Source organism: Eulemur rufifrons, chromosome 2, assembly GCF_041146395.1.
Source record: "Eulemur rufifrons isolate Redbay chromosome 2, OSU_ERuf_1, whole genome shotgun sequence".
In the NCBI taxonomy this organism is placed as follows: Eukaryota; Metazoa; Chordata; class Mammalia; order Primates; family Lemuridae; genus Eulemur; species Eulemur rufifrons.
The window spans coordinates 11,241,397-11,306,231 of NC_090984.1; the positions used below are offsets into that span (position 1 = coordinate 11,241,397).

Genomic DNA, 64,835 nt, shown 5'->3' on the forward strand with positions numbered 1-64,835 from the left:
CACAGACCCATGGCCACACAGCAATAATCTTTAGCGCCTGGGTGCAAAGGTAAAGTAAGCCAGCCTCTCCCTCCCCCAGGCTTTTAGATAAGGATCGGCTGCAGCAGAACGCACCCATCACCGGGAGCTGAGTCTGTGTCCCTGTCTGTCTGTTTCTATTTCCACATGTCCCTGTCTGTCTCCGCGCGCCTCTGCCTGTGCGTCCCCCATCTGTGCCCAAGCCGCCGTCTCTCTGCGCCCGGCCCCCGCACATCAGAGCTATTTCGAGTTCGGGCATAAAAGCCCAACAGCTCGGAGGAGACGCTTCCTCCGGCCCCCGGCTCTGACCACGCGCCACACGCGGCCAGCTTTGGGGAGCTCCCAGTCTTCTCTGCGGGATCCCCACGCCGGGGAAGCCCCCGCGGGAAGACGGGTGGGGGCTGGGGCGACCCGGGCCCGGAGGCTCCCGGCCCCCCAGTGGCCAACCCGGGCATTGACGCTGTCCAGAACCCAAGCGTGCGTCAGCTGTCGCTTTGGCAACGGCCGGGAGACGTCACCAATAGGCAGTGCGTCAGCCGTCTGCTGGCGTCACGCCCCAGGGGAGGCAATAGGAAAGGGGCGGGAGCGGATTCCAAGCCCTACCGGCAGAGGGAGCCCCAGGGCGCTAATGGCAGATGCCTTTGGCTTGGTCCCGCAGGAGGCCCAGGCCTGGCCGACATGGCCCACGTAGTCCCCGTGGCGCGCTAGGTTGGCGGGATGAAGAGGAGTCGCAGTGCCCTGTCCATGGCCGGGACCAGGGACGAGGTGCGAGGGGCGGGGCCTGGGCTGGGGGCGGGGCTTAGGCCTCCAGGGAGACGGACGCCCTCTGGTGACCACAGCTGTTTACTGAGCGTAGTTCCACTACCTCAAGGCCCTGAGAAGTCTCTTTCCCTCGTGCCTCAGTTTACTCCCTTGATTTCATTTTTCTCCTGTTGCCCAGATTAACAGGCTCTCAGCCCCAGGGGCAGAGGGCAGGGGATTTCAAAATGGGGAGAGAATTTTGGCGAGGAAGTGGAATGGGGCGCTGGGAGTGAGGTCTTGAGGGTCTCAGGTGTGAGGCGTGGGAGAGGGCCATTGACATTAAGGCCAAGTGGGGGCCTCTTACACGCTGAGGGTGGGAAGAGACCCTCAGAAGGTGATGTGTTAGAGGGGTGAGACACGTGAGACAGAATGTAGACACATGAGGGCCCAGAACCCAGGGCTGGGACATCGAGAGGGGAACCCACAAAAATTATGGCTGAGAAGGTGCACCCTCAGACCTAAGGGGTGGGAGGGGTCAGCGAGTGGCTCAGACATGAGGGGGACACAGGGAGCCTATGCCCCCATCAGCTACTCCCTCAAATGATTTGGGAGGAGTGTTGGGGGGCAGGAGCCAGAGCTTCCCTGCCAGGCCACGCCCCCATCCCACCTTGTCCATCCTCAGAGGCCGCGGGAGACCCCCCAGCCCAGCCGTGCCAACATGCTGGGGGCCGACCTCCGTCGCCCTTGCCGCCGCCTCTCGTCGGGTCCCGGCCTGGGCTGGGCCCCTCCTGAGCCCTCCGACGCTGGGGTCCCTCAGCCGCCAAGGCCCACCACGCTGCCGCTGCTGATCCCGCCGCGGATTTCCATCACCAGGGCGGAGGCCGACAGGTAGGCAGGAGGGGGACCAGAGCGGGAGGTGGGGCGGAGGCACAGGGCCAGCTGGGCTAGGTCCAGCCACCAGCCCTTGGGAATCTGCAAGCTCTCTGCGGTTTGCAAAACTAATTGAAACTTCTGTAGCCTGGTGGTCAGCTGCGATAACCCTCCCCTGAGAAGCCCTTTGCAGCCTCTGCGAACCCCTTCTTCCATTCCCAGCTGCCTGAGTGAGCCCCCATCTTTCCAGCGCCAGGATAGCCCCATATTCGCAGAGCTGGGACAGGCTGGCCAGTCTGCTGTGCACCTGCCTCAGTGTCCCCTGTTGGGAGGATTCCGTTTCTTGTGCGCCTTAAAGGGCATGGTGGAGTCCTGGAGGTCTGGAGCGGCATTTTTCTTTCTCCAGGGGAGATGTGAGAAATATCTGGAAGCCCCAGCCTCACACTGCACTTTCTTGTAGTTTCTCATCTGGGGTCTTCCGAGGGCACCCAGCCCCTTCTCTTGGCCCAAGGATGAGCCAGAAAGCCAGACCGCTGAGCTGGTCCTGGCTACTGGCCGGCCACTGCCCTCATGTCCTCGCCTGGTCACCGCTCTCTGCAACCCCAACCAACCCCCCCTCCCATCTATTCAATTGGAGGGCTCCAGGTTCTCTGCTCCGGTAATGGTATAATGGCTCATTTCCAGATGGGGGGGAGGAAGTGACTGTCACTGCCCCCTGGGGCCGCCTAAATTGCACCTCTCCGCCACCATCCCACTAGCCTCTGGTTCAAGTCCAGCTTGATCAGGCCACAGCTCCAGTTACCAGCTAGGGGCCAATGCCTTGTGCCCTCCTCCTGCAACCCCAGCAGCGGCCTGACACCGCCCCTACCCCCACCCCGTGTTACCCATCCCCCATCCAGATCTCTGACCAACGTTACAGCCGCCTCCCACCATCCAAGAATTTGAACTAGCTCAGGACCCCAAATGATCTGGAAAGAACCCACAGCCCCTGAAAATCCCCTAGAAGCCATTTTGAGTGTGCACTTGGGGGATGTTCCTGAGAGAAGTGGGGGACACAGTTCTGGCCTCTGGGATGCCCCGCGGCTGCTGATGGGGGGCTGCCAGTTCTTGCTCTGCGTTCGCCCACGCCAGGAGCCCCCTCCCGCAGGGAGAAGCGTGGCTGTGGGGGTTGGAGACGGGCAGTTTTTTTTACTAGGAGAACAGCGCAGGGGGAGGGCGGTGGCAGACGGCACGGCCTGCCCTGGGGAGCCCGTGAGAGGGGGCGCACGGGGGCGGCGGCCTTGTCCCCGGGGAACAGGCACCAGAGCAGTTTTGCGTCCGGGCTCTTATCGGCGTGGGGGGTGAGGCACGGAGGCGCTTGCGCTCCCCCCTCCCAGCAGCCACCCGAGCTCGGCCGGGGCCCGGGAGGGGGGATGGGGGCGCGCTCGGATCCCTCTCGCTCTCTGCTCGCTCGCTCGGCGCGGCGCTGGGGGAGGCGGGAGCGTGAGTCACGGCGACTCCCGATTTAGGTGCCGGAAGGGGGGCTTTGCCGGCGGGGGCCGCGGGGAGGAGGCTTGGCTGTTTACTCTCCTGAAAAGGGCACGGGGCTGCGCCCCATGGCTACCGGGGACCTGCCTCAGTTTACCTCCCGCAGAAATGCTTTAGGAGAGGCAGCAATACACAAAGCAGTGGGCGGGCAACCGGGTATTGGCCACAGGGTGTCCTCCTGGAGCCACAAGGGAACCAAAGGGACACACCCCAGAAACACTCCAAAGAGGCCCCAGGCCGACCACATACACACACACACACACACACAACACACATAGATGTCCTTAGATACCATGGTCAGACAACAGAGGCAGAATCGCGTGCACAACTCCTGGAGCACGCACCGGCCTCAAGCACACCCAAGCGCTTGGGAACATATCCACAGCCCCCAGGCTCCCGGAACATACCCCGTAGGGGCGGACACCTTCCAAACAGGCAGCACACGTGCGCGCACATCCTTCACCCACAGACACACAGAGATATACACACAGCCAAATCCCGAGAAACAGGCAGACAGCAGCAGCCAACCACGTGCACAAAACACACTTCCAGCCGACACTGAAAACAGACAACCCTCGGAAGAGGCCACGTGCGCGCACATCCCGCCTCGGGCACGCACCATCACCATCCTGCGACCCACAAACAGGAGATCCTACACACTCCGCCGCTGCCGGCAGCAAGCACCGGGCTGGTGGCACCCGGACCACTCCCCAAAAGCTCTCCCTGGCCAGGGGTAGCAGCGAGGACACGCCAGTGACCGGCTCCTCCCCCGCCATGATGGACCGACTGACTGACACTCCGGCAACCAGTCGGGTGTCTTCTCCCGGATCGGATTAACCGTTTAACTCCTTTGTGCCAGTGCGCGCAGCAGCTAGGCAGGGTGCTCCGAAGAAAGCTGAGTTCCGGCGCCCCCTCCCCGCCCGGAGCGGGGCTCTGCGTGGGCGGAGAGGGGCCCCCTCCTTAGGTGGCTGCCCCCCACTGGCCCGGACGGAGGAGGAGGGGGGCGGCGCTGACAGCCGCGGCGGGCGGGGGGCGGGGAGGGGCGGGACGGGGCGGAGGAGCCGGGGCTGGCGCCGAGCGGGGCGCCCAGCGCGGAGAGCGCAGCCCGGCACGGAGCAGAGCGCCAGGCGCCGACAGGAAGCCGCGGCGCCCGGCCCGGGGGCGATTGGCCCACAGCGCCCCCGGGGCGCCATGGCCCTACCGCGGCCGGGCGCACCCGCGGGGCCCTGGGCTCGTGGACTCGTGCGCAGCTGAGCGGGGTGCAGCTTGGAGAAGCCGGGGCCCCCCAGGGCGCAGGTGGGGGCCGGCGCCATGGAGCCCCCGGCCGCCCCCTCGGAAAGGAGCCTGTCTCTGTCTCTGCCCGGGCCCCGGGAGGGTCAGGCCACCCTGAAGCCACCCCCCCAGCACCTGTGGCGGCAGCCTCGGACCCCCATCCGTATCCAGCAGCGCGGCTACTCCGACAGCGCGGAGCGCGCCGAGCCAGAGCGGTCGCCGCACCGGCCCATAGAGCGCGCCGACGCCGTGGATACCAGCGACCGGCCCGGCCTGCGCACGACCCGCATGTCCTGGCCCTCGTCCTTCCACGGCACTGGCACCGGCAGCGGCAGCGCGGCGGGCGGAGGCAGCTGCAGGCGGTAAGACTCCCGGCCGCTGATGCGCGCGGAGCAGATAGGCGCGCAGAGAGCACGCAACTCGACCCGCCGACCGCAGGGGGCGCTATGGTGCGGGTGGGGGTCAATGTGACTCGCGGGGGCGGAAGGGGGTAGTTGTGCTGCGGGGGCGTCGGGGACCTGGCCCCTGGTTGTGCACTGCACAGGAGGCTTCCTACTGAAACCAGTTCTGAGGTCCACTTAGGGGGCGCCATGCCGCGTGTGGTATTAGTGGGGTCTGGGGAAAGGGGCCACAGCTTTAGGGGGCTATATTCTTAGTCGGTGACAGTGCAGCAAGCACAGCAGATAGACTGGGTACCATTTGGAGGGACTTTCTTGGGGGCATTGTCCTGAGGGTAGACTCGCTGTGTTTGGGGTATCCTTTGGGGCACTCTGTTGTAGACATCTTCTAGGACTACAATGTTTACTCCAGGCTGCGGGGCTCTCAGGGTCCTTCTAGGGGGTGGCAGACTGTATGGGGGGAGGCATTCGTGGACTGTTCAGCAGCTGGGGTCCGAAATCCAGAGGGTCCTCTTGGGGGAGCACTGTGTTGGGAGCCTGTGCATTGAGTTGGAGCCCCCTTCTCAGGGCAGGAGTGTTAGGGTCCAGTGGCTGCCCAGAGGCAGGGGATAGTGCAGAGGGGGCGCCTGGTCCCACAATAGGGTGAAGGAAGGAGTCCCTGGCTCTGCCAAGGTGACAGTGTAGTAACGGTGCTTGTGTTGGGCTTGCCCTGGCGCTATGCTCCAACTGACCTGCGTTTGCTCCAGCTGTTGGGGTATGAACAGCTGTGGCTACCTCAGCTGTATGCCTGGGCTTCTGGCATCTTATGATTGTGACACAGTGACTGTGTGTGTTCCAGGGACAGTGTGACAATGTGATTGTCACAGTGTGGCTGTGTGCTTCCAGGATAGTGTGGTTGTGACTATGACTGTGTGTGCTCTAGGGCCACAGTGATTTTGCAGGGTGTCTGTGTCTGTTCCTGGGACAGTGGCTGTGACAGTGACTATGTGTGCCCCAGGGATGCTGTGACTGTCACAGGGTGACTGTGTGTCCTCATGGGACTTAGTTATCATGGCAGAGTGACTGTGTCTGTTCCTAGGACAGTGATTGTGAGATGGTGTCTGTGCTGCAGGGACACAGGGATTGTGAAAGTGTGCGTGATTGTGGCACTGTGGTGTGTACATTCCCAGGGACAAAGTGACTGTGTCAGTGGAACTGTCTGTGCTCCCTGGGAAACTGTGATTGGGACACCGTGACCGTGCTTTCCTCTGCCTTAGATGCTCACATCTGCAAGTCAGTGCTCTGACTGGGGGGCTGTGTCCCCGTCTGCCTGGTGTCTCCAACCACCTGGTGTTCTTAGTTATTGTATCTGCTTTGATGGTGCTCGGGGTCTGACAGTGTGTGCTCCAGTGACGTGTGTGACTGGCACCCATGGGTGCCTCGCTGCTTGTGACATTACCAAAGATGGTCAGATTTGGGCTTCTCAGCCCTGAAGTTTCCAAGTGAGTCCCCTCAAGGCTGTGACTCTACTCTTCCTAGTTCTCTCTGGGGGTCTGCGGCAGCCATCACAGTCCCCCAGGCCACCCCCACCTCTGTCTCTGGCACCCCCAGCCCCAGCACCCTTGCCCCCACCAGCAATCGAGTATCACAGGCCCAGCACATGCAGCCTCATAGTTCCCAAAGGGAACTTCATAGATGCTGGAGGAAAACAAAGCTGGAATCAACAGGAAATGCCAAGACTAGGGCAGCAGGCCAAACTGAGTCAGGTCACTGTCCTGAGAGACCAAGGAGGGGGTGGGGGGCAGTAAGATCCGGGCTACATTCCCTTTCAAGGCCCCAGAGACCAGGGGTCCCTGGGGTGCTGCCTCTCAGGGAACAGTGGCTGAGCGGTAATAATCATCATTATTTTAGCAGAATCCATTTGGCAATGTCTCACCCTCAGTCTCCATGCCAGGGAGTTTTCCATACATCCTTCATGAGATATTCCTATTGGACAGATGGAGAAACTGAGGCCCAGAGACCAAACCCTGTCTCCTTCTCGCCTAAGCTCACACAACCAGCAAATAGCAGAGCTGAGATTCAAATGCAGGTCTGCCTGACACCTGTGTGCCTTTTTCTTTTTTCCTTTTCTGAGACAGGGTCTTGCTCTGTCCCCTGGCTAGAGTGCAGTGGTGTTTTCATAACTCACTGCAACCTCAAACTCCTGGGTTCAAGTGATCCTCCTGTCTCAGCTGCCCGAGTAGCTGGGACTATAGGCACATGACACCACTCCCGGCTTATTTTCTATTTGTAGTAGAGACGGGGTCTCGTTCTTGCTCTGGCTGCTCTCAAACTCCTGAGCTCAAGCAATCTTCCCCCCTCCACTTCCCAGAATGCTAGGATTACAGGCATGAGCCACTGGGCCTGGCCCTGTGTGTCTTTGCATAAGTGTCTTACTATCTCTGAGTCTTGATTCTCCCATCTGTAAACTGGAGCTGTTGTTGACACTGCCCTGTGGGGGTCAGTTTGAGAGATCTGTGAACTTGGGGACGTGTGTAAGGGACTTAACACAGTGAGTGCTTCGTAGATTTCGCTCAGGGACCGGGATTCAGGCGGCAGGTGGGGCCTGGGTAGACCCTACTTCTCCCAGGTGGGAAGAAAATACGGGAACCTCAACCACATCCCCACATGGACTCAGGTTTGTGTTTCACTGTGGGCCTGTGTAACCTTCGGTGTCTGTGCGAATGTCCACAGCTGGGACCGATGGGTGCGCTGTGGGCTGGCATTGGTACCAGGGTCCTCCCCTGGCCCCCTAGGCAGAAAGAGCAAAACCTCCAATGGGAAGGTCTTTCCTTAGAACGGGCATTTCTCCAGAAAAAGGGGTTCTACCTGTGCACACAGAGGGGTTTCCAGCGCTGTCCACCTTGGAGTTCATTCATCCAGCCACCAGAAAGGGGGTCCAGCGAGCCCTCTCGATTTGAGTCAGAGGAATTCCCAGAGGGAGGCACTCCGCCCCCGCCCCCACCCCACCCCCGCTTGGCATCCAAACCTCCCCTCCGGACCTGGGGATGTATGAGGCGGCTGAGTCACGGCACCGCCACGATCTGTCAAGAAGCAGATGGAGAGGGAGGAAGAGGACTCTGGTTGTGGGTGGGGGGTAGGGTGCCTGCATTGGGGGCGGGGCCAACGTAGCGACCTGCCCCCCACCTTGGGCCCCCAAACTCTCCCCATCGAGAGTGGCGCAGCGTGGCCCCAGGTGGAGGGGGCCAGGCTGGGGTCTCTGGTCCGTGGTCTCTGTCTCCACTTGGGTCCCCCACCTTCCCTTGTCCCTGGATGTGTACTGAGAGCGGGTCTCTCCTCGCGCCCCTCCTTCCGCGCGCCCCCTGCTGGACGACGAGAAAGGGACAGCCCGGGTGTGCGCTCCGAGAGCGGACCTGCCTCTGGGACGCTAGTCCTCGAGCATAGCAAAGTCGCCGCCGCCGCCACTGTCGCGGCGCCCCGTATTATTATTTCATACTTATTGAGCGCCCTGGAGAGCGGGCGCCAGGCCGGCCAACCGCAGTATGCGAGTGGGGTCCTCGCCCTCGCGGGGTTGGGACCAGGCGGCTGCTCCGGTGTCCCACATTCCCAGCTAAGCGGGGCGGAGACTGCCGCCTGGCGGAGAGAGATGAACTTGGCCGAGAAGTTGCCCCCGCGGAGTTCCCTTCCCGCCTCCGCGTGCTTGCTCCCCATGCAGATGCCAGGGCCTCCCGACACCCCTGCGTTTCAACTCCCAGCATCCTTGGCTCTGCACTCCTGCCCAGGAAACAGAGACAAGGGGACTTGCCCAAGGTCACGCAGCGAGGAAGGGAAGATTTTGAGGTTAAAAACCAGGTCTCCTTCCCTGGGGACCAGTAGTTAAGATTCACATTGCAGCCCTCTCCGCTGACTCGCTGTGTGACTTGGGGCCAGCCATTATATTTCCCTGTGCCTCAGTTTCCTCATAAATCAAACTGGGGTTGAAAAATAAGAACTGCCCACCCCCAGGCCTGTGGTAAGGCTGAGTTGGCTGACGTAGGTGCTGGGCCGCCAGGAGCTGGTGTTTGGAGAAAACACTTCCTCAAATGACATCAGCAGAGCCCAAGGGGGCGTCCCCCAAAACCGCAAACCCGGCGGGATGGGAGAGTGAGAGTTCCATCTTTCACTGGGAACAGATTGCCTGCAAGCTTCTGTGCGTTGTTCACTGTCTGGGGGGTGAGGACAGAGTTTTGGGGGGCCTCTGAGCCCACTGTTTTCACTTCTGTGTATGTGAGAGTTCAAATCCAGCCTTTGCCCTTCACTGGCTGTCAGCTTCAGCCTTCGTTTCCTCGTCTGTAGCAGAGCTATTCATTCCATAAACATTGACCATCTTTGGGGCTGTGGCTTAAAGCCAGAGTTCCAGTCCGTGCTCTCTCCTGGAGTTCTCAAGCTAGGGGCTGAGTCAGAAATAAATCCAGTAAAGCTATACAATAATGCCAGATGGTGACACATGGGATGAAGAAAAGAGGGACCCTGAGGTCAGGGAAAGCCTCTTGGAGGAGGTGTCATTTGAACAGAGACCTAAATAAAGTGAGAAAGGATGCTAGGAGGGTGTCTGATGGAAGAGGACATCAATCAGTGGGAACAGCCGGTGCAAAGGTCCTGTGGTAGGAGCGTGTCTGACATGTTGGAGGCAAGTGTGTCTGGGGACACCACCCAGGACAAAAGATTGTCCCAAACTTAAATGTCAATGGTGCCAAGGCTCAGAAGCCCTACATTCTCAGTGAGGTGATTTCACCTCAAAGGGGGTGAAATTTGGTTCTTGCTGGGGGAGGATGGAAAAAACATCTTACTTTTAAGTAAAAAGCATAGATATAGTCACAGTCCATAAATAGGCGTTAACATTTTATGGGGGAGGAGATTAGGGGAAAAAATGTCTACAAAGGCTATTCCATAGAGGGTCAAGAATGAAATAAAGGGTGACAAGCATTTGTTTACAGCCTGGTTCACCCACACACTGGTTGTGTGACCTTGAGCAGGTTGTTTCTCTGCAAGACTCAGTTTTCCCATCTGTGAAATGGAGACAATAGGATCACCTCGTGGGTGTTTTGTGAGGATTAAATGAGATCATAGCTAGTGGCACTGCATGCACAGAAAGCATTCTAAAACTGTTATCATCATCATCATCATCTTCATCTTCATCTCTATCCTCTGGCCAGTGTACTGACTTGTGTATTATAAACCCTTAATAAATGTTCTGTCAAATGATGATAATAACCATAACTAATATTTAGTGAGTGCTTACTATGTGCAGACAATTTTCTGAGCCTTTTATGTGTCCATCCATGGGGCGTGTAATAGTGTACCCATTTTACAGCTGGGGAAACTGAGGCTCAGGGAAATGAAGCAACTAGCCCAAGATCATATGGCTAAGAAGTGCCAGAAGCCAGACTCAAGTCCAGACTACCTGTCTCTGGGCCCCATGGCATCGGAGTGGACAGCTAGAGAAGGAAAGGTATTTCACAGAAACGGGAACGTAAAACAGATATTCACCCCATTTTTAAAATTTAAAACAAGCATCTCTCCTTTCCCTAACCCCAAAGAGCTGCAGACAGGTTGGGGTAGACTCTGGAATTATAACCAGCTGGTTGACTTTGTTCAAGGTTCTTCACTTCTCTAAGTCTCAGTTTTCTTATCTGTGAAAGGGGATAATGTGTGCCCCATGAGGTCCCCATAGTTGGGCATACGGAGCCACTGCTGGGGCCCCAGAAAGTTCCCATCTGTGTGTACTTCTGTGCCTGCTGCTGTGGGAAGGTCGGGCTGTTGGGGCCACCTCACGAGCTGTAGCAGCACCCCAATTCTAAAAGGTGCCTCTGGGATTCTAAGGAGTGGCAGGATTTGGGAGGTGATCTCAGGGGTGCCTAGGGGCGGTGGGCACACTTAGGGCTTCTAGGGGTGTCAAGAGATAAAGCCATCTCAGGAGCTGTGGGCAGCATTCTGGGTTATCCCCAAGGATTTGGGGTGCATGATGAATCTGGCCTAGGGTGTGGGACTGTCTCAGGAGCTGTGAAGGAATCAAGTTCTGCCCCTGGGGTCTATGGGGCATCCCAGGATTTTTGGTGGCACCTGCGTGGTTACAAGGGCATCTCCTATGTCTGAAGTCATCCCTGAGATTGTGTTGGGATTCTCTGCACTTGTAGGGGCATCTCAGGGGTGCTAAGGATTTGAGGGACATCTGAGGGACAGTGGAAACATTCCAGAGGTCTGTGAAGGACTCTAGGATTTGGGGGGACCCACATGTGGTCTGTAGAAACGGCTCTGGGCATGTGAGGAATTCTAGGGGTGCTCTGGGAGGTGATGGAGCTCTCGAGGAGTTTGGGGACATCTGAGAAACTGTGGAGGGGCTCCTGGGGTCTGAAGAGGTTTCTCTTGGGCTCTCAGAGCACTGCTGGGGTTTGTGGGATGTCTCAGAAACAATGAGGACACTGCTAGGATTGTGGGGACATCGGGGAAGCTATAGGAGTGCCGAACCGCTTATTGGGGGATCCCAGAATACCTAGGGGTTGTGTGGGGAAGCCCAAGGATTTTAGGGTACCCCTGGGTTGTGTGGCGATGTCTCAGGGACAGGGAGAGTGCTACCAGGGGTCTAAGGGACTGTGGGGACAGCTGCTGAGGTCTGTGGGGCCTCTTAACACCACGGAGTTTGTGGGAGCCCCAGTGATTTGGGGGGCAACCCTCGTGTTTGTGGAGACGCTTCCGGCTATGTGGGGACATCAGAGGAACTTCAGGGTGGCCATGGGGTCTGCGGGGGTGTCCCTGCATCAGCTCTGTGGGCGCCCCAGGCCTGCCCCGCCCCGGGGGCGGCCCTAGAGCGAAGCCGGAAGGGCCGAGGCGGCCGGGCGGGGTGGGGCCGCGGGCCCGGGGCTGGGCGACCGGCCTGCGTGGGCCTCGCGGGGCGGGCGGTGCAGCTGCCCAGCGCCCGCCGAGGCGGGGCCGCCCCGCGGCCATGGCGCGGTCGCGCGGCCTAGGCCGAATCCCCGAGCTGCATCTGGCGGCCGAGGACGAGACCTTCCTGCCCGAGTCCCTGGCCCCGAGGGCGCCCCGCCGCCCGCGGTCACCGCCTTCCTCTCCGGTCTTCTTCGCCAGCCCGTCCCCAACTTTCCGCAGGCGCCTTCGGATTCTCCGCAGCTTCCAGGATTTTGGCCGCCAGGCGTGGGCTGGGTAAGTGCGCGCTGGTGGCCGTGGGTTCGAGTCTCCCCTGGCCGCCTGGCGCGCGCTGGGGTGTCGGGTTGGTGGCTCGCTCTCCACAGACTCACTTTTCCCCTTCGGTCACATGGCAGTGATAAAAATCATCCCTGCCCGCCAGGGTTGCCAGGGAGAGATCTGATAGGGCATGCAGTAGATGCTCAATAAATATTATGTCCCTCCCACTTCCTGTGCAAAGCTGAAGGTGCGGTCACGATTTGGGGGAGTGAGATCCACCTGCCATCCAGGGTGTCCTGGGGACATGTGTTCAGTTCTGTTGGCCTCAGTCTAAGGGCCTGTGAAATGGGGCCAGCAGTGCCCTCTCGGTGTTGCCTTGCGGTGAGGCTCGGTGTCACCGCGTGCACCGGGCATCAAGGGCAAATGCAAGTTCCCTTCCTGGCCAGACCGGGGGGTGGGCTGCGGAGGCGGGAAGCCTGCGGGTGACAGGCCTGGAGGGCACATCCGGTCTGGCTTCCCAATGCCCCATTTATCCTGGAGGCTGAGGGTGGCAGCCCACAGGTGGGCAAGAGCTGGCGCTGGGGGCTTCTCCCCTCTGCTCTCCGCACGCACTTGTGTGGGAGCCCGGCTGGGGCGAAGGTACTGCGGGCTGGACCGGACCCAACGCCGGCGGGAAGAGATGGGGACGGGGAGAAGAGGAGGAGGGGTAGGGGCCTTTGGGAGCCCTGAGTGGGGTCCTGGGGGTGGGGGGAAGGTTAGTGCCTCTCTCTGGGTCTCTCTGTCTATGTCTCTCTCTCCACTTCTGTCTCCCCCATCTCTGTTTGATCTCTTCCCCTCCCACCTCTCAGTTATACCTGCCCGCATTCATCTGGCTTTTGTCACCCAGCCACGGGCACTCCGCGGGGACTATCTGCGATCTGAGACCTAGAGCAGGCCGAGCTTGACGTCAGGGCAGGGAGGAGGGAGGCGGGGCCAGAGGAGGTGGTGGAGGGGGGCCCGGGGGAATGGCCCAGAGCTAGGAAACCGGAGCCCGGGGCACCCCGAGGCCCAGGAGGGAGGGGGGCAGGAGGGAAATGTTCCGCAAGACCCCCGCAGGGGGGGCATGCATGGAGCCCTTGCGGCCCTGAGCCCCCACGCTATCCTCCCTGCTGCCCGACCGCCCCGGGTTGTCCCTGGGGGGGTCACCGAGGGCGTGGAGGCGGGTGTGGAGGCGGCGCCGCCGCGGCCACAAACACCTCGGGCCTGGCGAGCAGGGCATGCCACACTGCCGTGCCTCCGTCCCCATGCACGCCCCGACGGCTCTTGGCTTCCATGCGCTCTAGTGCAGCGCCCCGGGCCCGGCCCCGGCCTCCTGCCTTGGCATTGTCCCCTGCGGTCCCTGAATCCCTGACCCACTTCTCCTTCAACGAGGAGGACACCCGTCGGCGCCCTCTGGGCAGATCTGTCAGGTGGGTGGCCCATGGCCAGTGCCCTCCTTTAAAACAGGAGGGCACTGGCAGCGGTGTGGGGGCTTTGAATCCATCTTGGGGGAGAACCCTAAGTGGCTTCCAGGATCTGGTTTGAGCCTCACCCCCTTCCCTGGTCTGAGAGGTCTGGGTACTGCTGAGGGCTTCCTGAAGGTAGCAGCCCCCAAAGTGGGTGCTGGGTCCTGCTCCATTCTTGTCTCTCCAAGGTGAGATCCCTTCACCCCATTTGTGCCCCTAGACCTGGGCTTCTGGCATTCACCTTGGCGGCAGTTATGGGTGTCCAGCGTCACCTGGGCTCCACTCCCAGGCCACTGGCCTGGAGCCAGTCCCTAGGGCCTGCTGAGTATGTCCAACCCTACCTCCCCCCACCCCTGGCTGGGGCTGCCAGGCTGAAAACCAAGCTGAGTGGGGGCGGGGTGGGGAGGTTCTGGGATGCCTGGAGGGTGTTTGGAATCAGCTGGACAGAACTGGGGCCATAAAGTGGCCTTAAGGTTCTCTGAATACTCAGATACCCAACACAGACACGCACACTCCAGACACAGCCATGCGCAGGGCAATCGAGGTCACCTGGTGTTTACTATATGAGGTATGGGTCTCCCGGCTGGTGGGGGCACCAAGAGAACCCTGCAGGGACCTCATGGCCACGCACAGGTGACACACAGATCACAGCAACCCTGGCCCCACCCCTCAAACAGCCTTGTCTACACTATGATCTCTGCAGGAAGATGTCACTGAAACATACACCTGCAGGTTCCTGCAGGCCGGACTCCCACACCTACTCCCAGACACACTCAGGAACACACCTTGTACCCATTCAGGGGTCAGAGACAGTTACAGCGTCTGTGTGGCACTTTCATAAGGTCACACAGACTGAGAAACCCGCTGATGTAGACACTCAGATGCACACAGGCATGAACAGCCAGCTCCCGCTCACACACACAGATGTACAATGCCACACAGACACCTACGTACACATGGGTGCCCTCCTCCTTCCCCCGGACTCTTACATATGCCAACCCTCCTTGCGCACCCAGCCCCACAGACAGCCGTGTCACCTGGCACCACGCGCCTGCCTGGGAGACACACACCAGCGCCCGCCCTCAACCTCCGTGTGACCTTCACAAAGCAAATGCCAGGCCTTTCCATAAAGGCTGCCTGTCACCTCCTACGAGTGAGCGTGTCAGGTGGAGTGGCGCAGGGATCCCGGGAAAGACACCAGGCCTCCCTGCCCTGTTTGTCTGCCTTGGGGGCAGATAGTCCAGTGCAGTTTTGTAGTTCAGCTGCCCAAGTTCAAGTCCACGTTCTAGCACTAATAACCAAGTTATTCATCCTTTCTGTGCCTTGATTTCTTTGTCTGGAAAATGATGCATTAATGCGTGTCCAAGCATAGCACCTAGCATGTGGCATTCAGTAACAGTTGTCGACATTCATTGTTATTATAATCTTTACCAACTGTGTTCCCTCCCCTGCCCACACCGCACACATCATGCTTGTTTGTTTCCCGTTGGTCCCTGCAGCAGAAGTCTCCAAGGCCTGGATTGCCTCTGGGCTGAACGCTCCCAGATCCTTGGGGACCCCAGGTGGGCAGGCCTAGGACCCCAGAGGGGTGGAAGCGCAAGTAGCAACTTCATTTGAAAGTGCCACCAAATAAATGTTCAGCCTGCCTGAGGGGGAGTCTTGGGCATGTCATTTCACCTTGAATAGAGTATCTGGGTGCCTGGCTGTGATGTGGTTTGTGGCTTTGGGTCCCACTGGGATGTCACCAGAGCAGCCTTTAGCCTGACTTTGGGGCCACCCTGAACAGTCAGAGTGGCAGGCCAGGGAGGGGTGTATCCGTGGTCCAGGGGTCTGATTCTTGGGAATGGCTGAGACACCCCCTCCCAACTCCCAGGCAGCAGTTGTATAGCCACAAACCCCTCCCCTCTTCCTTCCCTCAGCCCAGGGGACATCTTCCAGAAGCACAAACAGCAGGGCCCCAGGGAGTGTCCCTCTTCCCATCCAGGCCTCTGGGCCACTGCTGACATGAGCCGAGTCCCCTGGGGCTGGTGTATCTGCCAGCCGTGCTAGCTGGCTGCCCTCTCAGGGCCTGGGGCTCACCTTCCCTAAACTGCAGTGCAGCTTCGGCTCCTGGCCTGTGAGTCTTCTGTATGTAGGTATGTTCCTGTCCCCTCCCCTGGGGCCGAAAAATCCAGGCTGGGCCTGGCCATGGTTCTCAGGCAGTGAGGCCACCAACCCGTCGCAGCCCCTCTGTGACTCAGCCTCCGTCTGGAACAGGGATGTTAACATAACCCGCCCCATAGAGGTGGTTGGAGATAGAAATGGGTTAATGTATATAAGGCACCTCAGTAGTGCCGGGCACACAGCAAGAGCCCACTAAATGTCTTGTTGTTTTTACTGTATACCTGAAAGGATCTAACCTGGCACCTGGTACACAGCAGGTGCTCGGTAAATGGGCATTATCATCAAAGGCCCAAGTGGTGATCTGTGAATATTCCACCTTGAGTGTTTTTTATAAATTTACTTTTAAAACCAACATATAGTAAAATTTGCCCTTTTTTTTTTTTTTTTTTTTTTGAGATGGAGTCTCACTCCGTTGCCCAGGCTAGAGTGCCGTGGCATCAGCCTAGCTCACAGCAACCTCAAACTCCTGACCTCAAGCGATCCTCCTGCCTCAGCCTCCCAAGTAGCTAGAGCTACAGGCACGTGCCACCACGCCCGGCTAATTTTTTCTATTTTAGTAGAGATGGGGTCTTGCTCTTGCTCAGGCTGGTCTTGAACTACTGAGCTCAAGCAATCCTCCCACCTTGGCCTTCCAGAGTGCTAGGATTATAGGCGTGAGCCACCACACCCGGCCTGCCCTTTTTAATATACATTCTTTTTTTGTTGTTTGAGATGGGATCTCACTATGTTGCCCAGGCTGGTTTTGAACTCCTGGCCTCAAGCTATCTTCCCACCTCAGCCTCCTGAGTAGCTGGGATTATGGGCTTGAGCCACTGTACCCAGCTTAGTTAGTATACATTCTATGAAGTATTTTTATTGTGGAAAAATACACATAACAAAATGTACCATTTTAATTGTTTTTTGAGTATACAGTTCAGTGGCATTAAGTAAAAATATTTAAAAATTACCTGGGCGGCCGGGCGCGGTGGCTCACGCCTGTAATCCTAGCACTCTGGGAGGCCGAGGCGGGTGGATCGCTCGAGGTCAGGAGTTCGAGACCAGCCTGAGCAAGAGCGAGACCCCGTCTCTACTAAAAAAATAGAAAGAAATTATATGGACAACTAAAATATATATATACAAAAAATTAGCCGGGCATGGTGGCGCATGCCTGTAGTCCCAGCTACTCGGGAGGCTGAGGCAGTAGGACCGCTTAAGCCCAGGAGTTTGAGGTTGCTGTGAGCTAGACTGACGCCACGGCACTCACTCTAGCCCGGGCAACAGAGTGAGACTCTGTCTCAAAAAAAAAAAAAAAAAAAATTACCTGGGCATGGTGCACCTGCCTGTATTCCCAGCTACTTGGTAGGCTGAGGCAGGAGGCACTTGAGTCCCAGAGTTAGAGGTTGCAGTGAGCTATGATGATGCCAGTGCACTCCAGCCTGGACAACAGAGTGAGACCCTGTCTCAGTAAATAAATAAGAAAAAACGGTCCTTTTCCTACTGAATGGTCTTGGGGGTTAGACTGGCCAGTGGACTTCAGGCTGTGCTCTGAGTGGGTGCAACAAGGGAGGGAGAGAAGAAAGGAAACCCCCAATTTCCAGTCCTACCCATTGAGAGTCCAAGATTTTATTGGAATGGTCCCGCTGCTAAGAAATAAATGTGAAATCTCCTAGACCAAGACAGCAATCTCAGCTTCCGTATATTGAATCTTTTTTTCTGGGTCAGTCTTGGGAACTAGGAAGACTTCATTGACTTAATTTCCCAGGTGAAGAAACTAGGCTCAGATTGGAGAGTGATTAGCTCTTGGTCACACAACAAGATCAGAATTCGACCTTTTGACCTTTTTACTCCTCCGACCAAAATGTTGACCAAGTTGCCTTCTGCCTACTTGACCCTCATTAGATCATCTTCCCTCAGTGAGAGCAAATGTTCCCAGGGCCAGGCAGCCAACATAGAAACAGAGTGGGGCTGGGCACGGTGGCTCATGCATGTAATCCCAGTAACTCAGGAGGCTGAGGTGGGAGGATCACTTGAGGCCAGGAGTTGGAGACCAGCTTGGACAACCTAGTGAGACTCTGTCTCTGAAAAAATAAAAAAGAATTAGCCAGGTGCAGTGGCACACGCCTGTATGCCTGTAGTCCCAGCTCCTCGGGAGGCTGAGGCAGGAGGATCACCACTTGAGCTCAGGAGTTCAAGGCTGCAATGGGTGATCATTGTGCCTCTGCACTCCAGCCTGGGCGACAAAGCGAAACCTTATTTCTAAAGAACAAACAAACAACCCCCCTCCCCCAAATAAGTCACTGTGAAACTTCTGCTCTGCAAAAGGCACTACCAAGAAAATAAAAAGACAAGCTCTAGACCGGAAGAAAAAATTATATGATAAAGCACTTGTATCCACAATATATAATGAACCCTCAAATCTTAATAATAAGGAGACAAACAAGTGGAAAGGGATGGTTTCTATCCTCTCTGTAGCTGCGTCCTTGTCACAGTCCTTGTCTATATCTCCATTCCAGCCACACCAGCAAAAATCAAATCCTGCCCCAGGGCCTTTGCACTTGCTGTTCCCTCTGCATGGAGTGCTTTCTGCCACCTCCTGATTCATGGCTGGCTCCTTCTCATCTTTCAGGCCCTGCTGAGATGTCACCTCCCCAGAGAGGCCAGCCCCGACCACAGCATAGCACAATCCAGTTCATTCATTCATATGTTTAATGATTCTTTGGGTGTCCACTGTGTGCCAGGCCACATTCTTGGTCCCAGGGATACAGCAGCAAGCAAAGTGGACAAAAATCCCTGCCTCACAGAACTTAGTTTCAGAAGGGAAGTTAAATGGTAAAAATAAGGAAAATATAGATTGTGCCAAGTAAGTAGGATGATTTGGGGGTTTTGGGGTTTTTTGGATTTTGGTCTTTTTTGAGACAGAGTCTTGCTCTGTCACCCTGGGTAGAGTGCAGTGGCATCATCACCATCATCATAGCTCACTCCAACCTCAAACTTTTGGGCTCAAGCGATCCTCTTGCCTCAGCCTCCTGAGTAGCTGGGACTACAGGCATGCCACTGTGCCCAGCTAATTTTTCTATTTTTTGAAGAGACAGGGTCTTGCTCTTGCTCAGACTGGTCTTGAACTCCTAATGTCAAGCGATCCTCCTGTCTAAGCCTCCCAGAGTGCTAGGATTACAGGCATGAGTCACTGCGCCTGGCCTTTTTTTTTTTTTTTAAAGGAAGGGAAATAGGAAATATCAGGGCAGAGGCTGAAATTTTAGATGGATTGGTTAGAGGAGGCTTCTCTGAGGAGGAGATATTTTAGCTGAGGACTGAAAGAGATGAAGGAGGAGCCATTGGACATCTGGGCAGGAGAAACAGCCTGCGCAAAGGCCCTGAGGCAGGACCATGTACCGAATGTTTAGGGAACAGCGAGGAGGCTGGAGCAGAGTCAGTGGGAGGGGAGAGGGGGAGGTCACGGGACAGGACTTAGGTACTGCAGTGGGGACTTTGGTTCTTGTTTTGTGCGAGGTGTGAGCCATAGAAGGTTCTGAGCAGTGGAGGGACTTGACCTCACTCAGGTGTACACAAGCCCCCTCTCGTGGCTGTGGAAGGAATAGACTGGGGAACGAAGGAGGAAGTGAGAAATGGACAGATTCTGGATGGATTTGGGCAGCAAGGACGATTTGAGGTGCAAAGGAGACGGAATGAGCCCACAACTTTTGGTCTTAGGGGGGTCCCCAGGACCAGCAATGGGCACTGATGCACATAGGTCCTCAGCAGGTGTTCAATCTCTGCAATGCCCTCCCATCTCTTTGGGGGTGTCTGTCTCTCCTTAACATCCTCCATCTGCCCCCCAATCTCTGCCAGGAACTTCTGGCTTCCCTGACCCTCTGACCCTTCTTTGCACCCACTCCCTGCAGCTTCGAGGCGGAAAATGGGCCGACACCATCTCCGGGCCGCAGCCCCCTGGACTCGCAGGCGAGCCCGGGGCTCGTGCTGCATGCTGGGGCGACCACCAGCCAGCGCCGGGAGTCCTTTCTGTACCGCTCAGACAGCGACTACGACATGTCACCCAAGACTATGTCCCGGAACTCCTCAGTCACCAGCGAGGCGTGAGCAACCCCCTTCCCCGCCCACCAGCTCCCCCATGGCCACCTGCTGAGGTGTGAGCACTCCCTAAACCTGCTCAGCCTCCTCCTCTCTTAGTGGGTCTTCCAGGTTCCACCCCCGCCCATTGAGGTACCCACCTCAGCCTCCTGAATCGCTTTCCTGTCCTCTGCTCCCCCCACCAAGCCCAGCTTATGCCCGTCTTCCCTCCCCAGACGACTCAGGGCTGGTCGCCTCTGCTCCCCCCACCCACCTGAGCCACCCTCCCTGACTGCCTTTCCCTCCTCTGCCAGCTCTGGAAGCATGTCCACCGTTGTGCGGGATACATGCCCTCTCCCCCAACCCCACAGAGTCCTCTCCCTGGGTGCAGCCCTCAGAGTTGCTTCTCTGGGGACCCCTGACTTGCCACTGTCCTTGGTTGCAGGCATGCTGAGGATCTCATCGTAACGCCATTTGCCCAGGTGAGACCTCCTTCCCAAAACGGTTGAGGAGAGAAGGGGCTCCAACCCTCCCCTCCACTTGGGGACAGGGCCCAGCCCTGCTGCCCCTCTGGGTAGACACTCACTGCTCCTGTCCTTCCCAGGTGCTGGCCAGTCTCCGGAGTGTTCGCAGCAACTTCTCTCTCCTGACCAATGTGCCCATTCCCAGCAACAAGTAAGTTGAGACTGGGCCCCAAAATCCATGATCATGAGGCCAAGAATACCTGGGTTCAACTCTAAGCTGTGCTGTGTGACTTTGGGCAGGCACTTGACCTCTCTGAATCTCTAGTCAGCCAACAAATCTCTTGGAGCCAGAGAGCCAGTGTGTGTGGTTCAAGGGCCTAAGACACAGAAGCTCTTATACATAAAGACCTAGGAGTTCAGATGCACAGTGGTGAGGCCACAGCCCCAATCCCAGGGCCACTCAGGGCCCTCACACCAATTTGCTGGGGGAATGGCACCCTGTGGTGCTTCTGTTCCCCCTCTGTACAGGCAGAATTACAGTAATGCCTCCCTTAGATAACTGCTAGGACAAATTCAGGAGATGGTATACAGCAAATGCTAGAACACTGCCTTGCACATAGTAAGTGCTCAATAAATAGGAGTGGGTCTTATTATTTTAGGGAAAGATAATAAACAAATAATTATTACCTAGGGACTGTGGCTGAGAGCTACCAGTCCCTCTGGGGGCCTGGGGGTGAGGGGACAGAGCCATCCTTAGAGGGTTGGAGGAATCTGAGGACTGCAGTCAAGGGAGCAGAGACCTGATCCTAATTCAGACCAGCCTCCGTTTCCTCATCTGTAAAATGGGTTCTGCTGGGGATCATTGAGAAGCTGCAGGCAGAGGACACGGCAGCATGCCTGGGACAACAGTGAGCACTAAAAAAAAGGAGAATTAGCGCTGTTCATGGAGAGGGGAAGGGAGGGATCTGGGGTGCCCAGGCTGATGTTGGAGCCCTATTTCTTTACAGGAGGTCCCCGCTGGGTGGCCCAACCCCTGTCTGCAAGGCCACGCTGTCAGGTAGCTAAGCCCTGGGGGGTGGGAAAGAGCCCCTCTTGCTGCCCCAGTGGGGGGGGGGGCTCCCTCACCCCAGGTGGCCGTTTCAGCTCCTTCCCCAGCACTCCACTCACCTGGCGGGGTCACCACAGACTGGGGTCTCTGGGGGTCTGCCTGTAGACCTTCTCAGTCACCACCCCAGCTGCCCCTTCCCCAGAGGAGACGTGCCAGCAGTTGGCCCGGGAGACGTTGGAGGAGCTGGACTGGTGCCTGGAGCAGCTGGAGACCATGCAGACCTACCGCTCTGTCAGCGAGATGGCCTCCCACAAGGTGTGCAGGTGGCTCAGAACCCCTGGGCAGGGCTGGTGGGGGCGGGGCCAGTTGGGCGTGGCTTATGGGTGGAGCCAACTGCTAGGTTGGACCTGTGGGTGGGGATAACCATTGGGCGTGGCTGGTGGGGCGGGGCCAATCACTGGGTAAGGCCTATAGGATGGGGCCAATCCCTGGGCGGGACTGGTGGGGGCAGGGCTATGGTGGAGCCAACCATTAGGTTGGGTCTGTGGGCAGGGCTGACCACTGGGTGTGGCTGATGAGGGCGCGGCCAATCCCTCTACCCTTGGGTGGCAGCTTCAAGATTTGTAGCTGCTGTGTGTTCTGACTTTCCCCAGGGATGGAGGAGCCTGGTGTGTATGGGTGTGTGCGTCTGGTTGTAGGTATGTCAGTAGGTGACCGTCTATCCCCAGGAGGTTGTATGCTTTTGTGATCTATGAGTGTGCTATGGGTCTGTGTAGCTGTTGATTTGGCAGCTACCCGTTTACAGCACTGGTGTGTTCCAAGCCAACTCTGAGGAGTGGCACACAGGTGTGTACCTGTGGGTGGGTGTGGGTTATGGGGTCCACAGGTGATTATGCAGGGGTATGATTATGTAGGGTTAACTGTGTGGGCTGTGTCTGCAGGTGTGGGTTGGTCCAGGTCAGAATCTGAGTGTGTATCTCAATGTGTTTATGACTGTGTGTGTGTTTGCAGGGCTGCAGAAGAGGATACAAGGATTCCATGTACAGTTGTGTAGACCGTGCACTGCACAACTCCAGGGGATACCATTCAGAAAGCAGGCAGTATGAATGATGCCTCCTGGAGTTGCTCAGCGTGGTGGTAGCCCTCGTGGGTGGGTTCCTATCAGGAAATAATTTGCAAGTGGGGGTGTCTGTGTTGGGGGATGCATATGTCAGTGGGTGGTGAAGGCTTGTTTGAGAACATGCAAGTCCAAAAGTGATTGTGTCCCCGAGGATGGGTCAAGCATCTGAAACTGTGACTATGTCTCTGGGTATGGGGTCTGCAGGTATTTCTGCAATGGTGCGTGCATGCATGTGTGTATATTTGTGCATTTGTGAGTGTGAGTATTCCCTTATGGAATGTCTGTGTATGTCTGTGTCCAAGGTATGTCTGTGTCCAAGGGCATATGGATATTTGTGTTGGCTTGAAAGTGTGTCTGTGGGTGTGTTGAGTGTGTATGTGTAAGTGTGGCTGGCATCTTAGGCGTTTGTCCCTAGGTATGTGTCTGGGTATGGATCCATGTCTTTGGAAGGGGCATGTCTAAAGGCATTTGTGTCACTGCATGCTCAGCTGTGTACCAGTAAATGTGTCTCCAGGTGTGTGTGTGCACACACGTGTGCATCATGTAAGTGTAGGACTAAAAGCATTTGGGTATGTGTGTGTCCGATTGTGTGTTTGAGTGTCAAGCATCTGGGTGTGTGTCGGCGTCCATGGAACGTCCCAGGATGTTTGTTGTGTCTGTGAGTGTCTGGACTGTCTGAATGTGTGTTTCCATCTCTGGGTGTGTTCATGGAGGGGATATGTCCTCACAGGGGCAGCCCCACCTGGGTTCTTCTGGCTGAGGCCCGCGGGCTCCGATGCCCCTTTAACGCCCCCCCACCCCTAGCACCACCTGATGTCGCATGCAGCCTGCCAGTGCTGCAGTGAGCACGCACACGCACACACACGGACACACACACGGAGCCCCGAGCCTCCGCAGCCTCCTCTTGGGACCCTTGCCCTGCCCCCCCCATGGGCAGGGGCGCCCCACTGCCTCCAGCCACTGCCTCTGGGGGGCCCATCAGGGCTGGGGGCTGGCAGACCATGTAACCAGGGCTGCCACCGGGAGCGCGGAGGGGAAGGGAGCCCCCAGCCCTGCTGGGCCGGCCCAGGCCCCTCCGCAGCTCCCCCTTCACTACCCAGCCACCCAGCACTGCCCCTCCCCCGCCCCCGGTGGCTGTTAACCCCGGGCCTCCCCAAGCCCAGCCTCTGCGTCCAGCAGCCCCGAGCGGGGCTAAGGCTCCAAGATGCCCTTGGTGGATTTCTTCTGCGAGACCTGCTCCAAGCCGTGGCTGGTGGGCTGGTGGGACCAGGTAGGGGGACGCAGGGTGGAGGGTGGGCAGGAGCCCCAGGCCAGTGGGGCCAGACCCTCTAACCCCTGATGTGGGCTTGTGTGTCCAGCTGTGCACGTGTGTGGCCTGGAGATGAAGCCTGTGACTCTCTCTGTGTGTGGCCCGGGGCTGGGCATGGATGGCGGGTAGTTGGGGGTGTGTGGCTCTCTCGGGGGTGTGTTGGGTCTCCTGATGGGTGTGACTGTGTCAGTGCCTGGATGTGTGTTGTGTCTGCGATGGTGTGTGCCCACCTGACCATATGCTTGTTTTCCTGGGTCATGGCACGGCCCTGTGACTGAGATCGTATGGTTCGGACTGTGGTGTTGTGTTGGCCCTTGTCTGTGAGCCCGGAGCTGCCTGATGTTTCTGGGGCATGTGACCCCAAATGCCACTGGTTGCCTTGCTGTGTGCCCTCTGCTTTGTGTGTCTGGGCTGTGTGACGCTGTGTAGGACTGGGAGCCTGGGACTCTGTGTGCAGTTGTGTGAGATGTTGTGGGTCCATCTGTGTGTGTGTGTGTGTGTGTATGTGTGTGTGTGAGTGTGTCTTTTTGTGTGCCCAGGGTCTCTGACAGAGGCGTGAGTGCCCATCCCAGCATGGGCCATACGGGCTCACCCTTCCTCCCCAGTGTCCCTGACGGGTCTGCTCCTGCTTTGGGGGTGCCTTGGCAGAGCTTGGAGGTGGAGAGCTGATGCCCTTTTTCCTCCAGGCACAATGTCACAGCAGAGGCCTGTGACAAGTGGCATGGGGTAGCCCAGGAGGGGCCCTCAAGCCCGATTTGGGTTATATTACATTCATTTGTGTGTCCATCCACCTCCCTGGGGTTGGGGGAGAGGGGGCTATTATGGGAACCCCCTTCCCCATCCCCAGTGAACAGACTGGGCTTTCCGCATCTCATCATTCTCCCCTGCCCCGGCCAAACCTCTTCTTCTCCCAGAGCTTGAGTACTGCATTCTCTTCTTCCAAATTGGGCTGGGGGCTAGGGTCAGGACCCCCAGGATTGCGGACCACATCTGGCATGACACGGGCCAGGGGTAGCTCTGGGAGAGCAAGGGTTAAGGGGCCGCTGGCCTGCCCCCCTTCCCCCAGCTCAGCAGCTGGTTGGAAGGGGAGTTGCTAAGGAGACTCCCATTGCCATGGCGACGGGATTCTCCTGCTACTCCATTGGCTTCCTGTTAGGCAGGAGCCCCTCCCTTCCACAGGTGCTCCTCTGGCTCCTCCTTGGATTAAATGGGGAGGGGAGTCCCTCTTTCCTCAGGCAGGGAGAGGTGTGCTGATCTGGAACCTGCCAAGCCTGGGGACCCCCATCTGGAATGGGAGGGGAGGGAGGGCTGACCCTCCCCCCTAGCAGCCTAGTTGGGGCTCTGCTGGCTGAGCAGAGAAATAGGAGGGACCCCTGGAGTCTTCAGGAGTTTTTTGGGAGGGACTGCCACCCCCACGCAGACTCTGTGATTCCCCCATCATCCCTTCCTTCTTGACTCCTTCACCTTAGTTCAAGAGGATGCTGAACCGTGAACTCACGCACCTGTCAGAAATGAGCAGGTCAGGAAACCAGGTGTCAGAGTACATTTCCACAACATTCCTGGGTGAGTGAGGGGCAGCACATGGGCACGGGGGTGTTGGAGGAGGCTGCCCCCGACCCTGTGTCTTATCACCCATATTTTCCCAGGGACCCTGACTCTAAAATCCCCAAAGATTGAAGTAACCACACTCAAGAACTCCCATACTTGGGATGCCCCCAAACTCAGTGGGACCCCAACTTCTAGAGAATCCCACATTTGAAAACATCTATGAGATTAAAACCCCCTCCAAACTCAGTGGAACCCCAGTGGATCTCTCAAACTTAAGACCCCCAAGAGACCTCCAAACTCAAATAGGATTCTTAAACTTTGAAAAGCCTCCCATCTGAGGCTGGGTTCAGTGGCTCATGCCTATAATCCCAGCTTTTTGGGGGGACTGAGGCAAGAGGATCACTGGAGGCCAGGAGTTCAAGACCAACCTGGGCAACATAGCAAGACCCATCTGTACAAAAAATAAAGAAAATTAGCCAGATATGGTGGTGCATGCTTGTAGTCCCGGCTGCTTAGGAGGCTGAGGGAGAAGGATCACTTGAGCCCAGGAGTCTGAGGCTGCAGTGAGCTATGCCATTGCACTCCAGCCTGGGTGACAGAGTGAGACCTGTATCAAAAAAAAAAAAAAAAAAAAAGAACCCAAAAAACAAAAAAAGCTCCTAGCTGAAAAGCCTCTTTGGGAGGCTTTCAATAGAATCAACAAACTTGTATTAGACTCCCTGAACTCAGGAGAACCCCCCCAAACTCAAGAGAGATGCCCAAATTCAGTAGGGTTCTTAAACTTAAGAGAAGCTCTGTGCTTTAGAGCCCACAAAAAAACCCCAAACTTTAGCCAACTTCCAAGCTGAAAAGCCCCTCAAATTCAGTAGAATTCCCAAACTTGATATGAACCCTCCCCCACCAAATTCAGTAGACTTCCAAAACTTTTGATCCCCTAACTCAATAGGATTCTCAAGCTTAACCACCTGTAAGAAATTCCCTAAACTTAGGAGAATTTTCTAACTCAATGGAACCCCAAATAGAGTAGACTACCTTAAACTCATTGGAACCCTTAAGCTCATGGGTACCTCAAAGTCATCGTAACCTCTGAATCTAAGATCCCCAAGCTAAGGGTATCCCCCTAAACTCAGGAAAATTTGATCCTCACAATTTACTGCCCAAACCCAAACTCACGATTTACCACCAAAACCCAAAGGTACCCCAAAATTCAGGAGCCACCCACACAAACTCCAGAAATATGTTCAGGATTTTAAATGCTCCCACCAACGAGGGCGTGGTATGGCTCAGAATTCTAAAGATCCAGCCAATGGGAGCATGGCATGCAAATGACCCTATTAGGCCCCATAATTGACTGGCAGCCCCAGGTCACAATGAGTGGCCTTGGCTGGCCTCTGGAAGCCCTTGAAAGCTCAGGAAAAATATTCCTGGGGCTAGGGCCCAGGCAAGGTGGTGCCAAGGGAGGGGCGGGCAATGGAGCCAGAGACCACCCTTCCCTCTCTCGTCCCAGCGAAGCTCCCCCCAACCAGCAGTCTTGGCCACCATGGGGATGTCTTCCCCGCCTTAGACTGTTCCCTGGGTGTCCCGGGCAGGCAGCAGCTTTCCCCAGCTTCCCCACCCCACTTCCTGACTTCCTATGCCACCCTCCAGCCAAACCTGGCGATCGGATTGGGGCCATTCCATAGCCCTGGGCCGGCCCCAGGGTCCCCATTCCAGCCCACCACCTCCCAGAAGAATTCCTATGTCCCTTTTGGCTTCCAGCCTCTGAGTAGCCATCAGCGTGACACCCAGAAGGTGTCTGTCCTTTCCGGTGAGGCTTCCCAGTACGTGGCAGAGGGCTAGAGGGATAAGGGGAGCCCCCGGGGCTGGTGGGGGTCGGGGGGTACTCAATGCTTTTGCCCCCACCTTCCGCAGACAAACAGAATGAAGTTGAGATCCCATCACCCACAATGAAGGAGCAAGAACAACAGCAAGCGCCGCGACAGAGACCCTCCCAGCAGCCCCCGCCCCCTGTACCGCATCTCCAGCCCATGTCTCAGATCACAGGGGTGAAAAAGTTGACACACAGCAGCCTGAACAACTCTAGCATCCCCCGCTTCGGGGTGAAGACAGACCAAGAAGAGCTCCTGGCGCAAGTGGGTTGGGGATGGGCAGGGGATGGGCTGGAGTGGGGCAGGGGTCTCCTGGGGCCCAAAGGAGAACTGAATGTTGGGTCATGTGTTAAGCTGTGTTCCCTGAAAACAGAGGCTGAGATAAGGATTTTGGGGGATACCTGCTTTATGGAGAGGGGCTTCAAGAGGAGGGCGGGTTTAAGAAAGAATGGAAAGAAGCCCAGACCAGGCACCGTGGCTCACACCTGTAATCCCAGCACTTTGCGAGGCCGAGGTGGGAGATTGCTTGAGGCCAGGAGTTCAAGACCAGCCTTACATAGCCAGAGCCTGTCTCTAAAAAAAATAGAAAAATTAGCTGGGCATGATAGTGCCGTAGTCCTAGCTACTTGGAAGGCTGAGGCAGGAGGATCGCTTAAGCGCAGGAGTTCAAAGGTGCAGTGAGCTATGATCACACCACTGTACTCTAGCCTGAGCAACAGAGCAAGGCCTTGTCTCTTTAAGAAAGAAAGAAACCAAGCGAGGAAGTAGTCTCAACTGGAGTCCCCCATATCAGTGATTGGCTGGGGGCTGCTCCCAGAGGGGCAAGAGGAGCTTTCTGAAGAAAGGGGTAGCCATGAGCCTTAGCAGGCAACATCCCAGCCACTGGGAGATTGGTGTACAGGCCAGTGACATGGATCTGGTCAGAGCTGTGCTGTTGAATATGTCACCCACTGGGTGAGCAGTAATGGTGCTCCCTTCAGACCAGGGTTCCAAAGTCCTACGAAATGTTCTCGAGGGCCCTGGGCCTTGCAGGCTCCTGACCTCTGGCCTTTCATCTTCCCCAGGAACTGGAGAACCTGAACAAGTGGGGCCTCAACATCTTTTGCGTGTCGGATTATGCAGGAGGTCGCTCCCTAAGTTGCATCATGTATACGATTTTCCAGGTGATGCCTGCAGTGGGGGATGGGCTGGGGTGTGCACGGCACAGAGCACGGGGTAGGGGGTGGCACTGAGGGGTGGCAGGGGTCACCACCCTGCCCCTGCCGGCCCTCAGGAGCGGGACCTGCTGAAGAAATTCCGTATCCCTGTGGACACGATGGTGACCTATATGCTGACGCTGGAGGACCACTACCACGCCGACGTGGCCTACCACAACAGCCTGCACGCGGCCGACGTGCTGCAGTCCACCCACGTGCTGCTGGCCACGCCTGCCCTGGATGTGAGTGCCTGCCACCTGCCCTGTCCCCCAAACCCCTGCTCTCTTTGTGTCACTTACTGCCCATCTCCAATGTCCTGCTTATCTCTCTGATCCTGTGTCCTCCATTTCTCTGTGACCCCGTTTTTTATTTCTCATCTCTCTCTCCAGACTCCTAATTTGTTTGTTTGGAGTTTTTTATTTGTTTGTTTGTTTTCTTTTTTTATTTTCCCTTAGATTCAGTCCTGGGATTTTTGTTTGTTTTTTGAGACAAAGTCTTACCCTGTCACTCTGGCTGGAGTGCAGTGGTGTCATCACAGCTCACTGCAACCTCAGTCTCCTGGGCTCAAGCCCATCCCCCTGACTCAGCCTCCTGAGTAGCTGGGACTACAGGCGTGTTCCACCACACCCAGCTAATTTTTCTTCTTCTTCTTTTTTTCTTTTTTTTTTAATTTTTCTTATTTTTTGCAGAGACGGGGTCTCGCTATGTTGCCCAGGCTGGGACTCCTGTCTTTCTTGACACACCCCTCCCCCAATCTCACTCTGACCCCCTCATCCCTCTTTTGCCCTGTCTCACGTCCGTCATTCTAACATCAGTCTCTCTCTGCTCCTAGGCCGTGTTTACGGACCTGGAGATTCTTGCCGCCCTGTTTGCGGCTGCCATTCACGACGTGGATCACCCTGGGGTCTCCAACCAGTTCCTCATCAACACCAGTGAGTGGTCCTCCCCGGGGGCGGGGCCTACAGGGCTGGGGGCGGGATCGGCTGGGTTGGGTTGGGGGCGGGGCCTGCCAGACGGGGGTGGGATTGGCCGCGTTGGGGCGGGGCCTGCCAGGCTGGGGGCGGAGCTGCCCACGTGGGCCTTCCCCTGACTGCTGACGCTCGGCCACAGATTCGGAACTGGCGCTCATGTACAACGACGAGTCGGTGCTCGAGAATCACCACCTGGCTGTGGGCTTCAAGCTGCTGCAGGAGGACAACTGCGACATCTTTCAGAACCTCACCAAGCGCCAGCGGCAGAGCCTGCGCAAGATGGTCATCGACATGGTGGGCGTGGCGGGAGCAGGGACAGGGACATAACGGGAGAGGAATCCGTCGAGTCCTGGGCTTTGGGGAGGGGAAGGTCTGAGTTCCAGAGGAACCCTCTGAAACCTGGTCGGTCCTGTGGGTGGGCTTCAGTGGCCCCTCTGACGCCCCCTTGCCCACAGGTGCTGGCCACGGACATGTCCAAGCACATGACCCTCCTGGCTGACCTGAAGACCATGGTGGAGACCAAGAAAGTGACCAGCTCGGGGGTCCTCCTGCTAGACAACTACTCCGACCGCATCCAGGTGCTCCCCCCCCCCACCGCCATATAAGGAGACCGGACCCTTCTCTCCATCTCCCCCCTCATTTTCCCACCTCTCTCCATCTCTCCCCACCTCCTCTCTTCCCTCTTCTCCCCACGCCCAGACCCCCTTTCCAGGTGGGAGATAAGAAAGCTTGCGGGTCCAGACTGTACAGAGGCACCGCCTCTGAAGGCCCTCCACCCATCCCGCCCACCCCATGCAGGTCCTTCGGAACATGGTGCACTGCGCGGACCTCAGCAACCCCACCAAGCCACTGGAGCTGTACCGCCAGTGGACAGACCGCATCATGGCCGAGTTCTTCCAGCAGGGCGACCGTGAGCGTGAACGTGGCATGGAGATCAGCCCCATGTGCGACAAGCACACGGCCTCCGTGGAGAAGTCGCAGGTACAGGCTCTAAAGGCCCTAAAGTGTGACATGAGACTTTCTCACCCTCCCCACTTTCTGTCCTGCCTGAAGAAACCCAGACTTCTTGGTCTGACGTGGCTGCCCTTCCAGACCTGGGACTTTCATCCTCAGGAACGCCTTTCATGGTCACAGATGTTGTCAAAGCTCCAGCGGTTCAGGCTACATTCTAGCAGGGAAAGGCCTCTTGCCAGCAGAGGCAGCCCCCAGCATCTCCCATCTACAGGTGGTCACACGGCCACCATCCCTTTGCAAAGGAGCCTGGGAAACATAGGTTTTAGCTGGATCTATTTCCTCCCACAAGAAAAATCAAGGTGCTGTCACTAAGCAGAAGCGATGATATCTGCACAGCAGTATCCCATGAAGTTATTTCTAGTGTCTCTTTCTTGCAAAAAATACCATAATGAATAACTGTGATGTACCATGATTTTTTTTTTAAGAGACAGGGTCTCACTCTGTCACCCAGGCTGGAGTACAAGTGGCACGATCATAGTTCACTGCAACCTCGAACTCCTGGGCTCAAGCGATCCTCCTGCCTCAGCCACCTGAGTAGCTGGGATGACAAGTGTGAGCTACCGTGCCCGGCTAATTTTGTTTTCATGTTTCTAGAGACAGGAGTGTTGCTATTTTGCCCAGGATTTGTTTTTTAACTAGTCCTCAATCGCTGTATATATGGAGGTGTTTCAAGTTTTTGTTTACATCTCGTATATGACTCTTTTTCTTGCACAAGTTTTTCCAGGGAGTCGCAAAATGAATATGTCAAATGGTACAAGTATGTTTTTCATTTTATTAGTCCCCACGACATAGTAGTGCCATCTGCCCCAGGGGCCAGCTGTTTATACCCTCTCCCGCCTCCCCCAGGTGGGTTTCATCGACTACATCGTGCACCCGTTGTGGGAGACATGGGCAGACCTCGTGCACCCAGATGCCCAGGAGATCCTAGACACGTTGGAGGACAACCGGGACTGGTACTACAGTGCCATCCGGCAGAGCCCTTCACCACCGCCCGAGGAGGAGCCAGGAGGGCTAGGCCACCCACCCCCACCTGACAAGTTCCAGTTTGAGCTGACGCTGGAGGAGGAAGAGGAGGAGGAAACATCTGCAGCCCAGATACCATCCCCGGCCCAGGATGCAAAGGAAGGCCAGGGATTGTCTGCCACCGAGGAAGGATCCCCAGCTCCGGATGAGACCTCAGCCCAGCCTGCATTCTCAGCAGAGGAACAGGACATGTCCCCGGAGATCCAGGTAGAGGAGGTGTATGTGATAGAGCAGCCACACTCAGAAGGCAGTGCACCTATAGCCCTGGATGAGCCCATATGCCAGGAGGGATCGGTGGATGCCGTGAGCTGCAGCAGCCCCCCTGCCCTGTGTCTTGGAAGCCCCCTTCTGCCTGCCTTGAGGACCCCGTCCATTTCAGAGGAGGCCCTGGGCCTCCCGGGCCTCCCCTCCATGGCGGCCGAGGTGGGGGCCCAAAGAGAGCATCAGGCTGCCAAGAGGGCTTGCAGTGCCTGCACAGGGACCTCTGGGGAGGACCCCCCGACACTCCCAGCTCCTGGCGGCTGGGAGTCAGGCGGAGACCCCACCTGAGCCCCATCCCCTGCTCCCTGTGGCCCTCCCTGCTCCCCTGCCCCCACCTGCCCCCACGACCACCTCTTCCTCCGCTGCCTCAAAGACACTCGGCCCTCCTGAGAAAAAAGAAAACAGAAAAGTGGGTTTTTTTCTCTTTTCTTTTTTTCCCCTTTCCCCCCGCCCCCACCCATGGGGCCCTTTTTTGGAGGTGGGGGCTGGGGAACGAGGGGCTGAGGTCCCGGAAGGGATTTTATTTTTTGAATTTTAATTGTAACATTTTTAGAAAAAGAACAAAAAAAAAAGAAAAAAAAAAAAAGGATGCAACACAGCAACTGTAGACGCTCCTATTCCTGGTTCTCCTTTTCCACCTCCAAACCCCTCCCCTCCTCCCTTCCCGCCCCTGTCCCCCAAGTTCAAGGCTGAGTCTTCCGGGCCTCTTAGACCTCTGCACTTGGGCCCAACAGGCTGTGGCACCTCATTCTAGGCTTTTCTTCTGAATTTCAGAGGGTCTCTCGAAGCCAGCCAGGAAAAGCCATTCTGGGCAGGGCTGGGGGACAGTGGGGGCGGGTTTCACTCTAGGAGGCCCCAGCTCCAGCCCCTCTCTGGCTCCTTGTCCCCCCCCAACAAAAGTCTTCCGCCTCATTTTGCACAACCCCGGCAATACTGACTAGGGGGTCAGCGAGCCGGCGGAGCTGTTCACTTTAGGACGCAGGGGGTGGTGTAGCAGGGGGTGGTGTGGTCAGAAGGGCCTCAGGCCTGAGATTTGAGGAGGGCCTGACCCCCCTTGCTTGCCACTCCCTTTCCCCTCCCACTTTGGGTTCACTTTGAATTTTCTCCGTTTGGGGGGGGGGGCGGCTCTGATCCGCACATACCCCTCCCCCCTTCCAGCTGCTTGTCCTCTTGTTTCTGCCTTAATGATTTCCTTGGCCATAGGAGAAGGGGGTTGCAGTGGCTGCCACCTGCACCTTGTGTGCAGGTCCAGAGCCCCCATCCTGGCTGTCCCCCCCTTTCCCAGCGTCCTTACTCCCTTCCAGACTCTGACCATAGCCCCCAACCCTTTGCCCTAGGAGGAAGCAATAATGGTGTATACCCTCATCCCCCATCCTGGGCAACTGTTCCCACCCTGCCACCAAAGTAATTTCTCCTTTGGCCCAACCTTGCCTTGCCGATCCTCTCCCTACCCCCCTCCACCCCCAGCTAGCCCCTGAGCAATACGACAGACAGATGCAAGGCTATTTTTCTCCAAGCCATGGGGGACTGTTTGGAAGGAAAGACCCTCTCCCTAGCCCCCAGGCCCCATCCCCACACCCCTCAGCCTGGTTCTGCCACTAGGCAGAGCAGGGACTGTCTCATTCATTGCCTGCCCCCCCACCCAATCTGAGCACACGGTACTGTAGCCCCCAATTTCTCCCTAGCCTTCCATCTGTCTGTCCCCCCTACCCCAGTGGGGAGTAACCCCCACTTCCCCTCCCCCCCACGATGCTGTACAGGGTTCATTTTTGTAGCGAAAGTAGTTTCCGTCCCAGCCGGCAACCGGAGTGGGCCTTTTCTTTCTTTTCCTTTCGTTCGTACTTTTTCTTTTTTGTTTCTTTTTTCTTTTTGTACATAACTGTAAGGTTGGTTTGTAAATTATTCTACAGAGGCAAAAAGGGAAAATAAACTTGCCCTTCCCTGGCTAACCCCGTCGGGAAGGTAGGGAGGGGGTCTCCCGGAAAGAGAGACCCCACTCTTGCTGTATTATACAAATTGTACCATAGTCCTGGGCACGGGTGGACTCACTACCGCTGCTGTTTTTACGGGAAGTCGTGTCATCACAGGGGGCGAGGGCTGGGCAGAGCCTGCCTCCTGCCCCTTCCCCAAGAGCCAGGGGGTGACTGGTGAGACGGACCCCCACCCCAATCAGGGCTCCTCTCCCCAGGGTGGGTGCAGGACCCTGTGAGCTGCTTGTGTGTTGTCCACTTCGGCGATCAATAATTCGGTCTGTTGATCGATTATCCTTCAATCTTGTCTCCAATTAAATTGAGGCTTTCACTGATTGTCCTGGCTGACTGTGGTCTCATTCCTCACCTTGTACGTTGAGGTGCCTCCTTCCTGCAGTGTCTGCTTGAGCAGGGAAGGGAGGGCTCTATCACTACCTGTCCCCAAGTAGGTGGAATTGTGACTAGAACTCAGCCAGAGGCAGCCCCCAGGCCTCGGCCGGGTTATAAAATGGAATTTCAGACCATGCAGTCTTTCAATGTCAACAGACACAGGTAAGCCCCACTTCTTGTACTGAAAGTATGTCTGATACAACTTTTGAGTTCTGGGCTCTAGCAGTTACCCCTGGAAAACTCAAGGGGGCCACATAAATGCCACCTCCACTATCTGGCTACCAGGTTCTGATGAAATGTCTCAGGTGAAATTCTGCCAGGCAGACATTAAACTTGATGTACAGACACAAAAGAATTTATACCTGTAAGTTGCATGAATTCGTAGCATTCTGTCCTTGCTGGTGTTGCAACCTTCACATTGCATTTAAACAAAAGAAAGAGGCCGGGCACGGTGGCTCACACCTGTAATCCTAGCACTCTGGGAGGCCGAGGCGGGTGGATCATTTGAGCTCAGGAGTTCAAGACCAGCCCGAGCAAGGGCAAGACCCCATCTCTACTAAAAATAGAAAGAAATTATATGGACAGCTAAAAATATATACAGAAAAAATTAGCTGGGCATGGTGGCGCATACCTGTAGTCCCAGCTACTCGGGAGGCTGAGGCAGGAGGATCGCTTGAGCCCAGGAGTTTGAGGTTGCTGTGAGCTAGGCTGATTCCACGGCACTCTAGCCTGGGAAACAGAGTGAGACTCTGTCTCAACAACAAAAAAAAAATAAAAAAATAAAAAAGAAAGAAAGAAAGTGAATATCTCAAAGGCAGGATTCTGTGTCCCTTCAAGCCTGTAAGCTTTATGGGTAGCGGGCAAGTTGAATCCTCCAAACAGCCTGACACAGGATGACTCAGGATTTACATTCTGTTTTTCTAATCTGTGTATGCAAATGAATCTCAGATATTTTAACCAATCCACATATTTGGTGGTTTTTGGAGGTTATTTTTGGTGAGGAGTAAATGAGCTGATACACGGTAAACACTTAAAAGTTTAAGTGTTACGTTCTTTTTTTTTTTTTTAAGAGATGGGATCTTGCTATGTTGCCCAGGTTGATCTCAAACTCGAACTCCTGGGCTCAAGCAAATCCTTCAACCTCAACTTCCTCAGTAGCTGGGACTACAGGTGTGTGCCACAATGCCTGGCCCAATCCACATATTTGAATACTGCTAATTCCACCTATGGGAGCCTATCTTTCCAACATTCATTAGGCTAAATAACAAGCCCCTGGTTTCACCAATAAAACAGTTCTGACACTCATTATGCTCATGTGCAAAAATTTAGGCTTTGGGTAAAGATATGGATAGTGGAAATGGTTGTGACGTGGACTTTGATTAGAATACTGACTGCCTCTGGGGTTTAATAAACCGAGATACACATGGACACACACATAGCGCCTGCAGGCACACTGGGATGGCCAGATGTATATATTCATAACATGAATGTCGTGAAATAAAATGAACGCATCTTGCCCGAGTCTGAGAAAAGGTTGACCCACCTACTTTGCCATTTGTCTTCAGTCTCCAGGGCCTCTGGGTTTGAATTCAGCTCAAGCTGGGTGACCTTGGGGTGATCTCTCCGAGCTTCAGCTGTTTCATCTATAAAATGGGGATAGCAACACCCCCAGACTTACAGGGTTGCTCTGGAGTACAGCTATCCAATAAAACTCCCTATGATGCTAAGAATGTTCTATATCTGTGCTACCCAATGAATTAGCTACCAGTCACATGTGGCTATTGAGCAGTTGTAATGTGGCAAATGCAACTGAGGGACTGGAGTTTTGATTATTCCTATCCATAGCGTAGCCACGTGTGGCCAGGGTCTACTCTATTGGACTGTGCTGTTCTGGAACTGAAGCTAGAATTAATGGAAAGGATTTAGGCTGCACAAAAAGAGTTCTGCTTGACAGTGGCTGTAAAGATTCACGTAAAGATTTATGTAGATATCATGGCCCAGAGGAGTGGGGCCAGTCTGGACCCAGAGAGGAGAAGCAATGCTGGGAAACTAGGTAGAAGTTTTCAGGGAATCTGAACTTTGTGCAAGAAGCCAAGAGGAGACACAGACATTGTCCCCAGGGTGTTTCAAAGGGAGGCAGAGTTGGGGAAAGGGTGTTAGGCCGGAGGTCAGGAGGCTACAGCACCAATCCCAGCCAGCAGGGGTTGATGGATGCCCCTGGGTGAGACTTCTTGCTCCAGGCCTCAGTTTCCCCAAGTGTAAAAGGGCAGATGTGATGTCCCAAACACCACCTTTCTTGGGACAAGGGGACAGACTGAGAAGGTGGTCAAAGGGTACGGGCGGTATGTGACCACCAGCTGGCTCTCTAAAATTCCACCAGGTGGAGAGTTCATCTTTCCTCAGGCAAAGGTGACCAAGGGCAGTGGTGTCTTGTAATCTGAACAGGCCAGGGGGACCTGGGGAAGGGGGTGAAGTTGGTTATTCTCTGAAGTTGACATCAAGGCCAGGCATGGTGGCTCATGCTTGCAATGCCAGCACTTTGGGAGGCCAAGGCAGGTGGATCGCTTGAGGCCAGGAGTTCAAGACCAGCCTGAGCAACAAAGCAAGACCTCCGTCTCTAAAAAAAAAGCAGGAAAGGAAACAAGAAAAATAAAGTGGACATCAGCTGCTTGCAGGCTATGTGGTCTTTAGCAAATGGCTCAACCTCTTCCAGCCTTTAGAGAGCCCTGCCCTGTGCTGAACTTTATAGGTGGGTTAACTCATTGACTCTCCAGCTGCCCTTGAGATACCACTATCATCAGCTCCATTTTGCAGATCAGGAAACTGAGGACCTGGATGAAATCACACAGTGTGGAGAAAATTCAGGGAAATGAGGCCAGGATCTTGCTTTAGCTCAGTGCCTGTTCTACAATGATAGCCACCCCGATACTTTCATATAATATTATCATTTCATGTGCATGACACCTTAAGATGTGGGGAATATTTCCCCCTCTTTAACAACATCAAAACATAAGGAAGTGGCCGGCTGTGGTGGCTCACGCCTATAATCCTAGCACTCTGGGAGGCCAAGGAGGGTGGATCGTTTGAGCTCAGGAGTTCGAGACCAGCCTGAGTAAGAGTGAGACCCCCGTCTCTACTAAAAATAGAACGAAATTATCTGGACAACTAAAAATATATAGAAAAAAATTAGCCGGGCATGGTGGCGCATGCCTGTAGTCCCAGCTACTCAGAGCCTGAGGCAGAAGGATTGCTTGAGCCCAGGAGTTTGAGGTTGCTGTGAGCTAGGCTGATGCCACGGCACTCTAGCCTGGGCAACAGAGTGAGACTCTGTTTCAAAAAAAAAACCATAAGGAAGTGCAAATCAAAGGAAGACACTTATTCATTTTCATCTATTAGTAAATAATTAGAAGATGGACTATGTTTGGGGTATACAAAGCACTTTCACAGCTCATTGGTTTGGAAGCTGGAACATACAGCTTTCCAGGAGTGGTCTGACAATACTTACCAAAAACATAACAACTGGGCCGGGTGCAGTGGCTCCCACCTGTAATTCTAGCACTCTAGGAGCCCAAGGTGGGAGGATCGCTTGAGGCCATGAGTTTGAGACCAGCCTGGCCAACACAGTGAGACCCCATCTCTACAAAAAATAGAAAAATTAGCCAGGTGTAGTGGCTCTCCCCTGTAGTCCCAGCTACTTAGGAGGCTAAGGCAGAAAGATCACTTAAGCCCACGAGTTTGAGGCTGCAGTGAGCTATGATGACGCCAATGCACCCAACACCAGGCAACAGAGCGAGACTGTGTTAAAAAAGAAAAAAAAACACACACTCACCCATCAAAATATTAACAGTGTCTCCAGTGGTCAGATTAAAAGAGATCTTTGTTTTCTACTTTGTAGTCTTCGGTATTTTCTGAACTTTTTTGCAATGAGCATGTATTACTTTTATAATCGGGGGAAATTATTTTATAATCAGGGAAAATAAAAAGGCACCTGAACTTGTTATCTGGGAGCCACAAAACCGTGGTGGATAAGCACACGGACTCTAGATTCAGCTTTCCTGGACTCTGGTTCAGACTTTGCCAAGTTACTGGCTGGGCTTTGAGCAGGTTACTTACCTTCTCTGTGCCTCAGTTCTCCTCGCTGGAAAATGCGAGTAACGATAGCTCAGGTTTACCGGGAGATATTTTTTTGTTTTTGTTTTACATAAATGATCGGACATAATTCTCACAACAGCCCTATCAAGTACGTACTATTATTATTAATATAAAACGGGTCATAGGCAGAGGCAAGCCAGGAGGCAGGGTTGGGAGCACGACCCTCGAGCGCCCCCTGGAGGAAGGCTGGGGATCGACAGCAGGCTCAGGAAGCTGCGCAAGCGCAGAACGAGTAGAAGGCGTGGCCAGGTCGCGCGGGAGTTTTTCCCCACACTACAATTGGCTGGAGTACTTGTCATCCGCCAAGAAAGCAGCCAATGAGGGGCGTGGGCGCTTCTGTCGAACCCGACGGCTGCAAGAGCTGAGGTTCCGCGGAGCCTAAGGTGCTCCGGGCCGCAGCAGGTGCGAGGGGCCCTGAGGTAGGTGAGAGTGACCCCAGCGTCGTTCCTACCTTCCCAGGCGGACCCCAGCGTCGTCCTCCTTTCCTGAGAGTACTCTGGCGTCAGTCCCCCCCTCCTTTAGGGGATACCTGGTGTCATCCCTTTTTGCTGAGAGTTACCCAGAGTCGTCCCTGCTTCCTGAGGGGGAACCTGGCGTCACCCGCTCTTCCTGAGGGGACCCTGGTGTCCCCTCCCTTTCCTGATGGGGCCCTCGCATTGTCCTCCTTTCCTGCGGGAGACCCAGGCATAATCCCCTCTTCCTGGGGAGAACCTCAGGTCGTTATCCCTTCCTGATGGGACCCCAAAGTTGTTCCTTTTTCCGGAGAAGGGACCTGGCATTGTCGCTCTGTTTCCTGAGGGTCTCCTGTCATTGCTCTTCTGACACCCCAAGGGACCTATCATAGCCCCTTTTTTCTTAAGGGCAACCCCTTCCTCCCTTCCAATGTGAGGCAAAGCCCTGCAAGGGCTTGAGTGGTCCCCTAGATATGAGAAACCCCCAATCGCCCCCCTCGCGCTCTCCTTCTCCCCAGTTGGGGAAAGGAGAATTCAACACTCAGATCATCCCTCAAAGTTGAAGGGCAGATGAAGATGAAACTAGCCGATAAAGAACTCACATGCCACATGTGAAATTGTTTAAGGAACCGGGGCTGTTTCTCCTAAAATAGAAGCCACAGAAAGAATCTAAAACTGCCTTAACATACTGATCAAGTCCTTCTCACCATACCTGACATCGTCGTTGGCAGGTACTTAGTGATTGGAGATATGCAGGGTTGTCACCTGGAAGACGCATCATTTTTTTTCCATGAAGTCCCAAGGGATCTGATGGCAACAGCAGCGGGAGATCAAAAGGGCATCCTTGTGTTGAACTGAAATCCCAGCAGGCTGAGTAGCTCTCCTCTTCCAAAGATCTGACAGTCCACACCCTTGGAGAAGCATCGGGAAGACCTGGACAATTGCATTTAATCCCACACACATTTATTGCACCACTATCTTGACCAACAATTCGTCTACTCAGCGTTCAAGTATATGTGAGGCTCCTATTGTGATCCAGTGTTCTATGTGTGGAAATAAAATAATGAACAAGACAGAATAAGAATATCACCATGTGCCATGGTGGCTCACACCTGTAATCCCAGCACTTTGGGAGGCTGAGGTGGGAGAATTGCTAGAGGCCAAGAGGTCAAGATGAGCCTAGGCAGCATAGCAAGACTCCATCTCTACAAGGAAAAAAAAAAAAGAATAGAAGAATCATGGGGGAGGGGGAAATGAGGAGATGTTGGCTAAGGGGCACAAAGTTTCAGTTACATGAGATGAACAGGTTCTGGAGATCTCACATACACCAATGTGAATATAATAAACAATATTATTTTGTATACTTTTTTTTTTTTTTTTTGAGACGGAGTCTCACTCTGTTCCCTGGGCTAGAGTGCTGTGGCATCAGCCTAGCTCACAGAAACCTCAACTCCTGGGCTCAAGTGATCCTCCTGCCTCAGCCTCCCCAGTAGCTGGGACTACAGGCTCACACCACTGTGCCTGGCTAATTTTTCTATTTTTAGTAGAGACAGAGTCTTGCTCTTGCTCAGGCTGGTCTTGAACTCCTGAGCTCAAGCGATCCACCTGCCTCGGCCTCCCAGAGTGATAGGATTAGGCATGAGCCAGCACACCTGGCCCATTTTGTATACTTGATACTTGTTAAGGGGGTACATCTTAAGTGTTCTCACCCAAAAAAAGAAAACGGTAACTGTGTGAGCTGTTGGAGATGTTAATTAGCTTAATTGTGACTATTTCACCATGTATATGTATATCAAATCATCCACTTGTACACTTTAAATATATACAATTTTTAATGGCTTAAAACAATTATATTTGTTCACTAAGTACAGAGCTGCCATGCCCTCTCCAGGTGCACTACACTTCCAGGCACCTTGATCTATTCACCAGTCCAGTAGCTCCTCTATACAATTTTTTTTTTCCAGAAACAGGATCTACTTGTTGCCCAGGCTGAAGTTCAGGGGCTTGATCATAGCTCACTGCAACCTTGAACTCTTGGGCTCAAGTCATCCTCCTGCCTCAGCCCCCACAAGTATCTGGGACTACAGGCAGAAGCCACTGTGGGCAGCCTCTATACAATTTTTCATCGTCAACTATACCTCAATAAAGCTGGAAAAAGATAAAAACCTAAAATAGAAATTAAACAGTTAAAGAAACAGAAGAATAAATTATGACTACAAAACCAACAAATACCTTGTTTATGACTTCTACAAGCTACTTTTTCCTAGAGCACTTGTCATGGTTTCTGGTTGCACATTAGCGAATAATCCAGACTGGACCCAATGGCTCATATCTGTAATCCTAGCACTTTGGGAGCCAGATCCTGTCTTTACAGGACAAAAAAATTAGCCAAGCTTAGTGGTGCATGCTTGCAGTCCCAGCTACTCAGGAGACTGAGGTGGGATGATTGCTTGAGCCCAGGTGTTTGAGGTTACAGGTTGCAATGAGCTATGATGACACCACTGTACTCTAGGCTGGGCGACAGAGGGAGAACCTGTGTGTTAAGGGAAAAAAAAAAAAAGGCATCAAACTGTACATGTAACATATGTCTAGTTTATTGTATGTCAGTTATACCTCAATAAAGCTGTAAAAAGAGCTGGGGCATGAGTTTTATACAGAGAGGACGGTATATGCCAACTCCCTGGGTCAGAAAGAGTCTAATACTACTTTACAAGAACTGAGACGGCCAGGCAGGGTGAAGTGGGATGAGTATGGGGAAGATGTAGGGTAGAAATGAAAGAGATCTCATATATGATAGTTGAAACTTGAGGGGAAAAACACCACCAACTTTTTAGCTAATGTTGTTATTAATCTTTCCTGACCTTGAAGCTGAGACCAATTGAAGGCAGAGGCAGCTGAAATTTCCACTTTCCCACCACAGTTGTCTAATCAGGTGATTAAACCCCAAAGGAGCCTGGAATATGTAGTCTCCAGTGTTCCTGCTTAAAATGTGCTGTAATGAAATAGAAGTTACAGCCCTGTATTGTAGATGTAGTGTTGGGGCTCACAGGAAGGATTACTATTATTATTATTATTATTTTTTGAGACAGAGTCTCGCTTTGTTGCCCAGGCTAGAGTGCCATGGTGTCAGCCCAGCTCACAGCAACCTCAAACTCCTGGGCTCAAGCGATCCTCCTGCCTCAGCCTCCCGAGTAGCTGGGACTACAGGCCTGCTCCACCATGCCCAGCTAATTTTTTCTATATATATTTTTAGTCGTCCAGATAATTTCTTTCTATTTTTAGTGGAGACGGGGTCTCGCTCTTCCTCAGGCTGGTCTCAAACTCCTGATCTCGAGCGATCCTCCCGCCTCGGCCTCCCAGAGTGCTAGGATTACAGGCGTGAGCCACCTCGCCTGGCCCAGGAGGGATTATTAAGTTCCTTAAATAGGGAACTTCCTGAATGTATGTGAAGTTTGTTTGATTTATAAGAAGTGGCATTCACTCAGAAGTTTTGAAGAATGCTAATTTTAAAAACAGGAACAAGGCTGGGCGCCGTGCCTGTAGTCCCAGCTACTCCAGTGGCTGAGTCGAGAGGATCCCTTGAGAGCCTAGGAGTTTGAGGTCGCAGTGAGCTATGATTATGCCACTGCACTCCAGCCTGGGTGTCAGAGGGAGACCTTGCCTAAAAAAAAAAAAAGAAAAGGAAAGAAAAAGCCAGGTGAGGTGGCTCACGCCTGTAATCCTAGCACTCTGGAAGGCTGAGGTGGGAGGATTTTTTGAGGCCAGGAGTTCGAGACCAGCCTGAATAACACTGAGATACCCATCCACCCACCAGTCCCTACTAAAAATAAAAAAATTAGCCAGGCATGGTGGTGCATGCCTGTAGTCCCAGATGCCCCGGCAGCTGAGGCAGGAGGATCACTTGAGCCCAGAAGTTTGAGGTTGCTGTGAGTTATGATGACGCCACTGAGCTCTAGCCAGGGCAACAGAGTGAGAGTCTGTCTCAGAAAAAGAAAGACATGTTATAAATCTGCAATAATTATAACAATGAAGTTGGTACAAAAATGGATATTTAAGTCAATAAAACAGATTGGAAAGTCAATAAAAACAGAATACAGTCTCATGCATAAATGGGAATTTGTTATATGATAGGAATAGCATTGAAAACTATGGGAAAAGAAAGCATTATTCAAGAAATGGTTTGAAAAATGGTTGTGCAGCAAATGACTACATAGAAAGTTAAATTCCAACTTTATACCATACACACTAACAAATTCCAGATACATTTAAAAACAGTGCAAAAACAAAACTTAAATATGTTTGAAGAAAATATATTTTGAAACATTTCTTAATGACTCCACAAATCGGGATTCTTGTTTTTTTGGAGGAGGGGGTTTTGATTTTGTTTTTAAGAAACAGAGTCTTGCTCTGTCACCCAGGCTGGAGTGCAGTGGTGCTATCACAGCTCACTGCAGCCTCCAATTCCTGGGCTCAAGTGATCTTCCCACCTCAGCCTCCGGAGTAGCTGGGACTACAGGTGGGCCACCACCACACTCTGTTACCTTTTCGTAGAGACGGGGTCAACTACGTTGCCCAGGCTGGTCTCAAACTCCTGGCCTCAAGTGATCCTCCCACTTTAGCCTCCCAGAGTGTTAGGATTACAGGCATGAGTCACGGCACCCAGCCAGGATTCCTGGTTCTAAGAGAACCAACAAAAACTAACTGTTGTCAATTTAGGAGGAAAGGAAATTAATTTATGGGTGGGAGACAATTACGTAACAACTGGATAGGAAGCTGTAGAAAATTCCAAGAACCAAAAGTCCTTCCTAAATATGATACAAAAGAAGCATCAAAGGGAAAGAATGATACATTTGATTGTGTCTAAATGTATGCAGAACTGCTGGAATATTTGTTACAACCACTTTCCAGGGCGATCTATCAGCATCTAGTAAAACTGCCTATCTCTGATCTAGTAAATTGCACCTCTTAGCATCCACCTGGAGAAATACACACACTTGCGCTGAAGGAGACATGACCAGGAAAGGGTGCTGTAGCCTTACCTGTACTTCTAAGAAAATGGAAACAACCTAAACATCTATCCATAGTGGAAGAGTAGCTAAAATAGAACATTGGGTAGCTGGGTAAAGGAATGTGACCACAGACCTAGAAGATCTGAGGGGGAAAAACAAGTTGCAGCATATACCCAACATTATGCCATTTATGTAGAGTAACATAGAACATTGCTGCAAAGTATTCTTTTTATTAAGATTAAAGTGGGCTGGGATGGAGAGATAGTAAAATTTCAGCTTTATCTGTAATGCTGTATTTTTTTTTTTAGTAATGGTTATATATTTAACAGTTAAAGAGAAATGAGCATGACCCACAGGGCTTGCATGGTCTAGCCCCCTGACTATGTCTTGGTTCAGCCTCTTTTTATACCGTGTTCCTCCTCCCTCATAGAGCTTCATCGAGACTTGCCTCGCAGTGCCACAGGACCTTTGCACATGTTGTGCCGTTTCCTGTCCAGAATCTTACACTTCAAATGCAGTTCCTTTGGATTTCTGTGAGATAAGCCCCTCCTTCAAGAATGCTTTTGCAAGTCCTGTAGCCTAGGTCAAGCTCCTGTCCCTTTGAGAGCTTACCTTTGATGGTAATGACATACAATTTATGTGATTGTTTTAACGCCAATTCCACAAGAAAGGGATGGCATCACGCTTGGTCCACATTGTCTGAACACCCCACTTCATGCCTGGCACCGAGTAGCCACTATTTGCTGGCAGCAAACAGTTCTTAAGTGGCTGCCTCTGTGAACTTTCCTGAAACAATTGTATCTTGAGGCTGCAAACCTAACACACCCAAAACCCAACCCGTCATCACTTCTCTTCTGACTCCAGCCTCCTCCAAGCCTCTCTACCATTGGCTGTTCGAGCTTGAAACCCAGGATCATTCTGGATTCTTCAACCTGGATGTCTCATCATTCTCTTCATGTGTAGATTCTACTTCATGCCAACAGCCACCGGCCCAATCCAAATGCCATCATCTCTCACCTGGACAACCGCAGATGTCATTTGTCTAGTCTTCCCAATCCACACCCGTTCCCAGCCAAGCCATTTCCACCTGGCTCCCAGAGCCATTGACTTCAAAATGCAAACTTAACCATGACCCCCGTCAGCATGTTGGTAGTTACTGCTTCAACATCTGGCTTACCTGCAGTATGACCAATGGTCTGGGACCAAGAAGGGGTTCCTGGGCTGCTGGCCTTTCAGTGTTCAAACTGGGAAAGTCCCAGGCAAACCCGGATGAGATGGTCACCCTGCTCTCCTGCTAAACTGTGATTTCCACGAGGGTAGGAATCACCGTGGGTTAGTTCACTGCCACCGCCCCAATGCCTAGCGGAGTAAGGACTGGAAAAGAGTTGTTTTTCTGGAGTTGGAAAGTGAGTGTAAATACTCACCTTTGTTGGTCCAGCAGCTGCCACAGGGCCTAATGCCCAGAAGGCATCCAAGTACCATTTTTTGCAGATAAGGAACTGTTCACTCAAGGGCTGATCCCCTAACTGCTATTAATATATTGAATCTGGCCGGGCGCGGTGGCTCACGCCTGTAATCCTAGCACTCTGGGAGGCCGAGGTGGGCGGATCGTTTGAGCTCAGGAGTTCGAGACCAGCCTGAGCAAGAGCGAGACCCCATCTCTACTAAAAAAAAATAAAAAAATAGAAAGAAATTATATGGACAGCTAAAAATATATATAGAAAAAATTAGCCGGGCATGGCGGTGCATGCCTGTAGTCCCAGCTACTCGGGAGGCTGAGACAGGAGGATCCCTTGAGCTCAGGAGTTTGAGGTTGCCGTGAGTTAGGCTGACGCCACGGCACTCACTCTAGCCTGGGCAACAGAGTGAGACTCTGTCTGGAAAAAAAAAAAAAAAAAAAAAAAAATATTGAATCTGCTAAACCTGACTTCAAGACCAGAGTGCTACCCCTTTTGAAAGGAAACACCACCCCAGGCAGGGCTGTGTGGCTTCTGGCCACCGCATTATGTGTAAATCCCCTCAGCTGTAGATGAGGTTGCTGTTTCTGGAATTTTCACTGCTATACACACTGACTCCATGGGACCCCTTTAATATTTCCTTCTTCCAAATGCAGCGGTGCAGTGCGTTGTGGCTGAGAATGACTGCTTTGGTGTACTCCACAGGTTGAATCTGAACTTCACCACTTAGTGGCCTTGTGGCCTTGGGCAAGTCACTTCTCTAGACCTCTCCCTCTCTACCTGTAAAAAGAGTTCAGGGCCAGGCACGGCAACTTGCACCTGTAATCCTTGCATTCTGGGAGGCCAAGGTGAGAGGACTCCTTGAGCTCAGGAGTTCGAGACCAGTCTGAGTAAGAGCAAGAACGTTTCTCTACTAAAAATGGAAAAATTAGGCAGGCATCATGGCTCCCACCTGTGGTCTCCGCTACTCGGGAGGCTGCGGGAGGAGGATCGCTTGAGCCCAGGAGTTTGAGTTTGCAGTGAGCCAGGAGCTATGATGACGCTAGTGCACTTTAGCCCAGGCAACAGAGTGAGACTCTGTCTCAAAAAAAAAGAGGAAAAAAAAATGTTTCCTCTCTAAGCTACTCAGAAAAACCTGTGAATTCCCCAAGAGTTGGGGCCATACGTCATATGTCTTTTCTCCAGTCCAGCATAAATAGTTGATTGGTAGAAGAACAGAGGCAGGCCACATGCTACCCCCACACAAATTGTTCAGAAGGGACCAGGCGGTTGAACCCCTTGCCCAAGATAACCACCAAGCAGCTTCATTTCCAAGAAACCCCTTTGTCCTTTTAATACTCAGGCACCTAAAACAAAGGTTCAGTCTGTGTAACGACAGCACAAAACAAATGGCCGGATAGATTTTCACCAAATTTGGAAGGCATGTTGGAGATGGTTTCCCTTGAAATATAAACTGGATGGCATGGCACGTATGAGATTGACCTCAGGAGTCCTAGGAGATGTGTCAAGGACTCAGGGCATTGTCTTCCAAGGCAGCTGAAACTGGGAGACAATCGTGCGGCTTGCCTACAGGGACAAAGATGCCCTACATATCAAAATGCAATGGGCATAGATAAGAAACGGGTTTCAAAGATAAGCCCTAAATGAAGACTTGCGTGCATTTCAGGAGAAGAGCCCTTTCTGTTGCCGGGTTTAAGATTTCCAGCTAACAGCCCGGGTGGAAGACACTAGTTAGTTTGTTCTTTATTTTCCTTGGAAAGTTACAGGGTTACTTATCAACAAAATAACTGCCCAGGGCAGAGATATCCAGTGGCTTCTATGTACAGGACCATCCCCGGGAACCACATTTCCGGAGGGGCTGAAACCCCTAAGTCCTCACTGGGTCCCCTCCGGGTCTCCAGGAATGAATCACAAAGCTGCCAGGAACAAAAACCAGCTTGACCTCAGCGCCTGCTTTCAACCCAAAGGGAAGTGATGGCTGCCGGTGTGCAACCAAGGCCTATTTTCTGGCCAGCACTGTGGGGGCCTCTCTTCCGGGGGGTCCGCCCATCCCACACCACCTCCCAGGCAGGCTGTCTTGGACATTTCTGGGACTCCTCCGAGGGGCTTGTGGGTTCCTGTCCTGGCCTTCCTTTTCTTTCCAGCTGTCATTGTAACACTGAGGCATCCCAGCATCCCTTCCTGGAGGATGAGGAGTATCTGCACTAGGGCCTTTTCTTTTGTCCCTGTTTTTGTACAAAAACAATACTCTCTGTCGGACCGTTTTTTTCCCCCACCCAAAAAAACCAAAATTGGCTCAACAGGTACAGTTCTGCTGGTCGATCTGCTTCCGGCAGGGTTCCATGGTGACAGCCACGCCTACCCCACTCCTGCCGGACGTCATGCAGGTCACCTCGCTCCAAGTGTCTGTGTCTGGGTCGTAACACTCCACGCTGTCCAGGAACGTGTGACCATCGTAGCCTCCTGCAGGGAGAGCAGAGGGGATGGTCACCACAGGTCACACCACCTCAGAGGGCAGGCAAAGAGAGGAGGATGCAACCATGAGAAGCAAAAGCCACCTGTCCCCCAATTGGTGGGGCTACTATGTTGCCCAGGCTGGTCTCGAACTCCTGGCCTCAAGCGATCCTCCCACCTCAGCCTCCCAAAGTGCTGGGATTACAGGCGTGAGCCACCCGTGCCTCGCCTGGACTCTTTTCTATCCCAAGCCTCACCGAGGACGTAGATTCTTCCCTGGTGCACGGTGATCCCCAGGGCACTTCGCCGATGTTTCATGGGGGCTACAAAAGTCCACGTCTCTGTTTCCACATCGTAGCGCTCCACGCTGTTCAGCTGGTCCTGACCGTCGTACCCTCCCGCAGCATAGATACAGTTGTGCAGGACACAGATGCCTAAACAGCACCAGCCAGAGAGGGTGACTCTGGGGCCTAGCCTTGGGGCCCCAGCCACCGCCCTCCTGGGGGAGCCCTCCCCTCCCCTACTCCCCTCTCCTGAGGGAACCCTCAGAAACAAAGCTGGGAGAGAGGCTGGGACTCTAGCAGAATCCAGCTCTTTTGTGGGTGCCAAGGGTAAACGTTGGAGCACAACGGTTTCACCCCTGGACTGCGTAGGATGTTTCCTGGACACTCCCCTCCCCACAGTCCCCACCCACCTGCCCCACTTCGGATGGTGTTCATGGGTGTGATCATGCGCCACTCATTCCTCTCTGGGTAGTAGCACTCCGCCGAGTTAAGGCGGTTCGTCCCATCAAAGCCACCAACAGCATAAAGGAGACGGTTGAGGACAGCCACTCCCACCCCGATCCTTCGTGTCAGCATCGGGGCCACCAAGTGCCACTCGTCCCGCTCTGGCTCATACCTGCAAGGGCATAAGAACAATGGTGACAGCAGTGATCCGAGCCGACCTTGGAATTCTTACTGTGGGTTTGGTGCCCTGCTCATTTCTTCATACACTTGAACTCTTTGGTCTTCACAGCCATTTCCAATGAACCAGGTATTGGCAGCTCCATTTTCCAGATGAGGAAACCGAGGCTCACAGCCATCAATTGCATGAGGTCACACTCACATCTGTTGGACCCCAGTGGCTTGGTGACACCCCTGCTAGGCCCTCTGCTGAGTCCTATGTGTGTGATTTCACCAAAGCCCCACCCAGTCACAGAGGATGACAAGATGGAGTGGCAGAAAGGTGAAATGGCATGTCTGGGGTCACAAAGGAGCAGCGGAGCTGCGGTTTAACCCCAGAGCCCCAATTCTAACAGCTAGGCTACTGCCAAGAATGGTTTTTCTCAAAGTGGGATTGATGCTCAAAGAGTTCTTCAAGGCCGGGCGTGGTGGCTCACGCCTGTAATCCTAGCACTCTGGGAGGCCGAGGCGGGCAGATCGTTTGAGCTCAGGAGTTCAAGACCAGCCTGAGCAAGAGCGAGACCCCATCTCTACTAAAAATAGAAAGAAATTATCTGGATAACTAAAAATATATACAGAAAAAATTAGCCGGGCATGGTGGTGCACACCTGTAGTCCCAGCTACTCAGGAGGCTGAGACAGGAGGATCCCTTGAGCTCAGGAGTTTGAGGTTGCTGTGAGTTAGGCTGACGCCACGGCACTCACTCTAGTCTGGCCAACAAAGTGAGACTCTGTCTCAAAAAAAAAATAAAATAAAATAAAAAAATAAAGAGTTCTTCAAGGATGAGGTTAACAGGCCAGCCATGGTGGCTCACACCTGTAATCCTAGCACTCTGGGAGGCCAAGGCGGGAGGATCACTTGAGGTCAGTGGTTCGAGGCCAGCCTGATCAAGAGCGAGACACAGTCTCTACTAAAAATAGAAAAAATTAGCCAAGCAAGCAAACATAAAAGAAAAAAAAAAAAATTAGCTGGGTGTGGTGGCACATGCCTGTAATCCTAGCACTCTGGGAGGCCAAGGCGGGAATCTGAGACAAGCCTGAGCAAGAGTGAGATGCCATCTCTAAAAAAAAAAAAAAAGAGAGAGAGATGGAGTCTGACTGTATTGCCCAGCCTGGTCTTGAACTCCTGGTCTCAAGTGATCCTCCCACTTTGGCCTCCCCAAGTGTTGGGATTACAGGCGTGAGCCACCACACCCAGCTCAACAATTTCAAACTGACAGACCATTTTCCAAATCTGCCCAAAGGAGCTATATGGGTTTGTGACCATCCTATAAGCGTTAACAATGCCAGGCATATCATCCAAGGTCACTGACTATAAGTTTAGCTGCACCTTGAGACGTCTCCTTCCTGAAGGCAGGGAGCAGAGACCAGGACTCAACACCAGGGAGAATTTCTGGATCCCAGTGGCTTGGGACACTTGAAGCCCACCCCTCCAGGCCCTGGCCACTCACCTCTCCACGCTGTTGTGGTGGATGCAGCCATGGGAGCCGCCGACTGCATAGATGTGCCCATCGATGACGCCAACCCCAATGCGGTTACGCGGCACGCTCATGGGGGCGCAGGGGGACCACTGATTGGTCATGGGGTTGTAGCAGTCCAGGGCGCTGGAGTCAGTGTTGCCATCCGGCGAGTTGTTCCGGCCGCCCACTGCATACAACAGGCCGCCCACCACGCAGCCGGCCAGGCCGCTGCGTGGCACCTGCAGGTCCGCCAGCCGGAGCCAAGTGCCATCGCTAGGGTTGTAGGCTTCCAGGTAGCTAAGGGACTGGCGGAAGTAGCCGCCCGCCGTGTAGATGAGCCGGCCCACCTTGGGCGCCCTGCACGGCATCACCTGCGTGGGCTTGTGCAAGGTGAGCTCCTGGAAGATCTTCACCAGGTAGTCTTTGCAGCGGGAGTCTGACTGCAGGATCTCGCACTTCTGCAGTTGCATCTGCAGGAAATGCGGGGTCAGCGAGTGGCAGCGCACGGCCCGGAGCAGCGCCTGGATGTAGAAGCGCCGCTGCTCACAGTCGTACTTGACCCAGTTGATGCAGGCGTGGAAGACCTCGGACTCGCAGCGCACGTTCAGGTCGTCTCGGCTGATGAGGGTCACTAGCTGGCAGTGAGACAGGTTGAAGAACTCCTCTTGCTTGGCTACCTGCAGGGGGCGGGAAGTGGGACGGGCTGACGCCTGTGTGTCTCCCCCACCCCTCACCAAGCAGGACCTTGGACAAGTTACTCAAGGTGCCTCTGAAGGTCTCAGCATAATCATCTGCAAAACGGGGATTCGAATAGTATGAACCTCATAAATTGTGAGGATTAGCCGGGCGTGGTGGCCGCGCGCCTGGAGTCCCAGCTACTCGGGAGGCGGAGGCAGAAGGATCGCTTGAGCCCAGGAGTTCAAGGTTGCAGGGGGCTATCCTGCACTCCAGCCTGGGCGACAGAACGAGAGACCTGTCTCTAAAAAAATAAAAATAAATAAATAAATAAGTTGTGAGGATCAAATGAGTTACAGTATGTGCCAGGCACTCAGATAAGTGGGCAAGGATGCAATATACTATGTATATTTTTGTAATATCATTTGGTTTTGGAACTCTAAGAATATGTCACCTATTTTGCTACTGTTGTTGCTGTTACTATTTTCTGCTCCGAGAAGCAGGGGTTTTAATTTTTTTTTTTTTTTTTTTTTTTTTTAGAGATAGGGTCTTGCTCAGAAGCCCATGCTGGAGTACAGTGGCACCATTGTGGCTTACAGCAACCTCAAACTCCCCAGCTCAAGTGATCCTCCTGCCTCACCCTCCTGAGTAGTTGGGATTATAGGTATAAGCCACCACACTTCACCTATTTTTTTTTTTTTTAATGAAATCATTTTCCAAAAGGACAGACTGAATCAAAGGGGGGAAAAAAGCAGCAGTGATAGAATGTGCTAGAATTTTAAAAAGTGCCGGCACTGAAGAAACCAGCATGAGCTGTAATTTTGGCCCTACCACTTTCTAGCTATGTGATTTGGGCATATCTTTGAAATGCTCCATGCCTTGGTTTTCCTTCTCTGTAAAATGGACATTGTCTTAGTGGCCACCTCACAGCAGGGTTACTTCTAGGGTAGACAGGGCCCTGGACAAATATCGCTTGTCAGGCACCCGTCTATATAAACAATTTCGATCTAGTACCCTAAGCTCATGCAATCCCAGGAAAGAAACACTGTGCAGGCCTCTGTGAGGGACCTACTTGCTGGACCACTCTTCTGGAAGCCAGCGGCCCTAGGACTAATACCAGAGTGTGTCTCTGGACCTGGTCAACCCCACAGGTAGTGTAGCAGAGAAGACAGCAGCCATCCCCAGAGAGAAAGGGGACCAGGGTAGCATCCACCCCAGCCGATCCCAGCCACAGTACTTAGAAAATAGGCCAGGCACAGTAGCTCATGTCTGTAATCCCAGCACTTTGGGAGGCCAAGATAGGAGGATCGCTTGAGGCCAGGAGTTTGAGATCAGCCCAAGCAATATATCAAGACCGTCCCTACAAAAAAATACAAAAATTAATTGTGTGGTGGCATGTGCCTGTAGTCCCGGCTACTCAGGAGGCTGAGGCGGGAGGATCGCTTGAGCCCAGGAGTTCGAGGCTCCAGTGAGCTATGATCACACCACTGCACTCTAGCCTGGGTGACAGAATGAGACCTTGTCTCTACAAAAAAAGAAAAAAAAAAAAAAAGGAAAATTTCCAGGCGGGCACTCCAAAGCACAGACTTCGGTAAGGCTTGGGGCCTGGGGCACTGCCCTGCCTTCCTAGGCTGAAGGTCAGTACCATCTCACAGGATGGGAAGAGTCAGTGATTTAAAGGAAGTGAGTCACTTAGAACAGGGGCTAGTCCACAGCGAGTCCTCAATAAACACTTGCTATTATCACCTCAAGGGTGCAACCTCTAGTTGTTGCCATCCACGAATTAGGGCTGATCATTGTGATTTTTTTTAAAGAACTCTATTTTCTGTTGACAATTTCCTCCACTGAGAAATGAAAATGAAACCAAAAACGGCATGAGGACATTGAGTGGACCAAAGAACACACAACCAAGGGTCAGACTTGTAGCCTGTCATGGGTGTCCCATAAATATCTGCTGATTGCCTGAAAGGCCAGGCTGCCCAGTGCATCCCAGGGTTTGGCAGCTGTTGTGTTCGCTGCACTCTGTCCCCGCTTTTGGCCCCAGAGGAACCAAGGAGCCCAGAGCCCCATGAAGATGTCACTTTCGCCAGCTGTTAACCAGAAACTCCCCACTTGTGTGGACTAGGAGTTCAGAACCCCATTTTTCTCCAGCTCCCTGCCTTGGCCTTTCACCTCTCATTGGTCCATCCCTGGTCCTTCTGACACTGTCCCCAATCCCCTGCTCCAAGACCCCTCTCCTCGCTCACCTCCCCGAAGTGCATGTAGATGTACTCCCGGGCACGCTGGTGCAGCTCGGTACAGCCGATCTGCTCAGCAAAGTTGGCGATGCCAATGGCATTGCTGGGGTCCAGCTGCTGCACCAGGAAGTCACTGCAGGCACGGACGACACTGTCGATCTGGTACATGACAGCACCATTCATGACGTGGAGCACACACTTCTCACCCACGGAGATGGAGGCGGTGTAGGCGAACTCGATGAGGCGCTCCATGACCTTGGGGTGGATGCCCTCGATGGACACCACCTCCATGCCCTGCTCCCGCAGCCCGTTGGTGAACATGGCCTTGAACACGGGACTGGATGAGGCCAGCACCACCTTGTGGGCCATGAACTGGGCAGCCGGTGCGTCCTCATACTTGACCTGCAGGGTGACATCACACAGCTGCTGGCTAAGCCGCAATTCATTCATGATGCCAAAGGCCTGTTTGGTGTGGTCCTCCAGCGTGTAGCTGAAGGTGCGGTTGCCATGCTGGGAGGGCGTCACCTCAGCCTTGCACTCAGTGGAGGCGTACATCACCGTGTCCCCTGTCCCCTTGGGGCACTTTGAATTCAGGGGCAGGAATCGGCTGCGGGCCCCAGCCCCGCTAGGCCTGGGTTCTGGCTGCATGGGGTTTCAGGTGACAAGGAACAACACCACCTCTGGCACTCAGGGGCCTGGAAGAGAGAGAGCACAGGGCTGGGGGGCAGAACCTGGCGCTGAGCCAGCACGTGCCAGGGGTCCTTTTGTAAGATAAAGCAATTCCCAGGTTAGTTTCCCTTCCCAAGCAAACCACCTAAAGTGGAATCCATTTGCACTTGCAAACTTCCCCCAACCTCATCAGCTCAAGGGCCCATCTTAAAACAACAGAGTGAGACACTGTCTCTACAAAAAAAAAAAGAAGAAGAAGGAAAGAAAGAAAGAAAGAAAAGGAAAAATTAGCTGGGCAAGGGGCTCAAGCCTGTAGTCCCAGGTACTTGGGAGGTTGAGGCAGGAGGATCACTTGAGCCCAAGAGTTTGAGGTTGCAGTGAGTTATGATCACACCACTGCACTCATACCTGGGCAACAAAGTGAGACAATGTCTCCAAAAAAACCAAAAACAAACCAAAAAAAACCCATAGGTCAGATCATGTCTCTCCCCTGCTCTAAACCCTCCAAACACCTCCCACAATACTAGAAGTAAAAACCAAACTCCTCAATGACCTGCAAGACCCTATGCAATTAGCCCCTGCCCACCTCCTTCCTTTACTCACTCTGTTCCAGCCATCCAGCAGCCCTTCCCTTCCTAGAACATGTCAAGCTCATTCCTTCATTCACCTCACCAACATTTATTGAGTGCCTACTGTGTGCCAGGCACTGATCTGGAGAGTCAGGGAGGAATGTAGTGAGAGCTGATGGGGACAGAAGGGGTTCATGGAAAGCCCTGGAGACTGGAGGGCCAGGGGATGAGTTCTGTGTTGAAAGTAGGGGCTGGGGGTCTGCAGGAGGCTCCCCCAGCCTCCCCCTTCTCTCATCTTTCTGGGGCTCAGTTCAGAGTCCCCTCCTCCTTGTTTTATTTTCATCACAACACTGTCAGGAACTGATCTCCTTTGCTTGTTGCCTGTTTATTGAGGGGTGGACCGTCCCTCTCACCCCCAGCTCCAGCCCTTCAAAGGCAGGCAGCCCCGTGTAGGTGAGCGTTGGGCCCACGCTCTCTCGTGAGCCTCCCTGTGTCGCGCCTGGGGCCTGGCACCACGCAGGGGTCAGCAAATGGGTGGCTGGCTGGCTGCCCACTCCACTGTGCCTGGCAGAGCACCCTCCTCCACCCGCCCCTCGGCGCCGCCTGGCCCCTTCTCCCGTGCCAAGGCCCCAGGTTTGCCTCTCGGTCGTTGGCCAATCGGTCAACGGTGCCCTCCTGACACCTGGCACTTCCCCCCAAGAAGCGACGAGTGGAGGACTGCGCATGCCCCGCCTGAGCCGCCACCGAGGCCTGGAGAAGGGAGGAAGTGACCCCGCCGCGGCCTCTGGGCTGCCAACCCAAGAGTGCAGACCAAGCCCCCCAACTCCCCGAGGTCCCCGGGCCTCCGTTTGGGCAGCTCTTCCTGGGTTCTCCGCCCAGCTTGCGTGGCTCGCGGGCCACCCCGCGAGTCGCGCCGTCCAACAAAAAGATTGGACCTGGGCCGCGCCCTCCTGGCCCTCCCGGAAGCCACGGGGGGACTTGGAGGCGCCCCGGGCCGTGGCGCCGCGTTCCCGGGCCCCCGGGCACTACCGCAGGGGCGCTCACGGCCCGCCGTGCCCGCAGTCCGGGCACAGGCCGCCTCACTCACCCTGCCATGGCCGCGCTCGGGCTCCGCCTCCGCCGCCAGAGCCCCGGCGCCACCATCGCGGCGCGTGGGGGGAGGTGCGGAGCGTGCAGGTCACCATGACTAAGCAGAGCTCGGCGCCGGCCGTGTCAGAATAAAAGTCCCCGCGGCCCCTGGCCTCAGGCGGTGGGGACAGCAAAAGGCCGCTCCCCAGCCCCCGCCCCTGCCTGCTGTCGCCAAGCTGCGCCGCCCCAGCGCGGCGACCACAGCGCCTGCCATTGCTGCGGGGATGGGAACCGCAGTCCTGGGCGCAGCCGTCCTCGTGGAGGGAGCCGCCAGGAATCACAGTCCCTGAATCAGGGCCCGCTCGTCCCGACCCGCACCTGGGATCTGGCGGACACCCCTCCCCACCGCTGCTGCCCACGCGCTCACTTCGGCCCCCGCGTCGCCTCCGTAGGGGGGCCTCGGGGTGGGGATACCCCCGGCGCTCAGTAGCTCCCGGCACAGTGGTGCCACCTGCGCCCTGCGCTTCCGGGAAGGCCCAGGGGCCGTGAGCCTGCCAGGGCGGCTCCTGCCTAACCTTCCCTGTCGGGGACCCGCGGGCGCTTCTGCGTTCGGGGGCGCCTAGTCTCCGGGGCGACGTGGCCTGCGGGGTCGCGGCCGTCGGGTGGGGGGCAGCCTTGGGACGCCCGAAAAGGAGACGGGCAGAAAGCAGAGAGGGCGCGGCGGGGAAGGAGCGGCGATACCCCGCCCTTCCCGCAGATGCTGGGCGCCCGTCGGCTAGGAGCCGGGCGTCGAGCGAGGGCGCAGGGCCTGGCCCCCCTTCGCCCTGTCCCCTCCATCCGCCTGGTTTCGTCGCAGGTCGTCTCCGTGCCGGGGTGCACCCCATGACCAGCGCTTCTCCCTTTTACTCAGCACAGCGCAGGCCTCACGGTCCTTGTCTATTTTTCATTTACCTCCAATCAAGACGCGCGTGGTACTCGCCTTAGTGGGATTGGAACCCTGGATCTCCCGCTTGCTAGCTCCGTGCCCGTGGGCCATTACTTAAAATTTCTTTATGCTTCCCTTTCCTCTCTGTAAAACGTGAATAACAGCAGCTACCTGCTAGGTTATCGTGAGGACTAAATGTGAAGGCTTGTGCCCAAGAGATAGCAAACGGTTGCTATTTTCGATGGCTGAGGTTACTGATTTATGTAGGCCGTTTAGGATGTAAAGTTACCTTTTAAATAAATGTATTTCAATTTATTTTAAAGAGTCCATCTAAGTGAAAAGTGAATAATAAAAGGAAACGCTAGATTGAAGAGATGTTGATGTAAGAAAGGGTTCCTGGAGCCCCCTGGGTGAATTTGGAGGATTCAACGACCCGGCTCAGCGTGTGGGATTAATTGTGTGCAGAAGGGCTGGGGCGGTTTCCCCAACGCTGCCTGAATGTAGCTGCAGTTCCGGACACCTCCTGAGGGGGCGCTCTAGCATACTTGGTGAATAGGCTGAGTGGCCAAGGTTGACCCCAGCACCCTCCTGGCAAGCTTGGGAAGGCGACCTGTCATATGTCCCCAAATCAAACCTACAGGCCCCGAGAGCCAGCGGTGCCTCTTGTAGAGATTTAGCCAAGGTACAGTATGGTGTGTAATGACAAAGTATTGGACCCGATCCACACGCCCCTCTTTAGAGGCCCTGGCTTGGTGGTGGCACACCCATGTTGTGGAATACTATGCAGTCAGGTAAAAGGAGCAAGAAACTTACTATACGGATATTTACCTCAATTTTTTTAAAGGTGAAAAAAAGAACAAGTGCTGTGGGCTGGGCATGATGGCTTGTGCCTGTCATCCTAGCACTTCGGGAGGCTGAGGCAGGAGGATTGCTTGAGGTAAGGAGTTTGAGACCAGCCTGAGCAAGAGTGAGACCCCGTCTCTACTAAAAATAGAAAGAAAGGATCTGGCCAACTAAAAATATATATAGAAAAAATTAGCCGGGCTTGGTGGTGCATGCCTGTAGTCCCAGCTACTCGGGAGGCTGAGGCAGGAGGATGGCTTGAGCCCAGGAGTTTGAGGCTGCAGTGAGCTAACGATGGTGCCACTGCACTCTACCCAGGGCAACAGAGTAAGACTATGTCTCAAAAAACAAACAACAACAACAAAAAAATACAAGTGCTGCGGACTGAATTGTGCATCCCTCCCAGTCCTGCGTTTAAAACCTAACACCCAATTTGATGATATTTGGAGGTGGGGCTTTTGGGAGGTGATTAGGTTTAGATGAGATCATGAGGCCTCCTTTTTTTGTTTTTTTTTTTTCTTTTCTTTTTTTTTTTTTTGAGACGGAGTCTCTCTCTGTTGCCCGGGCTAGAGTGCCCTGGTGTCAGTCAGCCTGGCTCACAGCAACCTCAAACTCCTGGGCTCAAGCCATCCTCCTGTCCTAGCCTCGCTGAGTAGCTGGGACTACAGGCTCACGCCACCATGCCCGGCTAATTTTTCTTTCTTTCTTTTTGTTTTTTGAGACAGAGTCTCACTCTGTTGTCCAGGCTAGAGTGCTGTAGCGTCAGCCTAGCTCACAGCAACCTCAAACTCCTGGGCTCAAGCAATCCTACTGCCTCAGCCTCCTGAGTAGCTGGTACTACAGGCACGTGCCACCATGCCCAGCTAATTTTTATATATATATATACATATATATTTTTAGTTGTCCAGCTAATTTCTATTATTATTATTATTATTATTTTTTTTTTTTTTTAGTAGAGACGGGATCTTGCTCTTGCTCAGGCTGGTCTCAAACTCCTTAGCTCAAGCGATCCTCCTGCCTCGGCCTCCTAGAGTGCTAGGATTACAGGTGTGAGCCACCGCACCCAGCCAGGATTAGTGTTCTTACAGGAAGAGACACCAGAGAGACAGAACTTTCTTTCTCTCTCTGCCATGTGAGGACACGGTGACACAGGACAAGAGCCCTCACCAGACCCCAGGCATGCTGGCATTCTGATCTTGAATCTCCCAGCCTCCAGGAGTATGAAAAACAAATTTCTGTTGTTTAAGCCACCCAGTCTAGGGTATCTGTTGTAGCAGCTCAAGCCAACTAAGACAGGAAGACATCACAAAATGCGTGGATGTGCAACAATTTCCAAGATATACCAATAAATGAACAAAGCAGGATGCGGAACAGTGCTAAATTTGTATAAAAAGACAGGAGATGTATTTATATATAAGCTCATGAACCCACAGAAGAGCTCTGGAAGTTCCCCAGGAATCCCACAGTGATCGCGCCCCAGAAGGGGAAGTGGGTGCTTTTTGAATTTTGTAGAAAATTCATAATTCCTTTACCATGACACCACCAAACCACCGAAAAATGAAGTGGGATGTCTAAGGAGACTGCAAGGTACCCCAGCCTGCGCCTAGGTAGGGGCATTTTGTACAGCAGAGAATTGGATTCAGTCCAGAGAGCGACCTGGGACCGCTACCTCAGGCTCGCGTGTGTCTGTGTTCCTGGAAATAAGTTGGTTTCTCGTGCATATGGTTGCAGAGGCAGTGTGAGCTTAGCACGCCGAGACTTAGGTCCCCAGGCTGGGTCAGCAGCGACCCCCCAAAAACCGCTGGCTTCGAGGATGCCTGCAGTTCCAAGGTCTCCCGGAAGGTGGCGCGCCGTTCCTACACTGGACGCCCCCTCCCCACTCCGCCCCCTGGCCAGCCCTCCTTGCAGGGGTCTGGAATGCGCCTGGGGACTTGGGGGCCTGAGGCCAGCGCGCCTGGAGCCTTATATGGGCACAAACTGTGCCTTGGTATTGCCCCCAGCCAAGAATGCAGACCCCCCGGGGGAGACAGTGTGGGCCTGGTCTCTCCAGCCTCCAGAGGGGCCAGATGCCAGTGTCTCCTCCTGCCTGGGGACCTGAAGCCTGGCTCTGACACCGGAGCCAGGTATTCATTCTTTGGAATTTGCTCATCTGTCAAATGGGGTTGAAGAAACCTACCTTGCAAGGTTGCAGTAAGGCTGAAAAATAGGTGTGGCCTAGCGCAATGGAGGAAACCGGCCAGGCATAAGAAATTATAATTGCTCTTATTATTTTATTATATTTTTATTTTTATGACCTGACAACGCACTCAAAGAAATTTTATTGTCAGGATTTGGCCGGGTCTCCCAAAATCAAATTTTGGGGTGCCCTACCTGTGGCGTTGTCCTTGACAACTTTCTCTTACTGTTACACCCAATTCCTCAGCAGTTCTGTCCGCTGCCTCCAGAATCTATTCAAAGTCCACATAGTCTGAGCGATCAGAGTCGCTGTCATTGCTCCAGTGCAGTCCCTGTTCACCTGCTTCCACCCTTGTCCTCCACAAAGGTCACAGAGCACCTGCAAACACTTGAATCAGGGCAAGTTCATCCCCTGCTTAGAACCCTCTGTGGCTCCCACCTCACTCTGAACAAAAGCAAAGTCCTCCCCATGGCGCACAAGGTCCTGCACCATCTGTCCCTTCATCTTCCATCTTTTGTCACCTTCCACTCCATAGCTGCTGCAGCCACGGTGGCATCCTTGCTTTTCCCAGAACACATGGGCACATTCCAGCCTCAGGGCCTTTGCACTTGCCATTCCCTCATCCCGAAATGCTTTTCCTTTAGGTGTTCCCAGGACAAGGACATCTCAGCTCACACCACACGTCACCATCTCTACAGAGAGGCCTCCCCTGACCACCATCACCATCTCTGTATTGTCATTGGAATTATCTCCATTATTTTGTCACTCCGTTATTGTCTGTGTTCCCCACTAGAACGTCAATTCCACGAAAGCAAGGATTTTTTTGTCTGTTCACTGTTATGGGGTTTAGCATCCATAAATACATTTCCCCTGCGTCTTTTCCGCCTCCACCATCTTCGGCTGTGTTTCCTACAATTTCCTTTATATAAAAAGAAAAAATCTGCAAAACGGTTCTCAGGAAAGACAATGGCGGGCGTGGGCATCAGTCTGCCACCGGTTCGGGTACCAGGGTCTGGGCGGCCTTGGGCGCGCTGGGGCTGCCGGTGGAGCCGCTGGTGTCCAGCTCTTCGCGCTGGGGCGACGAGCGCTCTGAGCTGCCGTCCAGACCCGGGGGCAGGCAGTGGCGCAGGCCGCCCGAAGCTCCCGCCGTGCTCCCGGACCGCTGGGAGCTACCCGGGCCTCGGCAGCAGGGGTGGCGGCCGCAGCAGAAGAGGCGCAGGAGCGCGTGGCGCAGGTCGCGGTTGGTGAGCGTGTAGATGATGGGGTTCAGAAGCGAGTTGGCCATGGCCAGGCCCAGGAAGGGGTCAGCTTGCAGAAGCACAGGACAGGCGCGCGCGGGGCACGCCACGTCGAGCAATAGCAGCAGGAAGAGAGGGCCCCAGCACGCCACAAAGGCCACGAGCACAACGCTGAGCGTGCGCAGCAGTGCCAACGAGCGTGGCATGCGGCGCGCCCGGGTGGAGGTGCCCCCGCCGGTCCCCGGCCGAGCCCGCAGACGCCGCGCGTTGGCACGCACCTGGCAGTAGATGCGCGCGTAAAGCGCACAGATGGCGGCCAGGATGCCCACGAAAGCGAGCACACAGAAGAGCACGTAGGCCTTGGCGTAGAGCGGCAGGACAGTGGAGCAGGCGTCCAGACGACCCAGGCAATTCCAGCCGAGCGCCGGCAGCAGCCCAAGGAGCAGCGACACTCCCCAGGCGGCAGCAGCCAGCGCCAGCGTGCGCCCCCGACTGGCGGCCGGCGCGGGCCCCCGGCGCGCCATGGTGAGGCTACGCTCCAGCGCGATGGCGAGGAGGCTCAGCACGGACGCAGCGAGCGCCACGAAGACGCCTCCCTCACGCGCGAACCATAGCGCGGGCGACAGTCGCAGCGTGAGCGGCCCCGACAGCAGGATGTTGGCGGCGTAGGCGGCTCCAGCCAGCATATCCGACAGCGTCAGGCTGCCCAAGAGCAGGAACATGGGCGCGTGGAAGCGCGGGTGGCGCCCGAGCACGAAGAGCACGGCCAAGTTCTCGAGCACGATGAACGCGCACACCGCCAGGCACACGACGGCGTCGGCGCGCAGCCCGGCTCCAGGCTGGTAGCGGGCACCGCGGAGCTTGCCGGTGTAGTTGTAATGCAAGACGATCACCTCGCTCACCGGCGCGGGTCGCAGCAGCCCCGACTCCATGGGCTGCGCGCCCCAAGGCTGTGGAGAGGCAGGAGACAGTGTCAGGCCAGCCAACCCCATGGGCAAGGTCCCAGCGGCCCGCGGACCCTAACCCCTGCCCATTACACACACACACACACACACACACACACACACACACGCAGGGGTCCCAGGGGAGTTCAAGATAGACAGGGGGTGTCCATGGAGACAGACACGCACAACCACACACAGGAAAAGGACACGCAAATACAGTGACACATTGACAAGGGCAAAAATACACAGTCACACACCATCAGGGAAACACGACACTACGTTCATACATGGGACAGACCGACACGGGCAGCAACACACAGGGACAAAAATTCAGTCACACGCAGAAGGGTCTCACACCAGTTCACAGGCGACAATTTCACAACCTCCATACTTCGCACCAGCCAGAGACTCAGACCACGGAGCTCCACACCCTGGCCTCCTTCACGCAAGACTTTTTCCTGCCCAAACTCCCTCATCCACGCAAAACCCCCGTAGAAAGTTGATCCTATCCACCTTGTCACAGAGGCAGAGCCTAGGACAGCGGACAGGATCCATATGCACCCGCAGGTTCTTGCAGAGGGGCACACATGTCATTAAAGTAACACACTTTCCACCTGTGACCGCTCCCTTAAATCCCCTGGCCAACTCTCCCTTTAGTCCCAATTTATAGATGAGGAAACTGAGGCTCGGAAGAAATACTTGGCATAGAAGCAGACACAATGGTTTTCACGTCCCCACACAAACACAGCCAAGCAGAAACGGTCACACAGTCCTGTGTGTCCCACTTAACAGATGAGAAAACCAAGGCCTGGGGAGGGAGAATGGAACTTTTTTGCACACAGAAGCGGCCGATGCATCCCAGACGGCTCCGGTCACACACAGAGAACCAGCGTGAGAACAGGCCGGCAGGAAGTCACTGGCTCAGCCACCCTGGGGTGGGGGTTGGGACCCAAATACACGGGGACACGGTTACACATGCTCTGGTGGGGACCACCACCCTCCTACCGGCTTGTCTGACGGCAGGACTGAAATATGGGAACGTGCAATGGCATGGCCAGGAGAGGGCGAGGACAGGGGATTCCAGGCGCCCCGACACCCACCTCAGGCACACACCCAGCCGGGGAGTCGCCTTTCCCCTCCCCAGAGGCCTCTGGGAAAGGACTAGGAACCCCTGCAAGGGGCCGTGCGGCTTTCCAGACCCAGAGACCCGCCGCCAAGGGTGATCCCCTCCGGGCCAGGCCGAGCCCGAAGCCCCCAAGGGCCTAGTGCTGTACACTCACCAACAAGCCCTGGTCGTGCGCCCCCCGCAGTCGCGCTGCCTGGAGCTAAGCGAGCGGCCTCTGCTCTGGGGGCGGGGCCGGAGCTGGCAGGCGAGGGGGCGGGCCAGCGACGCCAAGGGCTGGCGGTCGCCAGCCGTTGCCCCCTCCCTTAGTGCCGGGCACTCAGCCCGTGGCTGCCAGCCTGTGCCACCCGCCGCGGCACCGGAGCGCGCCCCGGCGGCGACTGGCACCAGCGAGGCCTCCCGGGGACGCTCCGTCGCGGTGGGAGGACTCGGAGAGGCGGGAAAGGGGAGTGTTCTCCAGCGGGAGCAGCCGCAGCCGGAGCCCCTTCCCCGCAGCACAGGAGTCTCGTCTGTCCTTGGGTGCCAAGGCACTAGCCCCTCCCCATGTCTCACCTACCTGCCAACCGATCCTCCTGGGCTGCACCCCGAGGACACCCCGTCGACGGAGGGACCAGGGCAGCGGGTGGGGGGGGGACGGATCTTCAGTACGGGCGGAGCCTGTGTTCTCCCCCAACAGATAGATCCCTGCGGTCCCGGGCACAGGTCCCTCCCCATTTCCTGCTCCCACCACGGGCTGGGCGCGGGCACGTGGGGGAGGGGAGGGCGCTGGCAGGATCGGGGTGAGAATTTCCCCCTCCTCAGATAAGACACGTCTGCCCAGTCCCGCCCCGGCTCCTGCATGCCCCGGACCGGTCTCTCCCACCCTTATCTCTCCCGAAAATGTGATTTACTCATTTCTCGTGTTTCTGGGCTGTGTCCTCAGCCGCCTGTCACCCCCACCGGACTAGGGGTTTGAGCCTGTCATGGGCAAGTGCCGGGGGACACAGCCAGGACCCAATAAGTGTCTGCTGAGTGAGTGAGTGAGTGAATGTCTGGACTCACTTCCTCTGTGTCTCTCTCATCGGGTCTCTCAGAGTCTCTCGTCTGTGTTTTCTCCCTGTCTCTGTGTGTGTCACTCTCCATCCCTGTCTTGTCGCTCTCCCACGCCTCTCCCAGGCCGCTGCTCCTCCAACGGGCCAGTCCCGGCTGGCCCCGCACCCCGCCACCCCCAGTTCCCAGGAACTTCCAGGCCAGGCCCAGTTCCCCCAGCCTCAGACGGGCGGCGACAGCCGGGAAGGGGGGGCCGGGTCTTGCAGCTGTGACCTGCACCGGGACCATGCCCTTTGCCCCTGCTCTCCAGGCCCTGCGGGGCGGCGTGGGGGTGAAAGCGCCCCAGGAGAGAAGATCCAGGAACTGGGGATGGGAGTGAGTGGGGGAGGGTGGAGGAGGAGCAGCCAGGCCCGATCACACTCCCAATGTGGCCCCTTGGAGATCTTGGCTCTCGCCCCCACGGTTCCCGGGATGGGCAGAACCGCTCCTGCCTGCTCCGACCAATCAAAGACACGCTCGACGGGGGCGGGAGGAGCGTTAACCCTTTGGTGCCGGGTTCCCCCACAGCCCTGCGGACCGAGCCTCCCATCAGGCCCTCTAGGATGAGCCCTGAAGGTCCCCCAACACTGCGGGCCACAGCTGGCACACAGCAGGCGCTTGATAAATGACCTTCTGCGAAGGGGAAACCGCACTCCAGGGTGGGGAGCTGGGTGGCCGCTTCACACCTCCCAGGCGGCAATCTCGCCTCCCAAAAATGGGGCTCTTCCGGCTGCCACGGTTCGAAGCCCAGCACCCCCCCCCTTCTCCTCCTGCCTCTCTGCGCTTTTTTCCCACAGGGGAGGACCCTGGGGACTCAGGCTCGGTGCTTCCATCCCTAACTGCCACTCTACACTTGTGGCCACAGTTCTTAAAACTCAGATCGCAGCCTGAGCAAGAGCAAGTCCCCGTCTCTACAAAAAATTGAAAAATTATTGGAGTCTGGTGGCGTGTGCCTGTAGTCCCAGCTACTCGGGAGGCTGAGGCAGGAGGATTACTTGAGCCCAGGAGTTTGAGGTTGCTGTGAGCTATGATGACACCACTGCACTCTAGCCTGGACAAAAGAGGGAGACCCTGTCTCAAAACAAAACAAAACAAACTAACTAACTAACAAACTCAGATCATGTCCCTCCCCTGCTCTAAAACCTCCCATGGCTCCCAATGCCCCTCAGAGTAGGCACTCAAGTCCTCAGCTTGGCCCCCAGGCCCTACACATCTGTCTCCCTTCTTTACTTCGGTGCTGTCCCCCAGCCCCCCTCTGCTCCAGCCCCACAGGGCTGCTCCTTGTTCCTTACACACTTGACCTTTGAACTTGCCTGGAGCTCCCTTCCCCCAACCCTTCCCAGCCTGTCACCTCCTCAGAGAGGCCTTCCCAGATCTGTCCTCCTTCTTCCCAATCTCCAGTGGCTGTTGGCATCATCTGAAATCACCTTGTTTATTTATTCATCTGGCCTGTCATGTGTCCTCTGTCTGTCCCTCTGCCCAGACAGGTAAAGGTTAAGGTCTCAGAGTCTAG

General features: G+C 54.7%; 3 protein-coding genes across 10 annotated transcripts; 1 reads left to right on the forward strand and 2 right to left on the reverse strand.

Annotated features, from left to right (window-relative positions):
• Window positions 1-735: 735 nt before the first annotated feature.
• On the forward strand, window positions 736-31,804 carry PDE4A (phosphodiesterase 4A). 7 transcript variants are annotated; one of them, XM_069495553.1, is made up of 16 exons: window positions 736-783; window positions 1,442-1,647; window positions 19,513-19,704; window positions 20,124-20,160; window positions 20,283-20,353; window positions 21,150-21,199; window positions 21,393-21,505; window positions 25,089-25,182; window positions 27,079-27,299; window positions 28,100-28,198; window positions 28,309-28,473; window positions 29,064-29,163; window positions 29,342-29,496; window positions 29,658-29,780; window positions 30,001-30,183; window positions 31,063-31,804. In XM_069495553.1, exons 1-16 carry the CDS (start codon window positions 736-738, stop codon window positions 31,786-31,788), a joined length of 2,583 nt encoding a protein of 860 aa, XP_069351654.1. In that variant the 3' UTR covers window positions 31,789-31,804. The 7 variants fall into 7 exon arrangements, with proteins under 7 accessions (XP_069351654.1, XP_069351644.1, XP_069351663.1 ...); XM_069495562.1 differs by lacking the exons at window positions 736-783; window positions 1,442-1,647 and adding exons at window positions 11,788-12,002; window positions 13,575-13,580; XM_069495543.1 differs by lacking the exons at window positions 736-783; window positions 1,442-1,647 and adding an exon at window positions 4,442-4,790.
• Window positions 31,805-45,951: 14,147 nt separating this feature from the next.
• On the reverse strand, window positions 45,952-56,025 carry KEAP1 (kelch like ECH associated protein 1). The gene is made up of 6 exons (XM_069478236.1): window positions 55,025-56,025; window positions 52,709-53,394; window positions 49,779-50,464; window positions 48,079-48,284; window positions 47,642-47,818; window positions 45,952-47,393 (listed from the first exon to the last, which is right to left on the reverse strand). Exons 2-6 carry the CDS (start codon window positions 53,345-53,347, stop codon window positions 47,227-47,229), a joined length of 1,875 nt encoding a protein of 624 aa, XP_069334337.1. The 5' UTR covers window positions 53,348-53,394; window positions 55,025-56,025; the 3' UTR covers window positions 45,952-47,226.
• Window positions 56,026-58,927: 2,902 nt separating this feature from the next.
• Window positions 58,928-63,443, reverse strand: S1PR5 (sphingosine-1-phosphate receptor 5). 2 transcript variants are annotated; one of them, XM_069495617.1, is made up of 2 exons: window positions 62,811-63,443; window positions 58,928-61,137 (listed from the first exon to the last, which is right to left on the reverse strand). In XM_069495617.1, exon 2 carries the CDS (start codon window positions 61,117-61,119, stop codon window positions 59,932-59,934), a length of 1,188 nt encoding a protein of 395 aa, XP_069351718.1. In that variant the 5' UTR covers window positions 61,120-61,137; window positions 62,811-63,443; the 3' UTR covers window positions 58,928-59,931. The 2 variants fall into 2 exon arrangements, with proteins under 2 accessions (XP_069351718.1, XP_069351710.1); XM_069495609.1 differs by lacking the exon at window positions 62,811-63,443 and adding an exon at window positions 62,412-62,627.
• Between the last annotated feature and the right edge of the window lie 1,392 nt (window positions 63,444-64,835).

Excerpts from the sequence above, each read along its gene's own strand:
- S1PR5 (XM_069495617.1), bottom strand. The coding sequence starts at position 61,119 with ATGGAGTCGGGGCTGCTGCGACCCGCGCCGGTGAGCGAGGTGATCGTC.
- KEAP1 (XM_069478236.1), bottom strand. The coding sequence starts at position 53,347 with ATGCAGCCAGAACCCAGGCCTAGCGGGGCTGGGGCCCGCAGCCGATTC. Across the intron at positions 50,465-52,708 it reads TCTACATGCACTTCGGGGAG|GTAGCCAAGCAAGAGGAGTT; the intron begins GTGAGCGAGGAG and ends CGCCCCCTGCAG. Across the intron at positions 48,285-49,778 it reads CACCACAACAGCGTGGAGAG|GTATGAGCCAGAGCGGGACG; the intron begins GTGAGTGGCCAG and ends ATGCCCTTGCAG.
- PDE4A (XM_069495543.1), top strand. The coding sequence starts at position 4,468 with ATGGAGCCCCCGGCCGCCCCCTCGGAAAGGAGCCTGTCTCTGTCTCTG. Across the intron at positions 20,161-20,282 it reads TCGTAACGCCATTTGCCCAG|GTGCTGGCCAGTCTCCGGAG; the intron begins GTGAGACCTCCT and ends TGTCCTTCCCAG. Across the intron at positions 29,497-29,657 it reads GCAAGATGGTCATCGACATG|GTGCTGGCCACGGACATGTC; the intron begins GTGGGCGTGGCG and ends CCTTGCCCACAG.